We start from the raw sequence: 72,089 nt of genomic DNA, 5'->3' as shown, positions 1-72,089 counted from the left end.
GGATATGAAATGGACGAGCGACCAATAAAACAACATGTATTATGGGGTTGAATGCTTTTTGCTATTCATAAAATAAAACAAAAGCAGTCATGCAAATATCTTATTTAACACAGCACAGCAAAATCAGTTGCACCATTCAGTCCCTCTCGTCCAGACGGGGAGAATTCAATCACATTTATTCGATGCGACGTTTCTTATGGAATTTAATGAGCGACAACATTTTGACCCCAAACCGAGAGGATTCTGGGATGTTTGTGGTTTTTTTGTAATAACTCTGGAAGGAAACGTCGCAGACCCATCAAGGTGGTACTCGTACTGCTCGCCTCGTCGAGAGGAATTAAAAGATATGAGCATTTAAACTATGGGATATAAAATGGACGATCGACCAATAAAACAACATATTTTATGGGGTTGAATGCTTTTTGCTATTCACAAAATAAAACAAAAGCAGTCATGCAAATATCTTATTTAACACAGCACAGCAAAATCAGTTGCACCATTCAATTCCGCTCGTCCAGCCGGGGAGATTTCAATCACATTTATTCGATGCGACGTTTCTTATGGGATTTAATGAGCGACAACATTTTGACCCCAAACCGAGAGGATTCTGGGATGTTTGTGTTTTTTTTGTAATAACTCTGGAAGGAAACGTCGCAGACCCATCAAGGTGGTACTCGTACTGCTCGCCTCATCGAGAGGAATTCAAAGGTATGAGTGGTTAAGCTATGGGATATGAAATGGACGAGCGACCAATAAAACAACATGTATTATGGGGTTGAATGCTTTTTGCTATTCACAAAATAAAACAAAAGCAGTCATTCAAAAATCTGATTTAACACAGCACAGCAAAATCAGTTGCACCATTCAATCCCGCTCGTCCAGACGGGGAGAATTCAATCACATTTATTCGATGCGACGTTTCTTATGGAATTTAATGAGCGACAACATTTTGACCCCAAACCGAGAGGATTCTGGGATGTTTGTGTTTTTTTTTGTAATAACTCTGGAAGGAAACGTCGCAGACCCATCAAGGTCATACTCCTACTGCTCGCCTCATCGAGAGGAATCCAAAGGTATGAGTGGTTAAGCTATGGGATATGAAATGGACGAGCGACCAATAAAACAACATGTTTTATGGGGTTGAATGCTTTTTGCTATTCACAAAATAAAACAAAAGCAGTCATGCAAATATCTTATTTAACACAGCACAGCAAAATCAGTTGCACCATTCAATTCCGCTCGTCCAGACGGGGAGATTTCAATCACATTTATTCGATGCGACGTTTCTTATGGGATTTAATGAGCAACAACATTTTGACCCCAAACCGAGAGGATTCTGGGATGTTTGTGTTTTTTTTGTAATAACTCTGGAAGGAAACGTCGCAGACCCATCAAGGTGGTACTCGTACTGCTCGCCTCGTCGAGAGGAATCCAAAGATATGAGTATTTAAACTATGGGATATAAAATGGACGATCGACCAATAAAACAACATGTTTTATGGGGTTGAATGCTTTTTGCTATTCACAAAATAAAACAAAAGCAGTCATGCAAATATCTTATTTAACACAGCACAGCAAAATCAGTTGCACCATTCAATTCCGCTCGTCCAGACGGGGAGATTTCAATCACATGTATTCGATGCGACGTTTCTTATGGGATTTAATGAGCGACAACATTTTGACCCCAAACCGAGAGGATTCTGGGATGTTTGTGTTTTTTTTGTAATAACTCTGGAAGGAAACGTCGCAGACCCATCAAGGTGGTACTGGTACTGCTCGCCTCATCGAGAGGAATTCAAAGGTATGAGTGGTTAAGCTATGGGATATGAAATGGACGAGCGACCAATAAAACAACATGTATTATGGGGTTGAATGCTTTTTGCTATTCACAAAATAAAACAAAAGCAGTCATGCAAATATCTTATTTAACACAGCACAGCAAAATCAGTTGCACCATTCAATCCCTCTCGTGCAGACGGGGAGAATTCAATCACATTTATTCGATGCGACGTTTCTTATGGAATTTAATGAGCGACAACATTTTGACCCCAAACCGAGAGGATTCTGGGATGTTTGTGGTTTTTTTGTAATAACTCTGGAAGGAAACGTCGCAGACCCATCAAGGTGGTACTCGTACTGCTCGCCTCATCGAGAGGAATCAAAAGATATGAGTATTTAAACTATGGGATATAAAATGGACGATCGACCAATAAAACAACATGTATTATGGGGTTGAATGCTTTTTGCTATTCACAAAATAAAACAAAAGCAGTCATTCAAAAATCTGATTTAACACAGCACAGCAAAATCAGTTGCACCATTCAATCCCGCTCGTCCAGACGGGGAGAATTCAATCACATTTATTCGATGCGACGTTTCTTATGGAATTTAATGAGCGACAACATTTTGACCCCAAACCGAGAGGATTCTGGGATGTTTGTGGTCTTTTTGTAATAACTCTGGAAGGAAACGTCACAGACCCATCAAGGTGGTACTCGTACTGCTCGCCTCATCGAGAGGAATCCAAAGATATTAGTATTTAAACTAAGGGATATAAAATGGACGATCGACCAATAAAACAACATGTATTATGGGGTTGAATGCATTTTGCTATTCACAAAATAAAACAAAAGCAGTCATGCAAATATCTTATTTAACACAGCACATCAAAATCAGTTGCACCATTCAATTCCGCTCGTCCAGACGGGGAGATTTCAATCACATTTATTCGATGCGACGTTTCTTATGGGATTTAATGAGCGACAACATTTTGACCCCAAACCGAGAGGATTCTGGGATGTTTGTGTTTTTTTTTTGTAATAACTCTGGAAGGAAACGTCGCAGACCCATCAAGGTGGTACTCGTACTGCTCGCCTCATCGAGAGGAATTCAAAGGTATGAGTGGTTAAGCTATGGGATATGAAATGGACGAGCGACCAATAAAACAACATGTATTATGGGGTTGAATGCTTTTTGCTATTCACAAAATAAAACAAAAGCAGTCATGCAAATATCTTATTTAACACAGCACAGCAAAATCAGTTGCACCATTCAGTCCCTCTCGTCCAGACGGGGAGAATTCAATCACATTTATTCGATGCGACGTTTCTTATGGAATTTAATGAGCGACAACATTTTGACCCCAAACCGAGAGGATTCTGGGATGTTTGTGGTTTTTTTGTAATAACTCTGGAAGGAAACGTCGCAGACCCATCAAGGTGGTACTCGTACTGCTCGCCTCGTCGAGAGGAATTAAAAGATATGAGCATTTAAACTATGGGATATAAAATGGACGATCGACCAATAAAACAACATATTTTATGGGGTTGAATGCTTTTTGCTATTCACAAAATAAAACAAAAGCAGTCATGCAAATATCTTATTTAACACAGCACAGCAAAATCAGTTGCACCATTCAATTCCGCTCGTCCAGCCGGGGAGATTTCAATCACATTTATTCGATGCGACGTTTCTTATGGGATTTAATGAGCGACAACATTTTGACCCCAAACCGAGAGGATTCTGGGATGTTTGTGTTTTTTTTGTAATAACTCTGGAAGGAAACGTCGCAGACCCATCAAGGTGGTACTCGTACTGCTCGCCTCATCGAGAGGAATTCAAAGGTATGAGTGGTTAAGCTATGGGATATGAAATGGACGAGCGACCAATAAAACAACATGTATTATGGGGTTGAATGCTTTTTGCTATTCACAAAATAAAACAAAAGCAGTCATTCAAAAATCTGATTTAACACAGCACAGCAAAATCAGTTGCACCATTCAATCCCGCTCGTCCAGACGGGGAGAATTCAATCACATTTATTCGATGCGACGTTTCTTATGGAATTTAATGAGCGACAACATTTTGACCCCAAACCGAGAGGATTCTGGGATGTTTGTGGTTTTTTTTGTAATAACTCTGGAAGGAAACGTCGCAGACCCATCAAGGTCATACTCGTACTGCTCGCCTCATCGCGAGGAATCCAAAGCTATGAGTGGTTAAGCTATGGGATATGAAATGGACGAGCGACCAATAAAACAACATGTATTATGGGGTCGAATGCTTTTTGCTATTCACAAAATAAAACAAAAGCAGTCATGCAAATATCTTATTTAACACAGCACAGCAAAATCAGTTGCACCATTCAATTCCGCTCGTCCAGCCGGGGAGATTTCAATCACATTTATTCGATGCGACGTTTCTTATGGGATTTAATGAGCGACAACATTTTGACCCCAAACCGAGAGGATTCTGGGATGTTTGTGTTTTTTTTGTAATAACTCTGGAAGGAAACGTCGCAGACCCATCAAGGTGGTACTCGTACTGCTCGCCTCATCGAGAGGAATTCAAAGGTATGAGTGGTTAAGCTATGGGATATGAAATGGACGAGCGACCAATAAAACAACATGTATTATGGGGTTGAATGCTTTTTGCTATTCACAAAATAAAACAAAAGCAGTCATTCAAAAATCTGATTTAACACAGCACAGCAAAATCAGTTGCACCATTCAATCCCGCTCGTCCAGACGGGGAGAATTCAATCACATTTATTCGATGCGACGTTTTTTATGGAATTTAATGAGCGACAACATTTTGACCCCAAACCGAGAGGATTCTGGGATGTTTGTGGTTTTTTTTGTAATAACTCTGGAAGGAAACGTCGCAGACCCATCAAGGTCATACTCGTACTGCTCGCCTCATCGAGAGGAATCCAAAGCTATGAGTGGTTAAGCTATGGGATATGAAATGGACGAGCGACCAATAAAACAACATGTATTATGGGGTCGAATGCTTTTTGCTATTCACAAAATAAAACAAAAGCAGTCATGCAAATATCTTATTTAACACAGCACAGCAAAATCAGTTGCACAATTCAATCCTGCTCGTCCAGTCGGGGAGAATTCAATCACATTTATTAGATGCGATGTTTCTTATGGGATTTAATGAGCGACAACATTTTGACCCCAAACCGAGAGGATTCTGGAAGTTTGTGGTTTTTTGGTAATAACTCTGGAAGGAAACGTCTCAGACCCATCAAGGTGGTACTCGTACTGCTCGCCTCATCGATTGGAATCCAAAGATATGAGTGGTTAAGCTATGGGATATAAAATGGACGAGCGACCAATAAAACAACATGTTTTATGGGGTTGAATGCTTTTTGCTATTCACAAAATAAAACAATTGTAGTCATGCAAATATCTTATTTAACACAGCACAGCAAAATCAGTTGCACCATTCAATCCCGCTCGTCCAGACGGGGAGAATTCAATCACATTTAATCGATGCGACGTTTCTTATGGAATTTAATGAGCGACAACATTTTGACCCCAAACCGAGAGGATTCTGGGATGTTTGTGGTTTTTTTGTAATAACTCTGGAAGGAAACGTCGCAGACCCATCAAGGTGGTACTCGTACTGCTCGCCTCGTCGAGAGGAATCCAAAGATATGAGTATTTAAACTATGGGATATAAAATGGACGATCGACCAATAAAACAACATGTTTTATGGGGTTGAATGCTTTTTGCTATTCACAAAATAAAACAAAAGCAGTCATGCAAATATCTTATTTAAAACAGCACAGCAAAATCAGTTGCACCATTCAATTCCGCTCGTCCAGACGGGGAGATTTCAATCACATTTATTCGATGCGATGTTTCTTATGGGATTTAATGAGCGACAACATTTTGACCCCAAACCGAGAGGATTCTGGGATGTTTGTGTTTTTTTTGTAATAACTCTGGAAGGAAACGTCGCAGACCCATCAAGGTGGTACTCGTACTGCTCGCCTCGTCGAGAGGAATCAAAAGATATGAGTATTTAAACTATGGGATATAAAATGGACGATCGACCAATAAAACAACATGTTTTATGGGGTTGAATGCTTTTTGCTATTCACAAAATAAAACAAAAGCAGTCATGCAAATATCTTATTTAACACAGCACAGCAAAATCAGTTGCACCATTCAATTCCGCTCGTCCAGACGGGGAGATTTTAATCACATTTATTCGATGCGACGTTTCTTATGGGATTTAATGAGCGACAACATTTTGACCCCAAACCGAGAGGATTCTGGGATGTTTGTGTTTTTTATGTAATAACTCTGAGAGGAAACGTCGCAGACCCATCAAGGTGGTACTCGTACTGCTCGCCTCGTCGAGAGGAATCAAAAGATATGAGTATTTAAACTATGGGATATAAAATGGACGATCGACCAATAAAACAACATGTTTTATGGGGTTGAATGCTTTTTGCTATTCACAAAATAAAACAAAAGCAGTCATGCAAATATCTTATTTAACACAGCACAGCAAAATCAGTTGCACCATTCAATTCCGCTCGTCCAGACGGGGAGATTTCAATCACATGTATTCGATGCGACGTTTCTTATGGGATTTAATGAGCGACAACATTTTGACCCCAAACCGAGAGGATTCTGGGATGTTTGTGTTTTTTTTGTAATAACTCTGGAAGGAAACGTCGCAGACCCATCAAGGTGGTACTGGTACTGCTCGCCTCATCGAGAGGAATTCAAAGGTATGAGTTGTTAAGCTATGGGATATGAAATGGACGAGCGACCAATAAAACAACATGTATTATGGGGTTGAATGCTTTTTGCTATTCACAAAATAAAACAAAAGCAGTCATGCAAATATCTTATTTAACACAGCACAGCAAAATCAGTTGCACCATTCAATCCCTCTCGTGCAGACGGGGAGAATTCAATCACATTTATTCGATGCGACGTTTCTTATGGAATTTAATGAGCGACAACATTTTGACCACAAACCGAGAGGATTCTGGGATGTTTGTGGTTTTTTTGTAATAACTCTGGAAGGAAACGTCGCAGACCCATCAAGGTGGTACTCGTACTGCTCGCCTCATCGAGAGGAATCAAAAGATATGAGTATTTAAACTATGGGATATAAAATGGACGATCGACCAATAAAACAACATGTATTATGGGGTTGAATGCTTTTTGCTATTCACAAAATCAAACAAAAGCAGTCATTCAAAAATCTGATTTAACACAGCACAGCAAAATCAGTTGCACCATTCAATCCCGCTCGTCCAGACGGGGAGAATTCAATCACATTTATTCGATGCGACGTTTCTTATGGAATTTAATGAGCGACAACATTTTGACCCCAAACCGAGAGGATTCTGGGATGTTTGTGGTCTTTTTGTAATAACTCTGGAAGGAAACGTCACAGACCCATCAAGGTGGTACTCGTACTGCTCGCCTCATCGAGAGGAATCCAAAGATATTAGTATTTAAACTAAGGGATATAAAATGGACGATCGACCAATAAAACAACATGTATTATGGGGTTGAATGCATTTTGCTATTCACAAAATAAAACAAAAGCAGTCATGCAAATATCTTATTTAACACAGCACATCAAAATCAGTTGCACCATTCAATTCCGCTCGTCCAGACGGGGAGATTTCAATCACATTTATTCGATGCGACGTTTCTTATGGGATTTAATGAGCGACAACATTTTGACCCCAAACCGAGAGGATTCTGGGATGTTTGTGTTTTTTTTTGTAATAACTCTGGAAGGAAACGTCGCAGACCCATCAAGGTGGTACTCGTACTGCTCGCCTCATCGAGAGGAATTCAAAGGTATGAGTGGTTAAGCTATGGGAAATGAAATGGACGAGCGACCAATAAAACAACATGTATTATGGGGTTGAATGCTTTTTGCTATTCACAAAATAAAACAAAAGCAGTCATGCAAATATCTTATTTAACACAGCACAGCAAAATCAGTTGCACCATTCAGTCCCTCTCGTCCAGGCGGGGAGAATTCAATCACATTTATTTGATGCGACGTTTCTTATGGAATTTAATGAGCGACAACATTTTGACCCCAAACCGAGAGGATTCTGGGATGTTTGTGGTTTTTTTGTAATAACTCTGGAAGGAAACGTCGCAGACCCATCAAGGTGGTACTCGTACTGCTCGCCTCGTCGAGAGGAATCCAAAGATATGAGTATTTAAACTATGGGATATAAAATGGACGATCGACCAATAAAACAACATATTTTATGGGGTTGAATGCTTTTTGCTATTCACAAAATAAAACAAAAGCAGTCATGCAAATATCTTATTTAACACAGCACAGCAAAATCAGTTGCACCATTCAATTCCGCTCGTCCAGCCGGGGAGATTTCAATCACATTCATTCGATGCGACGTTTCTTATGGGATTTAATGAGCGACAACATTTTGACCCCAAACCGAGAGGATTCTGGGATGTTTGTGTTTTTTTTTTGTAATAACTCTGGAAGGAAACGTCGCAGACCCATCAAGGTGGTACTCGTACTGCTCGCCTCATCGAGAGGAATTCAAAGGTATGAGTGGTTAAGCTATGGGATATGAAATGGACGAGCGACCATTAAAACAACATGTATTATGGGGTTGAATGCTTTTTGCTATTCACAAAATAAAACAAAAGCAGTCATGCAAATATCTTATTTAACACAGCACAGCAAAATCAGTTGCACCATTCAGTCCCTCTCGTCCAGACGGGGAGAATTCAATCACATTTATTCGATGCGACGTTTCTTATGGAATTTAATGAGCGACAACATTTTGACCCCAAACCGAGAGGATTCTGGGATGTTTGTGGTCTTTTTGTAATAACTCTGGAAAGAAACGTCACAGACCCATCAAGGTGGTACTCGTACTGCTCGCCTCATCGAGAGGAATCCAAAGATATTAGTATTTAAACTAAGGGATATAAAATGGACGATCGACCAATAAAAAAACATGTATTATGGGGTTGAATGCTTTTTGCTATTCACAAAATAAAACAAAAGCAGTCATGCAAATATCTTATTTAACACAGCACATCAAAATCAGTTGCACCATTCAATTCCGCTCGTCCAGACGGGGAGATTTCAATCACATTTATTCGATGCGACGTTTCTTATGGGATTTAATGAGCGACAACATTTTGACCCCAAACCGAGAGGATTCTGGGATGTTTGTGTTTTTTTTGTAATAACTCTGGAAGGAAACGTCGCAGACCCATCAAGGTGGTACTCCTACTGCTCGCCTCATCGAGAGGAATTCAAAGGTATGAGTGGTTAAGCTATGGGATATGAAATGGACGAGCGACCAATAAAACAACATGTATTATGGGGTTGAATGCTTTTTGTTATTCACAAAATAAAACAAAAGCAGTCATGCAAATATCTTATTTAACACAAAACAGCAAAATCAGTTGCACCATTCAGTCCCTCTCGTCCAGACGGGGAGAATTCAATCACATTTATTCGATGCGACGTTTCTTATGGAATTTAATGAGCGACAACATTTTGACCCCAAACCGAGAGGATTCTGGGATGTTTGTGGTTTTTTTGTAATAACTCTGGAAGGAAACGTCGCAGACCCATCAAGGTGGTACTCGTACTGCTCGCCTCATCGAGAGGAATCCAAAGATATTAGTATTTAAACTAAGGGATATAAAATGGACGATCGACCAATAAAACAACATGTATTATGGGGTTGAATGCTTTTTGCTATTCACAAAATAAAACAAAAGCAGTCATGCAAATATCTTATTTAACACAGCACATCAAAATCAGTTGCACCATTCAATTCCGCTCGTCCAGACGGGGAGATTTCAATCACATTTATTCGATGCGACGTTTCTTATGGGATTTAATGAGCGACAACATTTTGACCCCAAACCGAGAGGATTCTGGGATGTTTGTGTTTTTTTTGTAATAACTCTGGAAGGAAACGTCGCAGACCCATCAAGGTGGTACTCGTACTGCTCGCCTCATCGAGAGGAATTCAAAGGTATGAGTGGTTAAGCTATGGGATATGAAATGGACGAGCGACCAATAACAACATGTATTATGGGGTTGAATGCTTTTTGTTATTCACAAAATAAAACAAAAGCAGTCATGCAAATATCTTATTTAACACAAAACAGCAAAATCAGTTGCACCATTCAGTCCCTCTCGTCCAGACGGGGAGAATTCAATCACATTTATTCGATGCGACGTTTCTTATGGAATTTAATGAGCGACAACATTTTGACCCCAAACCGAGAGGATTCTGGGATGTTTGTGGTTTTTTTGTAATAACTCTGGAAGGAAACGTCGCAGACCCATCAAGGTGGTACTCGTACTGCTCGCCTCATCGAGAGGAATCCAAAGATATTAGTATTTAAACTAAGGGATATAAAATGGACGATCGACCAATAAAACAACATGTATTATGGGGTTGAATGCATTTTGCTATTCACAAAATAAAACAAAAGCAGTCATGCAAATATCTTATTTAACACAGCACATCAAAATCAGTTGCACCATTCAATTCCGCTCGTCCAGACGGTGAGATTTCAATCACATTTATTCGATGCGACGTTTCTTATGGGATTTAATGAGCGACAACATTTTGACCCCAAACCGAGAGGATTCTGGGATGTTTGTGTTTTTTTGTAATAACTCTGGAAGGAAACGTCGCAGACCCATCAAGGTGGTACTCGTACTGCTCGCCTCATCGAGAGGAATTCAAAGGTATGAGTGGTTAAGCTATGGGATATGAAATGGACGAGCGACCAATAAAACAACATGTATTATGGGGTTGAATGCTTTTTGCTATTCACAAAATAAAACAAAAGCAGTCATGCAAATATCTTATTTAACACAGCACAGCAAAATCAGTTGCACAATTCAGTCCCTCTCGTCCAGACGGGGAGAATTCAATCACATTTATTCGATGCGACGTTTCTTATGGAATTTAATGAGCGACAACATTTTGACCCCAAACCGAGAGGATTCTGGGATGTTTGTGGTTTTTTTGTAATAACTCTGGAAGGAAACGTCGCAGACCCATCAAGGTGGTACTCGTACTGCTCGCCTCATCGAGAGGAATCCAAAGATATTAGTATTTAAACTAAGGGATATAAAATGGACGATCGACCAATAAAACAACATGTATTATGGGGTTGAATGCTTTTTGCTATTCACAAAATAAAACAAAAGCAGTCATGCAAATATCTTATTTAACACAGCACATCAAAATCAGTTGCACCATTCAATTCCGCTCGTCCAGACGGGGAGATTTCAATCACATTTATTCGATGCGACGTTTCTTATGGGATTTAATGAGCGACAACATTTTGACCCCAAACCGAGAGGATTCTGGGATGTTTGTGTTTTTTTTGTAATAACTCTGGAAGGAAACGTCGCAGACCCATCAAGGTGGTACTCGTACTGCTCGCCTCATCGAGAGGAATTCAAAGGTATGAGTGGTTAAGCTATGGGATATGAAATGGACGAGCGACCAATAAAACAACATGTATTATGGGGTTGAATGCTTTTTGTTATTCACAAAATAAAACAAAAGCAGTCATGCAAATATCTTATTTAACACAAAACAGCAAAATCAGTTGCACCATTCAGTCCCTCTCGTCCAGACGGGGAGAATTCAATCACATTTATTCGATGCGACGTTTCTTATGGAATTTAATGAGCGACAACATTTTGACCCCAAACCGAGAGGATTCTGGGATGTTTGTGGTTTTTTTGTAATAACTCTGGAAGGAAACGTCGCAGACCCATCAAGGTGGTACTCGTACTGCTCGCCTCATCGAGAGGAATCCAAAGATATTAGTATTTAAACTAAGGGATATAAAATGGACGATCGACCAATAAAACAACATGTATTATGGGGTTGAATGCATTTTGCTATTCACAAAATAAAACAAAAGCAGTCATGCAAATATCTTATTTAACACAGCACATCAAAATCAGTTGCACCATTCAATTCCGCTCGTCCAGACGGGGAGATTTCAATCACATTTATTCGATGCGACGTTTCTTATGGGATTTAATGAGCGACAACATTTTGACCCCAAACCGAGAGGATTCTGGGATGTTTGTGTTTTTTTGTAATAACTCTGGAAGGAAACGTCGCAGACCCATCAAGGTGGTACTCGTACTGCTCGCCTCATCGAGAGGAATTCAAAGGTATGAGTGGTTAAGCTATGGGATATGAAATGGACGAGCGACCAATAAAACAACATGTATTATGGGGTTGAATGCTTTTTGCTATTCACAAAATAAAACAAAAGCAGTCATGCAAATATCTTATTTAACACAGCACAGCAAAATCAGTTGCACAATTCAGTCCCTCTCGTCCAGACGGGGAGAATTCAATCACATTTATTCGATGCGACGTTTCTTATGGAATTTAATGAGCGACAACATTTTGACCCCAAACCGAGAGGATTCTGGGATGTTTGTGGTTTTTTTGTAATAACTCTGGAAGGAAACGTCGCAGACCCATCAAGGTGGTACTCGTACTGCTCGCCTCGTCGAGAGGAATCCAAAGATATGAGTATTTAAACTATGGGATATAAAATGGACGATCGACCAATAAAACAACATATTTTATGCGGTTGAATGCTTTTTGCTATTCACAAAATAAAACAAAAGCAGTCATGCAAATATCTTATTTAACACAGCACATCAAAATCAGTTGCACCATTCAATTCCGCTCGTCCAGACGGTGAGATTTCAATCACATGTATTCGATGCGACGTTTCTTATGGGATTTAATGAGCGACAACATTTTGACCCCAAACCGAGAGGATTCTGGGATGTTTGTGTTTTTTTTGTAATAACTCTGGAAGGAAACGTCGCAGACCCATCAAGGTGGTACTCGTACTGCTCGCCTCATCGAGAGGAATTCAAAGGTATGAGTGGTTAAGCTATGGGATATGAAATGGACGAGCGACCAATAAAACAACATGTATTATGGGGTTGAATGCTTTTTGCTATTCACAAAATAAAACAAAAGCAGTCATGCAAATATCTTATTTAACACAGCACAGCAAAATCAGTTGCACCATTCAGTCCCTCTCGTCCAGACGGGGAGAATTCAATCACATTTATTCGATGCGACGTTTCTTATGGAATTTAATGAGCGACAACATTTTGACCCCAAACCGAGAGGATTCTGGGATGTTTGTGGTCTTTTTGTAATAACTCTGGAAGGAAACGTCACAGACCCATCAAGGTGGTACTCGTACTGCTCGCCTCATCGAGAGGAATCCAAAGATATTAGTATTTAAACTAAGGGATATAAAATGGACGATCGACCAATAAAACAACATGTATTATGGGGTTGAATGCTTTTTGCTATTCACAAAATAAAACAAAAGCAGTCATGCAAATATCTTATTTAACACAGCACATCAAAATCAGTTGCACCATTCAATTCCGCTCGTCCAGACGGGGAGATTTCAATCACATTTATTCGATGCGACGTTTCTTATGGGATTTAATGAGCGACAACATTTTGACCCCAAACCGAGAGGATTCTGGGATGTTTGTGTTTTTTTTGTAATAACTCTGGAAGGAAACGTCGCAGACCCATCAAGGTGGTACTCGTACTGCTCGCCTCATCGAGAGGAATTCAAAGGTATGAGTGGTTAAGCTATGGGATATGAAATGGACGAGCGACCAATAAAACAACATGTATTATGGGGTTGAATGCTTTTTGTTATTCACAAAATAAAACAAAAGCAGTCATGCAAATATCTTATTTAACACAAAACAGCAAAATCAGTTGCACCATTCAGTCCCTCTCGTCCAGACGGGGAGAATTCAATCACATTTATTCGATGCGACGTTTCTTATGGAATTTAATGAGCGACAACATTTTGACCCCAAACCGAGAGGATTCTGGGATGTTTGTGGTTTTTTTGTAATAACTCTGGAAGGAAACGTCGCAGACCCATCAAGGTGGTACTCGTACTGCTCGCCTCATCGAGAGGAATCCAAAGATATTAGTATTTAAACTAAGGGATATAAAATGGACGATCGACCAATAAAACAACATGTATTATGGGGTTGAATGCATTTTGCTATTCACAAAATAAAACAAAAGCAGTCATGCAAATATCTTATTTAACACAGCACATCAAAATCAGTTGCACCATTCAATTCCGCTCGTCCAGACGGGGAGATTTCAATCACATTTATTCGATGCGACGTTTCTTATGGGATTTAATGAGCGACAACATTTTGACCCCAAACCGAGAGGATTCTGGGATGTTTGTGTTTTTTTGTAATAACTCTGGAAGGAAACGTCGCAGACCCATCAAGGTGGTACTCGTACTGCTCGCCTCATCGAGAGGAATTCAAAGGTATGAGTGGTTAAGCTATGGGATATGAAATGGACGAGCGACCAATAAAACAACATGTATTATGGGGTTGAATGCTTTTTGCTATTCACAAAATAAAACAAAAGCAGTCATGCAAATATCTTATTTAACACAGCACAGCAAAATCAGTTGCACAATTCAGTCCCTCTCGTCCAGACGGGGAGAATTCAATCACATTTATTCGATGCGACGTTTCTTATGGAATTTAATGAGCGACAACATTTTGACCCCAAACCGAGAGGATTCTGGGATGTTTGTGGTTTTTTTGTAATAACTCTGGAAGGAAACGTCGCAGACCCATCAAGGTGGTACTCGTACTGCTCGCCTCGTCGAGAGGAATCCAAAGATATGAGTATTTAAACTATGGGATATAAAATGGACGATCGACCAATAAAACAACATATTTTATGCGGTTGAATGCTTTTTGCTATTCACAAAATAAAACAAAAGCAGTCATGCAAATATCTTATTTAACACAGCACAGCAAAATCAGTTGCACCATTCAATTCCGCTCGTCCAGACGGGGAGATTTCAATCACATTTATTCGATGCGACGTTTCTTATGGGATTTAATGAGCGACAACATTTTGACCCCAAACCGAGAGGATTCTGGGATGTTTGTGTTTTTTTTGTAATAACTCTGGAAGGAAACGTCGCAGACCCATCAAGGTGGTACTCGTACTGCTCGCCTCATCGAGAGGAATTCAAAGGTATGAGTGGTTAAGCTATGGGATATGAAATGGACGAGCGACCAATAAAACAACATGTATTATGGGGTTGAATGCTTTTTGCTATTCACAAAATAAAACAAAAGCAGTCATGCAAATATCTTATTTAACACAGCACAGCAAAATCAGTTGCACCATTCAGTCCCTCTCGTCCAGACGGGGAGAATTCAATCACATTTATTCGATGCGACGTTTCTTATGGAATTTAATGAGCGACAACATTTTGACCCCAAACCGAGAGGATTCTGGGATGTTTGTGGTCTTTTTGTAATAACTCTGGAAGGAAACGTCACAGACCCATCAAGGTGGTACTCGTACTGCTCGCCTCATCGAGAGGAATCCAAATATATTAGTATTTAAACTAAGGGATATAAAATGGAAGATCGACCAATAAAACAACATGTATTATGGGGTTGAATGCATTTTGCTATTCACAAAATAAAACAAAAGCAGTCATGCAAATATCTTATTTAACACAGCACATCAAAATCAGTTGCACCATTCAATTCCGCTCGTCCAGACGGGGAGATTTCAATCACATTTATTCGATGCGACGTTTCTTATGGAATTTAATGAGCGACAACATTTTGACCCCAAACCGAGAGGATTCTGGGATGTTTGTGGTCTTTTTGTAATAACTCTGGAAGGAAACGTCACAGACCCATCAAGGTGGTACTCGTACTGCTCGCCTCATCGAGAGGAATCCAAATATATTAGTATTTAAACTAAGGGATATAAAATGGAAGATCGACCAATAAAACAACATGTATTATGGGGTTGAATGCATTTTGCTATTCACAAAATAAAACAAAAGCAGTCATGCAAATATCTTATTTAACACAGCACATCAAAATCAGTTGCACCATTCAATTCCGCTCGTCCAGACGGGGAGATTTCAATCACATTTATTCGATGCGACGTTTCTTATGGGATTTAATGAGCGACAACATTTTGACCCCAAACCGAGAGGATTCTGGGATGTTTGTGTTTTTTTTGTAATAACTCTGGAAGGAAACGTCGCAGACCCATCAAGGTGGTACTCGTACTGCTCGCCTCATCGAGAGGAATTCAAAGGTATGAGTGGTTAAGCTATGGGATATGAAATGGACGAGCGACCAATAAAACAACATGTATTATGGGGTTGAATTCTTTTTGCTATTCACAAAATAAAACAAAAGCAGTCATGCAAATATCTTATTTAACACAGCACAGCAAAATCAGTTGCACCATTCAGTCCCTCTCGTCCAGACGGGGAGAATTCAATCACATTTATTCGATGCGACGTTTCTTATGGAATTTAATGAGCGACAACATTTTGACCCCAAACCGAGAGGATTCTGGGATGTTTGTGGTTTTTTTGTAATAACTCTGGAAGGAAACGTCGCAGACCCATCAAGGTGGTACTCGTACTGCTCGCCTCGTCGAGAGGAATCCAAAGATATGAGTATTTAAACTATGGGATATAAAATGGACGATCGACCAATAAAACAACATATTTTATGGGGTTGAATGCTTTTTGCTATTCACAAAATAAAACAAAAGCAGTCATGCAAATATCTTATTTAACACAGCACAGCAAAATCAGTTGCACCATTCAATTCCGCTCGTCCAGACGGGGAGATTTCAATCACATGTATTCGATGCGACGTTTCTTATGGGATTTAATGAGCGACAACATTTTGACCCCAAACCGAGAGGATTCTGGGATGTTTGTGTTTTTTTTGTAATAACTCTGGAAGGAAACGTCGCAGACCCATCAAGGTGGTACTCGTACTGCTCGGCTCGTCGAGAGGAATCAAAAGATATGAGTATTTAAACTATGGGATATAAAATGGACGATCGACCAATAAAACAACATGTTTTATGGGGTTGAATGCTTTTTGCTATTCACAAAATAAAACAAAAGCAGTCATGCAAATATCTTATTTAACACAGCACAGCAAAATCAGTTGCACCATTCAATTCCGCTCGTCCAGACGGGGAGATTTCAATCACATTTATTCGATGCGACGTTTCTTATGGGATTTAATGAGCGACAACATTTTGACCCCAAACCGAGAGGATTCTGGGATGTTTGTGTTTTTTTTGTAATAACTCTGGAAGGAAACGTCGCAGACCCATCAAGGTGGTACTCGTACTGCTCGCCTCATCGAGAGGAATCCAAAGATATGAGTATTTAAACTATGGGATATAAAATGGACGATCGACCAATAAAACAACATGTATTATGGGGTTGAATGCTTTTTGCTATTCACAAAATAAAACAAAAGCAGTCATTCAAAAATCTGATTTAACACAGCACAGCAGAATGAGTTGCACCATTCAATCCCGCTCGTCCAGACGGGGAGAGTTCAATCACATTTATTCGATGCGACGTTTCTTATGGAATTTAATGAGCGACAACATTTTGACCCCAAACCGAGAGGATTCTGGGATGTTTGTGTTTTTTTTTGTAATAACTCTGGAAGGAAACGTCGCAGACCCATTAAGGTCGTACTCGTACTGCTCGCCTCATCGAGAGGAATCCAAAGTTATGAGTGGTTAAGCTATGGGATATGAAATGGACGAGCGACCAATAAAACAACATGTATTATGGGGTTGAATGCTTTTTGCTATTCACAAAATAAAACAAAAGCAGTCATGCAAATATCTTATTTAACACAGCACGGCAAAATCAGTTGCACCATTCAATCCTGCTCGTCCAGACGGGGAGAATTCAATCACATTTATTAGATGCGACGTTTCCTATGGGATTTAATGAGCGACAACATTTTGACCCCAAACCGAGAGGATTCTGGAAGTTTGTGGTTTTTTGGTAATAACTCTGGAAGGAAACGTCGCAGACCCATCAAGGTGGTACTCGTACTGCTCGCCTCATCGAGTGGAATCCAAAGATATGAGTGGTTAAGCTATGGGATATGAAATGGACGAGCGACCAATAAAACAACATGTATTATGGGGTTGAATGCTTTTTGCTATTCACAAAATAAAACAAAAGCAGTCATGCAAATATCTTATTTAACACAGCACATCAAAATCAGTTGCACCATTCAATTCCGCTCTTCCAGACGGGGAGATTTCAATCACATTTATTCGATGCGACGTTTCTTATGGGATTTAATGAGCGACAACATTTTGACCCCAAACCGAGAGGATTCTGGGATGTTTGTGTTTTTTTTGTAATAACTCTGGAAGGAAACGTCGCAGACCCATCAAGGTGGTACTCGTACTGCTCGCCTCATCGAGAGGAATTCAAAGGTATGAGTGGTTAAGCTATGGGATATGAAATGGACGAGCGACCAATAAAACAACATGTATTATGGGGTTGAATGCTTTTTGTTATTCACAAAATAAAACAAAAGCAGTCATGCAAATATCTTATTTAACACAAAACAGCAAAATCAGTTGCACCATTCAGTCCCTCTCGTCCAGACGGGGAGAATTCAATCACATTTATTCGATGCGACGTTTCTTATGGGATTTAATGAGCGACAACATTTTGACCCCAAACCGAGAGGATTCTGGGATGTTTGTGGTTTTTTTGTAATAACTCTGGAAGGAAACGTCGCAGACCCATCAAGGTGGTACTCGTACTGCTCGCCTCATCGAGAGGAATCAAACGATATGAGTATTTAAACTATGGGATATAAAATGGACGATCGACCAATAAAACAACATGTATTATGGGGTTGAATGCTTTTTGCTATTCACAAAATAAAACAAAAGCAGTCATTCAAAAATCTGATTTAACACAGCACAGCAAAATCAGTTGCACCATTCAATCCCGCTCGTCCAGACGGGGAGAATTCAATCACATTTATTCGATGCGACGTTTCTTATGGAATTTAATGAGCGACAACATTTTGACCCCAAACCGAGAGGATTCTGGGATGTTTGTGGTCTTTTTGTAATAACTCTGGAAGGAAACGTCACAGACCCATCAAGGTGGTACTCGTACTGCTCGCCTCATCGAGAGGAATCCAAAGATATTAGTATTTAAACTAAGGGATATAAAATGGACGATCGACCAATAAAACAACATGTATTATGGGGTTGAATGCATTTTGCTATTCACAAAATAAAACAAAAGCAGTCATGCAAATATCTTATTTAACACAGCACATCAAAATCAGTTGCACCATTCAATTCCGCTCGTCCAGATGGGGAGATTTCAATCACATTTATTCGATGCGACGTTTCTTATGGGATTTAATGAGCGACAACATTTTGACCCCAAACCGAGAGGATTCTGGGATGTTTGTGTTTTTTTGTAATAACTCTGGAAGGAAACGTCGCAGACCCATCAAGGTGGTACTCGTACTGCTCGCCTCATCGAGAGGAATTCAAAGGTATGAGTGGTTAAGCTATGGGATATGAAATGGACGAGCGACCAATAAAACAACATGTATTATGGGGTTGAATGCTTTTTGCTATTCACAAAATAAAACAAAAGCAGTCATGCAAATATCTTATTTAACACAGCACAGCAAAATCAGTTGCACAATTCAGTCCCTCTCGTCCAGACGGGGAGAATTCAATCACATTTATTCGATGCGACGTTTCTTATGGAATTTAATGAGCGACAACATTTTGACCCCAAACCGAGAGGATTCTGGGATGTTTGTGGTTTTTTTGTAATAACTCTGGAAGGAAACGTCGCAGACCCATCAAGGTGGTACTCGTACTGCTCGCCTCGTCGAGAGGAATCCAAAGATATGAGTATTTAAACTATGGGATATAAAATGGACGATCGACCAATAAAACAACATATTTTATGCGGTTGAATGCTTTTTGCTATTCACAAAATAAAACAAAAGCAGTCATGCAAATATCTTATTTAACACAGCACAGCAAAATCAGTTGCACCATTCAATTCCGCTCGTCCAGACGGGGAGATTTCAATCACATTTATTTGATGCGACGTTTCTTATGGGATTTAATGAGCGACAACATTTTGACCCCAAACCGAGAGGATTCTGGGATGTTTGTGTTTTTTTGTAATAACTCTGGAAGGAAACGTCGCAGACCCATCAAGGTGGTACTCGTACTGCTCGCCTCATCGAGAGGAATTCAAAGGTATGAGTGGTTAAGCTATGGGATATGAAATGGACGAGCGACCAATAAAACAACATGTATTATGGGGTTGAATGCTTTTTGTTATTCACAAAATAAAACAAAAGCAGTCATGCAAATATCTTATTTAACACAAAACAGCAAAATCAGTTGCACCATTCAGTCCCTCTCGTCCAGACGGGGAGAATTCAATCACATTTATTCGATGCGACGTTTCTTATGGAATTTAATGAGCGACAACATTTTGACCCCAAACCGAGAGGATTCTGGGATGTTTGTGGTTTTTTTGTAATAACTCTGGAAGGAAACGTCGCAGACCCATCAAGGTGGTACTCGTACTGCTCGCCTCATCGAGAGGAATCAAAAGATATGAGTATTTAAACTATGGGATATAAAATGGACGATCGACCAATAAAACAACATGTATTATGGGGTTGAATGCTTTTTGCTATTCACAAAATAAAACAAAAGCAGTCATTCAAAAATCTGATTTAACACAGCACAGCAAAATCAGTTGCACCATTCAATCCCGCTCGTCCAGACGGGGAGAATTCAATCACATTTATTCGATGCGACGTTTCTTATGGAATTTAATGAGCGACAACATTTTGACCCCAAACCGAGAGGATTCTGGGATGTTTGTGGTCTTTTTGTAATAACTCTGGAAGGAAACGTCACAGACCCATCAAGGTGGTACTCGTACTGCTCGCCTCATCGAGAGGAATCCAAAGATATTAGTATTTAAACTAAGGGATATAAAATGGACGATCGACCAATAAAACAACATGTATTATGGGGTTGAATGCATTTTGCTATTCACAAAATAAAACAAAAGCAGTCATGCAAATATCTTATTTAACACAGCACATCAAAATCAGTTGCACCATTCAATTCCGCTCGTCCAGACGGGGAGATTTCAATCACATTTATTCGATGCGACGTTTCTTATGGGATTTAATGAGCGACAACATTTTGACCCCAAACCGAGAGGATTCTTGGATGTTTGTGTTTTTTTGTAATAACTCTGGAAGGAAACGTCGCAGACCCATCAAGGTGGTACTCGTACTGCTCGACTCATCGAGAGGAATTCAAAGGTATGACTGGTTAAGCTATGGGATATTAAATGGACGAGCGACCAATAAAACAACATGTATTATGGGGTTGAATGCTTTTTGCTATTCACAAAATAAAACAAAAGCAGTCATGCAAATATCTTATTTAACACAGCACAGCAAAATCAGTTGCACAATTCAGTCCCTCTCGTCCAGACGGGGAGAATTCAATCACATTTATTCGATGCGACGTTTCTTATGGAATTTAATGAGCGACAACATTTTGACCCCAAACCGAGAGGATTCTGGGATGTTTGTGGATTTTTTGTAATAACTCTGGAAGGAAACGTCGCAGACCCATCAAGGTGGTACTCGTACTGCTCGCCTCGTCGAGAGGAATCCAAAGATATGAGTATTTAAATTATGGGATATAAAATGGACGATCGACCAATAAAACAACATATTTTATGCGGTTGAATGCTTTTTGCTATTCACAAAATAAAACAAAAGCAGTCATGCAAATATCTTATTTAACACAGCACAGCAAAATCAGTTGCACCATTCAATTCCGCTCGTCCAGACGGGGAGATTTCAATCACATTTATTTGATGCGACGTTTCTTATGGGATTTAATGAGCGACAACATTTTGACCCCAAACCGAGAGGATTCTGGGATGTTTGTGTTTTTTTTGTAATAACTCTGGAAGGAAACGTCGCAGACCCATCAAGGTGGTACTCGTACTGCTCGCCTCATCGAGCGGAATTCAAAGGTATGAGTGTTTAAGCTATGGGATATGAAATGGACGAGCGACCAATAAAACAACATGTATTATGGGGTTGAATGCTTTTTGCTATTCACAAAATAAAACAAAAGCAGTCATGTAAATATCTTATTTAACACAGCACAGCAAAATCAGTTGCACCATTCAGTCCCTCTCGTCCAGACGGGGAGAATTCAATCACATTTATTCGATGCGACGTTTCTTATGGAATTTAATGAGCGACATCATTTTGACCCCAAACCGAGAGGATTCTGGGATGTTTGTGGTCTTTTTGTAATAACTCTGGAAGGAAACGTCACAGACCCATCAAGGTGGTACTCGTACTGCTCGCCTCATCGAGAGGAATCCAAATATATTAGTATTTAAACTATGGGATATAAAATGGACGATCGACCAATAAAACAACATGTATTATGGGGTTGAATGCATTTTGCTATTCACAAAATAAAACAAAAGCAGTCATGCAAATATCTTATTTAACACAGCACATCAAAATCAGTTGCACCATTCAATTCCGCTCGTCCAGACGGGGAGATTTCAATCACATTTATTCGATGCGACGTTTCTTATGGAATTTAATGAGCGACAACATTTTGACCCCAAACCGAGAGGATTCTGGGATGTTTGTGGTTTTTTTGTAATAACTCTGGAAGGAAACGTCGCAGACCCATCAAGGTGGTACTCGTACTGCTCGCCTCGTCGAGAGGAATCCAAAGATATGAGTATTTAAACTATGGGATATAAAATGGACGATCGACCAATAAAACAACATATTTTATGGGGTTGAATGCTTTTTGCTATTCACAAAATAAAACAAAAGCAGTCATGCAAATATATTATTTAACACAGCACAGCAAAATCAGTTGCACCATTCAATTCCGCTCGTCCAGACGGGGAGATTTCAATCACATTTATTCGATGCGACGTTTCTTATGGGATTTAATGAGCGACAACATTTTGACCCCAAACCGAGAGGATTCTGGGATGTTTGTGTTTTTTTTGTAATAACTCTGAAAGGAAACGTCGCAGACCCATCAAGGTGGTACTCGTACTGCTCGGCTCGTCGAGAGGAATCAAAAGTTATGAGAATTTAAACTATGGGATATAAAATGGACGATCGACCAATAAAACAACATGTTTTATGGGGTTGAATGCTTTTTGCTATTCACAAAATAAAACAAAAGCAGTCATGCAAATATCTTATTTAACACAGCACAGCAAAATCAGTTGCACCATTCAATTCCGCTCGTCCAGACGGGGAGATTTCAATCACATTTATTCGATGCGACGTTTCTTATGGGATTTAATGAGCGACAACATTTTGACCCCAAACCGAGAGGATTCTGGGATGTTTGTGTTTTTTTTGTAATAACTCTGGAAGGAAACGTCGCAGACCCATCAAGGTGGTACTCGTACTGCTCGCCTCATCGAGAGGAATCCAAAGATATGAGTATTTAAACTATGGGATATAAAATGGACGGTCGACCAATAAAACAACATGTATTATGGGGTTGAATGCTTTTTGCTATTCACAAAATAAAACAAAAGCAGTCATTCAAAAATCTGATTTAACACAGCACAGCAAAATCAGTTGCACCATTCAATCCCGCTCGTCCAGACGGGGAGAATTCAATCACATTTATTCGATGCGACGTTTCTTATGGAATTTAATGAGCGACAACATTTTGACCCCAAACCGAGAGGATTCTGGGATGTTTGTGTTTTTTTTTGTAATAACTCTGGAAGGAAACGTCGCAGACCCATAAAGGTCGTACTCGTACTGCTCGCCTCATCGAGAGGAATCCAAAGTTATGAGTGGTTAAGCTATGGGATATGAAATGGACGAGCGACCAATAAAACAACATGTATTATGGGGTTGAATGCTTTTTGCTATTCACAAAATAAAACAAAAGCAGTCATGCAAATATCTTATTTAACACAGCACGGCAAAATCAGTTGCACCATTCAATCCTGCTCGTCCAGACGGGGAGAATTCAATCACATTTATTAGATGCGACGTTTCCTATGGGATTTAATGAGCGACAACATTTTGACCCCAAACCGAGAGGATTCTGGAAGTTTGTGGTTTTTTGGTAATAACTCTGGAAGGAAACGTCGCAGACCCATCAAGGTGGTACTCGTACTGCTCGCCTCATCGAGTGGAATCCAAAGATATGAGTGGTTAAGCTATGGGATATGAAATGGACGAGCGACCAATAAAACAACATGTTTTATGGGGTTGAATGCTTTTTGCTATTCACAAAATAAAACAAAAGCAGTCATGCAAATATCTTATTTAACACAGCACGGCAAAATCAGTTGCACCATTCAATCCTGCTCGTCCAGACGGGGAGAATTCAATCACATTTATTAGATGCGACGTTTCCTATGGGATTTAATGAGCGACAACATTTTGACCCCAAACCGAGTGGATTCTGGAAGTTTGTGGTTTTTTGGTAATAACTCTGGAAGGAAACGTCGCAGACCCATCAAGGTGGTACTCGTACTGCTCGCCTCATCGAGTGGAATCCAAAGATATGAGTGGTTAAGCTATGGGATATGAAATGGACGAGCGACCAATAAAACAACATGTTTTATGGGGTTGAATGCTTTTTGCTATTCACAAAATAAAACAATTGTAGTCATGCAAATATCTTATTTAACACAGCACAGCAAAATCAGTGGCACCATTCAATTCCGCTCGTCCAGACGGGGAGATTTCAATCACATTTATTCGATGCGACGTTTCTTATGGGATTTAATGAGCGACAACATTTTGACCCCAAACCGAGAGGATTCTGGGATGTTTGTGTTTTTTTTGTAATAACTCTGGAAGGAAACGTCGCAGACCCATCAAGGTGGTACTCGTACTGCTCGCCTCGTCGAGAGGAATCCAAAGATATGATTATTTAAACTATGGGATATAAAATGGACGATCGACCAATAAAACAACATGTTTTATGGGGTTGAATGCTTTTTGCTATTCACAAAATAAAACAAAAGCAGTCATGCAAATATCTTATTTAACACAGCACAGCAAAATCAGTTGCACCATTCAATTCCGCTCGTCCAGACGGGGAGATTTCAATCACATTTATTCGATGCGACGTTTCTTATGGGATTTAATGAGCGACAACATTTTGACCCCAAACCGAGAGGATTCTGGGATGTTTGTGTTTTTTTTTGTAATAACTCTGGAAGGAAACGTCGCAGACCCATCAAGGTGGTACTCGTACTGCTCGCCTCATCGAGAGGAATTCAAAGGTATGAGTGGTTAAGCTATGGGATATGAAATGGACGAGCGACCAATAAAACAACATGTATTATGGGGTTGAATGCTTTTTGCTATTCACAAAATAAAACAAATGCAGTTATGCAAATATCTTATTTAACACAGCACAGCAAAATCAGTTGCACCATTCAATCCCTCTCGTCCAGACGGGGAGAATTCAATCACATTTATTCGATGCGACGGTTTTTATGGAATTTAATGAGCGACAACATTTTGACCCCAAACCGAGAGGATTCTGGGATGTTTGTGGTTTTTTTGTAATAACTCTGGAAGGAAACGTCGCAGACCCATCAAGGTGGTACTCGTACTGCTCGCCTCATCGAGAGGAATCCAAAGATATGAGTATTTAAACTATGGGATATAAAATGGACGATCGACCAATAAAACAACATGTATTATGGGGTTGAATGCTTTTTGCTATTCACAAAATAAAACAAAAGCAGTCATGCAAATATCTTATTTAACACAGCACATCAAAATCAGTTGCACCATTCAATTCCGCTCGTCCAGACGGGGAGATTTCAATCACATTTATTCGATGCGACGTTTCTTATAGAATTTAATAAGCGACAACATTTTGTCCCCAAACCGAGAGGATTCTGGGATGTTTTGTTGTTTTTTTGTAATAACTCTGGAAGGAAACGTCGCAGACCCATCAAGGTGGTACTCGTACTGCTCGCCTCGTCGAGAGGAATCCAAAGATATGAGTATTTAAACTATGGGATATAAAATGGACGATCGACCAATAAAACAACATGTTTTATGGGGTTGAATGCGTTTTGCTATTCACAAAATAAAACAAATGCAGTCATGCAAATATCTTATTTAACACAGCACAGCAAAATCAGTTGCACCATTCAATTCCGCTCGTCCAGACGGGGAGATTTCAATCACATTTATTCGATGCGACGTTTCTTATGGGATTTAATGAGCGACAACATTTTGACCCCAAACCGAGAGGATTCTGGGATGTTTGTGTTTTTTTTGTAATAACTCTGGAAGGAAACGTCGCAGACCCATCAAGGTGGTACTCGTACTGCTCGCCTCATCGAGAGGAATCCAAAGATATGAGTATTTAAACTATGGGATATAAAATGGACGATCGACCAATAAAACAACATGTATTATGGGGTTGAATGCTTTTTGCTATTCACAAAATAAAACAAAAGCAGTCATTCAAAAATCTGATTTAACACAGCACAGCAAAATCAGTTGCACCATTCAATCCCGCTCGTCCAGACGGGGAGAATTCAATCACATTTATTCGATGCGACGTTTCTTATGGAATTTAATGAGCGACAACATTTTGACCCCAAACCGAGAGGATTCTGGGATGTTTGTGGTCTTTTTGTAATAACTCTGGAAGGAAACGTCACAGACCCATCAAGGTGGTACTCGTACTGCTCGCCTCATCGAGAGGAATCCAAAGATATTAGTATTTAAACTAAGGGATATAAAATGGACGATCGACCAATAAAACAACATGTATTATGGGGTTGAATGCATTTTGCTATTCACAAAATAAAACAAAAGCAGTCATGCAAATATCTTATTTAACACAGCACATCAAAATCAGTTGCACCATTCAATTCCGCTCGTCCAGACGGGGAGATTTCAATCACATTTATTCGATGCGACGTTTCTTATAGAATTTAATAAGCGACAACATTTTGTCCCCAAACCGAGAGGATTCTGGGATGTTTTGTGGTTTTTTGGTAATAAATCTGGAAGGAAACGTCGCAGACCCATCAAGGTGGTACTCGTACTGCTCGCCTCATCGAGAGGAATTCAAAGGTATGAGTGGTTAAGCTATGGGATATGAAATGGACGAGCGACCAATAAAACAACATGTATTATGGGGTTGAATGCTTTTTGGTATTCACAAAATAAAACAAAAGCAGTCATGCAAATATCTTATTTAACACAGCACAGCAAAATCAGTTGCACCATTCAGTCCCTCTCGTCCAGGCGGGGAGAATTCAATCACATTTATTCGATGCGACGTTTCTTATGGAATTTAATGAGCGACAACATTTTGACCCCAAACCGAGAGGATTCTGGGATGTTTGTGGTTTTTTTGTAATAACTCTGGAAGGAAACGTCGCAGACCCATCAAGGTGGTACTCGTACTGCTCGCCTCGTCGAGAGGAATCCAAAGATATGAGTATTTAAACTATGGGATATAAAATGGACGATCGACCAATAAAACAACATATTTTATGGGGTTGAATGCTTTTTGCTATTCACAAAATAAAACAAAAGCAGTCATGCAAATATCTTATTTAACACAGCACAGCAAAATCAGTTGCACCATTCAATTCCGCTCGTCCAGCCGGGGAGATTTCAATCACATTCATTCGATGCGACGTTTCTTATGGGATTTAATGAGCGACAACATTTTGACCCCAAACTGAGAGGATTCTGGGATGTTTGTGTTTTTTTTTGTAATAACTCTGGAAGGAAACGTCGCAGACCCATCAAGGTGGTACTCGTACTGCTCGCCTCATCGAGAGGAATTCAAAGGTATGAGTGGTTAAGCTATGGGATATGAAATGGACGAGCGACCATTAAAACAACATGTATTATGGGGTTGAATGCTTTTTGCTATTCACAAAATAAAACAAAAGCAGTCATGCAAATATCTTATTTAACACAGCACAGCAAAATCAGTTGCACCATTCAGTCCCTCTCGTCCAGACGGGGAGAATTCAATCACATTTATTCGATGCGACGTTTCTTATGGAATTTAATGAGCGACAACATTTTGACCCCAAACCGAGAGGATTCTGGGATGTTTGTGGTCTTTTTGTAATAACTCTGGAAAGAAACGTCACAGACCCATCTAGGTGGTACTCGTACTGCTCGCCTCATCGAGAGGAATCCAAAGATATTAGTATTTAAACTAAGGGATATAAAATGGACGATCGACCAATAAAACAACATGTATTATGGGGTTGAATGCTTTTTGTTATTCACAAAATAAAACAAAAGCAGTCATGCAAATATCTTATTTAACACAGCACATCAAAATCAGTTGCACCATTCAATTCCGCTCGTCCAGACGGGGAGATTTCAATCACATTTATTCGATGCGACGTTTCTTATGGGATTTAATGAGCGACAACATTTTGACCCCAAACCGAGAGGATTCTGGGATGTTTGTGTTTTTTTTGTAATAACTCTGGAAGGAAACGTCGCAGACCCATCAAGGTGGTACTCGTACTGCTCGCCTCATCGAGAGGAATTCAAAGGTATGAGTGGTTAAGCTATGGGATATGAAATGGACGAGCGACCAATAAAACAACATGTATTATGGGGTTGAATGCTTTTTGTTATTCACAAAATAAAACAAAAGCAGTCATGCAAATATCTTATTTAACACAAAACAGCAAAATCAGTTGCACCATTCAGTCCCTCTCGTCCAGACGGGGAGAATTCAATCACATTTATTCGATGCGACGTTTCTTATGGAATTTAATGAGCGACAACATTTTGACCCCAAACCGAGAGGATTCTGGGATGTTTGTGGTTTTTTTGTAATAACTCTGGAAGGAAACGTCGCAGACCCATCAAGGTGGTACTCGTACTGCTCGCCTCATCGAGAGGAATCCAAAGATATGAGTATTTAAACTATGGGATATAAAATGGACGATCGACCAATAAAACAACATGTATTATGGGGTTGAATGCTTTTTGCTATTCACAAAATAAAACAAAAGCAGTCATTCAAAAATCTGATTTAACACAGCACAGCAAAATCAGTTGCACCATTCAATCCCGCTCGTCCAGACGGGGAGAATTCAATCACATTTATTCGATGCGACGTTTCTTATGGAATTTAATGAGCGACAACATTTTGACCCCAAACCGAGAGGATTCTGGGATGTTTTGTGGTTTTTTTGTAATAAATCTGGAAGGAAACGTCGCAGACCCATCAAGGTGGTACTCGTACTGCTCGCCTCATCGAGAGGAATTCAAAGGTATGAGTGGTTAAGCTATGGGATATGAAATGGACGAGCGACCAATAAAACAACATGTATTATGGGGTTGAATGCTTTTTGCTATTCACAAAATAAAACAAAAGCAGTCATGCAAATATCTTATTTAACACAGCACAGCAAAATCAGTTGCACCATTCAGTCCCTCTCGTCCAGGCGGGGAGAATTCAATCACATTTATTCGATGCGACGTTTCTTATGGAATTTAATGAGCGACAACATTTTGACCCCAAACCGAGAGGATTCTGGGATGTTTGTGGTTTTTTTGTAATAACTCTGGAAGGAAACGTCGCAGACCCATCAAGGTGGTACTCGTACTGCTCGCCTCGTCGAGAGGAATCCAAAGATATGAGTATTTAAACTATGGGATATAAAATGGACGATCGACCAATAAAACAACATATTTTATGGGGTTGAATGCTTTTTGCTATTCACAAAATAAAACAAAAGCAGTCATGCAAATATCTTATTTAACACAGCACAGCAAAATCAGTTGCACCATTCAATTCCGCTCGTCCAGCCGGGGAGATTTCAATCACATTCATTCGATGCGACGTTTATTATGGGATTTAATGAGCGACAACATTTTGACCCCAAACCGAGAGGATTCTGGGATGTTTGTGTTTTTTTTTGTAATAACTCTGGAAGGAAACGTCGCAGACCCATCAAGGTGGTACTCGTACTGCTCGCCTCATCGAGAGGAATTCAAAGGTATGAGTGGTTAAGCTATGGGATATGAAATGGACGAGCGACCATTAAAACAACATGTATTATGGGGTTGAATGCTTTTTGCTATTCACAAAATAAAACAAAAGCAGTCATGCAAATATCTTATTTAACACAGCACAGCAAAATCAGTTGCACCATTCAGTCCCTCTCGTCCAGACGGGGAGAATTCAATCACATTTATTCGATGCGACGTTTCTTATGGAATTTAATGAGCGACAACATTTTGACCCCAAACCGAGAGGATTCTGGGATGTTTGTGGTCTTTTTGTAATAACTCTGGAAAGAAACGTCACAGACCCATCTAGGTGGTACTCGTACTGCTCGCCTCATCGAGAGGAATCCAAAGATATTAGTATTTAAACTAAGGGATATAAAATGGACGATCGACCAATAAAACAACATGTATTATGGGGTTGAATGCTTTTTGCTATTCACAAAATAAAACAAAAGCAGTCATGCAAATATCTTATTTAACACAGCACATCAAAATCAGTTGCACCATTCAATTCCGCTCGTCCAGACGGGGAGATTTCAATCACATTTATTCGATGCGACGTTTCTTATGGGATTTAATGAGCGACAACATTTTGACCCCAAACCGAGAGGATTCTGGGATGTTTGTGTTTTTTTTGTAATAACTCTGGAAGGAAACGTCGCAGACCCATCAAGGTGGTACTCGTACTGCTCGCCTCATCGAGAGGAATTCAAAGGTATGAGTGGTTAAGCTATGGGATATGAAATGGACGAGCGACCAATAAAACAACATGTATTATGGGGTTGAATGCTTTTTGTTATTCACAAAATAAAACAAAAGCAGTCATGCAAATATCTTATTTAACACAAAACAGCAAAATCAGTTGCACCATTCAGTCCCTCTCGTCCAGACGGGGAGAATTCAATCACATTTATTCGATGCGACGTTTCTTATGGAATTTAATGAGCGACAACATTTTGACCCCAAACCGAGAGGATTCTGGGATGTTTGTGGTTTTTTTGTAATAACTCTGGAAGGAAACGTCGCAGACCCATCAAGGTGGTACTCGTACTGCTCGCCTCATCGAGAGGAATCCAAAGATATGAGTATTTAAACTATGGGATATAAAATGGACGATCGACCAATAAAACAACATGTATTATGGGGTTGAATGCTTTTTGCTATTCACAAAATAAAACAAAAGCAGTCATTCAAAAATCTGATTTAACACAGCACAGCAAAATCAGTTGCACCATTCAATCCCGCTCGTCCAGACGGGGAGAATTCAATCACATTTATTCGATGCGACGTTTCTTATGGAATTTAATGAGCGACAACATTTTGACCCCAAACCGAGAGGATTCTGGGATGTTTTGTGGTTTTTTTGTAATAAATCTGGAAGGAAACGTCGCAGACCCATCAAGGTGGTACTCGTACTGCTCGCCTCATCGAGAGGAATTCAAAGGTATGAGTGGTTAAGCTATGGGATATGAAATGGACGAGCGACCAATAAAACAACATGTATTATGGGGTTGAATGCTTTTTGCTATTCACAAAATAAAACAAAAGCAGTCATGCAAATATCTTATTTAACACAGCACAGCAAAATCAGTTGCACCATTCAGTCCCTCTCGTCCAGGCGGGGAGAATTCAATCACATTTATTCGATGCGACGTTTCTTATGGAATTTAATGAGCGACAACATTTTGACCCCAAACCGAGAGGATTCTGGGATGTTTGTGGTTTTTTTGTAATAACTCTGGAAGGAAACGTCGCAGACCCATCAAGGTGGTACTCGTACTGCTCGCCTCGTCGAGAGGAATCCAAAGATATGAGTATTTAAACTATGGGATATAAAATGGACGATCGACCAATAAAACAACATATTTTATGGGGTTGAATGCTTTTTGCTATTCACAAAATAAAACAAAAGCAGTCATGCAAATATCTTATTTAACACAGCACAGCAAAATCAGTTGCACCATTCAATTCCGCTCGTCCAGCCGGGGAGATTTCAATCACATTCATTCGATGCGACGTTTATTATGGGATTTAATGAGCGACAACATTTTGACCCCAAACCGAGAGGATTCTGGGATGTTTGTGTTTTTTTTTGTAATAACTCTGGAAGGAAACGTCGCAGACCCATCAAGGTGGTACTCGTACTGCTCGCCTCATCGAGAGGAATTCAAAGGTATGAGTGGTTAAGCTATGGGATATGAAATGGACGAGCGACCATTAAAACAACATGTATTATGGGGTTGAATGCTTTTTGCTATTCACAAAATAAAACAAAAGCAGTCATGCAAATATCTTATTTAACACAGCACAGCAAAATCAGTTGCACCATTCAGTCCCTCTCGTCCAGACGGGGAGAATTCAATCACATTTATTCGATGCGACGTTTCTTATGGAATTTAATGAGCGACAACATTTTGACCCCAAACCGAGAGGATTCTGGGATGTTTGTGGTCTTTTTGTAATAACTCTGGAAAGAAACGTCACAGACCCATCTAGGTGGTACTCGTACTGCTCGCCTCATCGAGAGGAATCCAAAGATATTAGTATTTAAACTAAGGGATATAAAATGGACGATCGACCAATAAAACAACATGTATTATGGGGTTGAATGCTTTTTGCTATTCACAAAATAAAACAAAAGCAGTCATGCAAATATCTTATTTAACACAGCACATCAAAATCAGTTGCACCATTCAATTCCGCTCGTCCAGACGGGGAGATTTCAATCACATTTATTCGATGCGACGTTTCTTATGGGATTTAATGAGCGACAACATTTTGACCCCAAACCGAGAGGATTCTGGGATGTTTGTGTTTTTTTTGTAATAACTCTGGAAGGAAACGTCGCAGACCCATCAAGGTGGTACTCGTACTGCTCGCCTCATCGAGAGGAATTCAAAGGTATGAGTGGTTAAGCTATGGGATATGAAATGGACGAGCGACCAATAAAACAACATGTATTATGGGGTTGAATGCTTTTTGTTATTCACAAAATAAAACAAAAGCAGTCATGCAAATATCTTATTTAACACAAAACAGCAAAATCAGTTGCACCATTCAGTCCCTCTCGTCCAGACGGGGAGAATTCAATCACATTTATTCGATGCGACGTTTCTTATGGAATTTAATGAGCGACAACATTTTGACCCCAAACCGAGAGGATTCTGGGATGTTTGTGTTTTTTTTGTAATAACTCTGGAAGGAAACGTCGCAGACCCATCAAGGTGGTACTCGTACTGCTCGCCTCATCGAGAGGAATCCAAAGATATGAGTATTTAAACTATGGGATATAAAATGGACGGTCGACCAATAAAACAACATGTATTATGGGGTTGAATGCTTTTTGCTATTCACAAAATAAAACAAAAGCAGTCATTCAAAAATCTGATTTAACACAGCACAGCAAAATCAGTTGCACCATTCAATCCCGCTCGTCCAGACGGGGAGAATTCAATCACATTTATTCGATGCGACGTTTCTTATGGAATTTAATGAGCGACAACATTTTGACCCCAAACCGAGAGGATTCTGGGATGTTTGTGTTTTTTTTTGTAATAACTCTGGAAGGAAACGTCGCAGACCCATAAAGGTCGTACTCGTACTGCTCGCCTCATCGAGAGGAATCCAAAGTTATGAGTGGTTAAGCTATGGGATATGAAATGGACGAGCGACCAATAAAACAACATGTATTATGGGGTTGAATGCTTTTTGCTATTCACAAAATAAAACAAAAGCAGTCATGCAAATATCTTATTTAACACAGCACGGCAAAATCAGTTGCACCATTCAATCCTGCTCGTCCAGACGGGGAGAATTCAATCACATTTATTAGATGCGACGTTTCCTATGGGATTTAATGAGCGACAACATTTTGACCCCAAACCGAGAGGATTCTGGAAGTTTGTGGTTTTTTGGTAATAACTCTGGAAGGAAACGTCGCAGACCCATCAAGGTGGTACTCGTACTGCTCGCCTCATCGAGTGGAATCCAAAGATATGAGTGGTTAAGCTATGGGATATGAAATGGACGAGCGACCAATAAAACAACATGTTTTATGGGGTTGAATGCTTTTTGCTATTCACAAAATAAAACAATTGTAGTCATGCAAATATCTTATTTAACACAGCACAGCAAAATCAGTGGCACCATTCAATTCCGCTCGTCCAGACGGGGAGATTTCAATCACATTTATTCGATGCGACGTTTCTTATGGGATTTAATGAGCGACAACATTTTGACCCCAAACCGAGAGGATTCTGGGATGTTTGTGTTTTTTTTGTAATAACTCTGGAAGGAAACGTCGCAGACCCATCAAGGTGGTACTCGTACTGCTCGCCTCGTCGAGAGGAATCCAAAGATATGATTATTTAAACTATGGGATATAAAATGGACGATCGACCAATAAAACAACATGTTTTATGGGGTTGAATGCTTTTTGCTATTCACAAAATAAAACAAAAGCAGTCATGCAAATATCTTATTTAACACAGCACAGCAAAATCAGTTGCACCATTCAATTCCGCTCGTCCAGACGGGGAGATTTCAATCACATTTATTCGATGCGACGTTTCTTATGGGATTTAATGAGCGACAACATTTTGACCCCAAACCGAGAGGATTCTGGGATGTTTGTGTTTTTTTTGTAATAACTCTGGAAGGAAACGTCGCAGACCCATCAAGGTGGTACTCGTACTACTCGCCTCATCGAGAGGAATTCAAAGGTATGAGTGGTTAAGCTATGGGATATGAAATGGACGAGCGACCAATAAAACAACATGTATTATGGGGTTGAATGCTTTTTGCTATTCACAAAATAAAACAAATGCAGTTATGCAAATATCTTATTTAACACAGCACAGCAAAATCAGTTGCACCATTCAATCCCTCTCGTCCAGACGGGGAGAATTCAATCACATTTATTCGATGCGACGGTTTTTATGGAATTTAATGAGCGACAACATTTTGACCCCAAACCGAGAGGATTCTGGGATGTTTGTGGTTTTTTTGTAATAACTCTGGAAGGAAACGTCGCAGACCCATCAAGGTGGTACTCGTACTGCTCGCCTCATCGAGAGGAATCCAAAGATATGAGTATTTAAACTATGGGATATAAAATGGACGATCGACCAATAAAACAACATGTATTATGGGGTTGAATGCTTTTTGCTATTCACAAAATAAAACAAAAGCAGTCATGCAAATATCTTATTTAACACAGCACATCAAAATCAGTTGCACCATTCAATTCCGCTCGTCCAGACGGGGAGATTTCAATCACATTTATTCGATGCGACGTTTCTTATAGAATTTAATAAGCGACAACATTTTGTCCCCAAACCGAGAGGATTCTGGGATGTTTTGTTGTTTTTTTGTAATAACTCTGGAAGGAAACGTCGCAGACCCATCAAGGTGGTACTCGTACTGCTCGCCTCGTCGAGAGGAATCCAAAGATATGAGTATTTAAACTATGGGATATAAAATGGACGATCGACCAATAAAACAACATGTTTTATGGGGTTGAATGCGTTTTGCTATTCACAAAATAAAACAAATGCAGTCATGCAAATATCTTATTTAACACAGCACAGCAAAATCAGTTGCACCATTCAATTCCGCTCGTCCAGACGGGGAGATTTCAATCACATTTATTCGATGCGACGTTTCTTATGGGATTTAATGAGCGACAACATTTTGACCCCAAACCGAGAGGATTCTGGGATGTTTGTGTTTTTTTTGTAATAACTCTGGAAGGAAACGTCGCAGACCCATCAAGGTGGTACTCGTACTGCTCGCCTCATCGAGAGGAATCCAAAGATATGAGTATTTAAACTATGGGATATAAAATGGACGATCGACCAATAAAACAACATGTATTATGGGGTTGAATGCTTTTTGCTATTCACAAAATAAAACAAAAGCAGTCATTCAAAAATCTGATTTAACACAGCACAGCAAAATCAGTTGCACCATTCAATCCCGCTCGTCCAGACGGGGAGAATTCAATCACATTTATTCGATGCGACGTTTCTTATGGAATTTAATGAGCGACAACATTTTGACCCCAAACCGAGAGGATTCTGGGATGTTTGTGGTCTTTTTGTAATAACTCTGGAAGGAAACGTCACAGACCCATCAAGGTGGTACTCGTACTGCTCGCCTCATCGAGAGGAATCCAAAGATATTAGTATTTAAACTAAGGGATATAAAATGGACGATCGACCAATAAAACAACATGTATTATGGGGTTGAATGCATTTTGCTATTCACAAAATAAAACAAAAGCAGTCATGCAAATATCTTATTTAACACAGCACATCAAAATCAGTTGCACCATTCAATTCCGCTCGTCCAGACGGGGAGATTTCAATCACATTTATTCGATGCGACGTTTCTTATAGAATTTAATAAGCGACAACATTTTGTCCCCAAACCGAGAGGATTCTGGGATGTTTTGTGGTTTTTTTGTGATAAATCTGGAAGGAAACGTCGCAGACCCATCAAGGTGGTACTCGTACTGCTCGCCTCATCGAGAGGAATTCAAAGGTATGAGTGGTTAAGCTATGGGATATGAAATGGACGAGCGACCAATAAAACAACATGTATTATGGGGTTGAATGCTTTTTGCTATTCACAAAATAAAACAAAAGCAGTCATGCAAATATCTTATTTAACACAGCACAGCAAAATCAGTTGCACCATTCAGTCCCTCTCGTCCAGGCGGGGAGAATTCAATCACATTTATTCGATGCGACGTTTCTTATGGAATTTAATGAGCGACAACATTTTGACCCCAAACCGAGAGGATTCTGGGATGTTTGTGGTTTTTTTGTAATAACTCTGGAAGGAAACGTCGCAGACCCATCAAGGTGGTACTCGTACTGCTCGCCTCGTCGAGAGGAATCCAAAGATATGAGTATTTAAACTATGGGATATAAAATGGACGATCGACCAATAAAACAACATATTTTATGGGGTTGAATGCTTTTTGCTATTCACAAAATAAAACAAAAGCAGTCATGCAAATATCTTATTTAACACAGCACAGCAAAATCAGTTGCACCATTCAATTCCGCTCGTCCAGACGGGGAGATTTCAATCACATTCATTCGATGCGACGTTTCTTATGGGATTTAATGAGCGACAACATTTTGACCCCAAACCGAGAGGATTCTGGGATGTTTGTGTTTTTTTTGTAATAACTCTGGAAGGAAACGTCGCAGACCCATCAAGGTGGTACTCGTACTGCTCGCCTCATCGAGAGGAATTCAAAGGTATGAGTGGTTAAGCTATGGGATATGAAATGGACGAGCGACCAATAAAACAACATGTATTATGGGGTTGAATGCTTTTTGTTATTCACAAAATAAAACAAAAGCAGTCATGCAAATATCTTATTTAACACAAAACAGCAAAATCAGTTGCACCATTCAGTCCCTCTCGTCCAGACGGGGAGAATTCAATCACATTTATTCGATGCGACGTTTCTTATGGAATTTAATGAGCGACAACATTTTGACCCCAAACCGAGAGGATTCTGGGATGTTTGTGGTTTTTTTGTAATAACTCTGGAAGGAAACGTCGCAGACCCATCAAGGTGGTACTCGTACTGCTCGCCTCATCGAGAGGAATCCAAAGATATGAGTATTTAAACTATGGGATATAAAATGGACGATCGACCAATAAAACAACATGTATTATGGGGTTGAATGCTTTTTGCTATTCACAAAATAAAACAAAAGCAGTCATTCAAAAATCTGATTTAACACAGCACAGCAAAATCAGTTGCACCATTCAATCCCGCTCGTCCAGACGGGGAGAATTCAATCACATTTATTCGATGCGACGTTTCTTATGGAATTTAATGAGCGACAACATTTTGACCCCAAACCGAGAGGATTCTGGGATGTTTTGTGTTTTTTTTGTAATAAATCTGGAAGGAAACGTCGCAGACCCATCAAGGTGGTACTCGTACTGCTCGCCTCATCGAGAGGAATTCAAAGGTATGAGTGGTTAAGCTATGGGATATGAAATGGACGAGCGACCAATAAAACAACATGTATTATGGGGTTGAATGCTTTTTGCTATTCACAAAATAAAACAAAAGCAGTCATGCAAATATCTTATTTAACACAGCACAGCAAAATCAGTTGCACCATTCAGTCCCTCTCGTCCAGGCGGGGAGAATTCAATCACATTTATTCGATGCGACGTTTCTTATGGAATTTAATGAGCGACAACATTTTGACCCCAAACCGAGAGGATTCTGGGATGTTTGTGGTTTTTTTGTAATAACTCTGGAAGGAAACGTCGCAGACCCATCAAGGTGGTACTCGTACTGCTCGCCTCGTCGAGAGGAATCCAAAGATATGAGTATTTAAACTATGGGATATAAAATGGACGATCGACCAATAAAACAACATATTTTATGGGGTTGAATGCTTTTTGCTATTCACAAAATAAAACAAAAGCAGTCATGCAAATATCTTATTTAACACAGCACAGCAAAATCAGTTGCACCATTCAATTCCGCTCGTCCAGCCGGGGAGATTTCAATCACATTCATTCGATGCGACGTTTCTTATGGGATTTAATGAGCGACAACATTTTGACCCCAAACCGAGAGGATTCTGGGATGTTTGTGTTTTTTTTTGTAATAACTCTGGAAGGAAACGTCGCAGACCCATAAAGGTGGTACTCGTACTGCTCGCCTCATCGAGAGGAATTCAAAGGTATGAGTGGTTAAGCTATGGGATATGAAATGGACGAGCGACCATTAAAACAACATGTATTATGGGGTTGAATGCTTTTTGCTATTCACAAAATAAAACAAAAGCAGTCATGCAAATATCTTATTTAACACAGCACAGCAAAATCAGTTGCACCATTCAGTCCCTCTCGTCCAGACGGGGAGAATTCAATCACATTTATTCGATGCGACGTTTCTTATGGAATTTAATGAGCGACAACATTTTGACCCCAAACCGAGAGGATTCTGGGATGTTTGTGGTCTTTTTGTAATAACTCTGGAAAGAAACGTCACAGACCCATCTAGGTGGTACTCGTACTGCTCGCCTCATCGAGAGGAATCCAAAGATATTAGTATTTAAACTAAGGGATATAAAATGGACGATCGACCAATAAAACAACATGTATTATGGGGTTGAATGCTTTTTGCTATTCACAAAATAAAACAAAAGCAGTCATGCAAATATCTTATTTAACACAGCACATCAAAATCAGTTGCACCATTCAATTCCGCTCGTCCAGACGGGGAGATTTCAATCACATTTATTCGATGCGACGTTTCTTATGGGATTTAATGAGCGACAACATTTTGACCCCAAACCGAGAGGATTCTGGGATGTTTGTGTTTTTTTTTGTAATAACTCTGGAAGGAAACGTCGCAGACCCATCAAGGTGGTACTCGTACTGCTCGTCTCATCGAGAGGAATTCAAAGGTATGAGTGGTTAAGCTATGGGATATGAAATGGACGAGCGACCAATAAAACAACATGTATTATGGGGTTGAATGCTTTTTGTTATTCACAAAATAAAACAAAAGCAGTCATGCAAATATCTTATTTAACACAAAACAGCAAAATCAGTTGCACCATTCAGTCCCTCTCGTCCAGACGGGGAGAATTCAATCACATTTATTCGATGCGACGTTTCTTATGGAATTTAATGAGCGACAACATTTTGACCCCAAACCGAGAGGATTCTGGGATGTTTGTGGTTTTTTTGTAATAACTCTGGAAGGAAACGTCGCAGACCCATCAAGGTGGTACTCGTACTGCTCGCCTCATCGAGAGGAATCCAAAGATATGAGTATTTAAACTATGGGATATAAAATGGACGATCGACCAATAAAACAACATGTATTATGGGGTTGAATGCTTTTTGCTATTCACAAAATAAAACAAAAGCAGTCATTCAAAAATCTGATTTAACACAGCACAGCAAAATCAGTTGCACCATTCAATCCCGCTCGTCCAGACGGGGAGAATTCAATCACATTTATTCGATGCGACGTTTCTTATGGAATTTAATGAGCGACAACATTTTGACCCCAAACCGAGAGGATTCTGGGATGTTTGTGGTCTTTTTGTAATAACTCTGGAAGGAAACGTCACAGACCCATCAAGGTGGTACTCGTACTGCTCGCCTCATCGAGAGGAATCCAAAGATATTAGTATTTAAACTAAGGGATATAAAATGGACGATCGACCAATAAAACAACATGTATTATGGGGTTGAATGCATTTTGCTATTCACAAAATAAAACAAAAGCAGTCATGCAAATATCTTATTTAACACAGCACATCAAAATCAGTTGCACCATTCAATTCCGCTCGTCCAGACGGGGAGATTTCAATCACATTTATTCGATGCGACGTTTCTTATGGGATTTAATGAGCGACAACATTTTGACCCCAAACCGAGAGGATTCTGGGATGTTTGTGTTTTTTTTGTAATAACTCTGAAAGGAAACGTCGCAGACCCATCAAGGTGGTACTCGTACTGCTCGGCTCGTCGAGAGGAATCAAAAGTTATGAGAATTTAAACTATGGGATATAAAATGGACGATCGACCAATAAAACAACATGTTTTATGGGGTTGAATGCTTTTTGCTATTCACAAAATAAAACAAAAGCAGTCATGCAAATATCTTATTTAACACAGCACAGCAAAATCAGTTGCACCATTCAATTCCGCTCGTCCAGACGGGGAGATTTCAATCACATTTATTCGATGCGACGTTTCTTATGGGATTTAATGAGCGACAACATTTTGACCCCAAACCGAGAGGATTCTGGGATGTTTGTGTTTTTTTTGTAATAACTCTGGAAGGAAACGTCGCAGACCCATCAAGGTGGTACTCGTACTGCTCGCCTCATCGAGAGGAATCCAAAGATATGAGTATTTAAACTATGGGATATAAAATGGACGGTCGACCAATAAAACAACATGTATTATGGGGTTGAATGCTTTTTGCTATTCACAAAATAAAACAAAAGCAGTCATTCAAAAATCTGATTTAACACAGCACAGCAAAATCAGTTGCACCATTCAATCCCGCTCGTCCAGACGGGGAGAATTCAATCACATTTATTCGATGCGACGTTTCTTATGGAATTTAATGAGCGACAACATTTTGACCCCAAACCGAGAGGATTCTGGGATGTTTGTGTTTTTTTTTGTAATAACTCTGGAAGGAAACGTCGCAGACCCATAAAGGTCGTACTCGTACTGCTCGCCTCATCGAGAGGAATCCAAAGTTATGAGTGGTTAAGCTATGGGATATGAAATGGACGAGCGACCAATAAAACAACATGTATTATGGGGTTGAATGCTTTTTGCTATTCACAAAATAAAACAAAAGCAGTCATGCAAATATCTTATTTAACACAGCACGGCAAAATCAGTTGCACCATTCAATCCTGCTCGTCCAGACGGGGAGAATTCAATCACATTTATTAGATGCGACGTTTCCTATGGGATTTAATGAGCGACAACATTTTGACCCCAAACCGAGAGGATTCTGGAAGTTTGTGGTTTTTTGGTAATAACTCTGGAAGGAAACGTCGCAGACCCATCAAGGTGGTACTCGTACTGCTCGCCTCATCGAGTGGAATCCAAAGATATGAGTGGTTAAGCTATGGGATATGAAATGGACGAGCGACCAATAAAACAACATGTTTTATGGGGTTGAATGCTTTTTGCTATTCACAAAATAAAACAATTGTAGTCATGCAAATATCTTATTTAACACAGCACAGCAAAATCAGTGGCACCATTCAATTCCGCTCGTCCAGACGGGGAGATTTCAATCACATTTATTCGATGCGACGTTTCTTATGGGATTTAATGAGCGACAACATTTTGACCCCAAACCGAGAGGATTCTGGGATGTTTGTGTTTTTTTTGTAATAACTCTGGAAGGAAACGTCGCAGACCCATCAAGGTGGTACTCGTACTGCTCGCCTCGTCGAGAGGAATCCAAAGATATGATTATTTAAACTATGGGATATAAAATGGACGATCGACCAATAAAACAACATGTTTTATGGGGTTGAATGCTTTTTGCTATTCACAAAATAAAACAAAAGCAGTCATGCAAATATCTTATTTAACACAGCACAGCAAAATCAGTTGCACCATTCAATTCCGCTCGTCCAGACGGGGAGATTTCAATCACATTTATTCGATGCGACGTTTTTTATGGGATTTAATGAGCGACAACATTTTGACCCCAAACCGAGAGGATTCTGGGATGTTTGTGTTTTTTTTGTAATAACTCTGGAAGGAAACGTCGCAGACCCATCAAGGTGGTACTCGTACTGCTCGCCTCATCGAGAGGAATTCAAAGCTATGAGTGGTTAAGCTATGGGATATGAAATGGACGAGCGACCAATAAAACAACATGTATTATGGGGTTGAATGCTTTTTGCTATTCACAAAATAAAACAAATGCAGTTATGCAAATATCTTATTTAACACAGCACAGCAAAATCAGTTGCACCATTCAATCCCTCTCGTCCAGACGGGGAGAATTCAATCACATTTATTCGATGCGACGGTTTTTATGGAATTTAATGAGCGACAACATTTTGACCCCAAACCGAGAGGATTCTGGGATGTTTGTGGTTTTTTTGTAATAACTCTGGAAGGAAACGTCGCAGACCCATCAAGGTGGTACTCGTACTGCTCGCCTCATCGAGAGGAATCCAAAGATATGAGTATTTAAACTATGGGATATAAAATGGACGATCGACCAATAAAACAACATGTATTATGGGGTTGAATGCTTTTTGCTATTCACAAAATAAAACAAAAGCAGTCATGCAAATATCTTATTTAACACAGCACATCAAAATCAGTTGCACCATTCAATTCCGCTCGTCCAGACGGGGAGATTTCAATCACATTTATTCGATGCGACGTTTCTTATAGAATTTAATAAGCGACAACATTTTGTCCCCAAACCGAGAGGATTCTGGGATGTTTTGTTGTTTTTTTGTAATAACTCTGGAAGGAAACGTCGCAGACCCATCAAGCTGGTACTCGTACTGCTCGCCTCGTCGAGAGGAATCCAAAGATATGAGTATTTAAACTATGGGATATAAAATGGACGATCGACCAATAAAACAACATGTTTTATGGGGTTGAATGCGTTTTGCTATTCACAAAATAAAACAAATGCAGTCATGCAAATATCTTATTTAACACAGCACAGCAAAATCAGTTGCACCATTCAATTCCGCTCGTCCAGACGGGGAGATTTCAATCACATTTATTCGATGCGACGTTTCTTATGGGATTTAATGAGCGACAACATTTTGACCCCAAACCGAGAGGATTCTGGGATGTTTGTGTTTTTTTTGTAATAACTCTGGAAGGAAACGTCGCAGACCCATCAAGGTGGTACTCGTACTGCTCGCCTCATCGAGAGGAATCCAAAGATATGAGTATTTAAACTATGGGATATAAAATGGACGATCGACCAATAAAACAACATGTATTATGGGGTTGAATGCTTTTTGCTATTCACAAAATAAAACAAAAGCAGTCATTCAAAAATCTGATTTAACACAGCACAGCAAAATCAGTTGCACCATTCAATCCCGCTCGTCCAGACGGGGAGAATTCAATCACATTTATTCGATGCGACGTTTCTTATGGAATTTAATGAGCGACAACATTTTGACCCCAAACCGAGAGGATTCTGGGATGTTTGTGGTCTTTTTGTAATAACTCTGGAAGGAAACGTCACAGACCCATCAAGGTGGTACTCGTACTGCTCGCCTCATCGAGAGGAATCCAAAGATATTAGTATTTAAACTAAGGGATATAAAATGGACGATCGACCAATAAAACAACATGTATTATGGGGTTGAATGCATTTTGCTATTCACAAAATAAAACAAAAGCAGTCATGCAAATATCTTATTTAACACAGCACATCAAAATCAGTTGCACCATTCAATTCCGCTCGTCCAGACGGGGAGATTTCAATCACATTTATTCGATGCGACGTTTCTTATAGAATTTAATAAGCGACAACATTTTGTCCCCAAACCGAGAGGATTCTGGGATGTTTTGTGGTTTTTTTGTAATAAATCTGGAAGGAAACGTCGCAGACCCATCAAGGTGGTACTCGTACTGCTCGCCTCATCGAGAGGAATTCAAAGGTATGAGTGGTTAAGCTATGGGATATGAAATGGACGAGCGACCAATAAAACAACATGTATTATGGGGTTGAATGCTTTTTGCTATTCACAAAATAAAACAAAAGCAGTCATGCAAATATCTTATTTAACACAGCACAGCAAAATCAGTTGCACCATTCAGTCCCTCTCGTCCAGGCGGGGAGAATTCAATCACATTTATTCGATGCGACGTTTCTTATGGAATTTAATGAGCGACAACATTTTGACCCCAAACCGAGAGGATTCTGGGATGTTTGTGGTTTTTTTGTAATAACTCTGGAAGGAAACGTCGCAGACCCATCAAGGTGGTACTCGTACTGCTCGCCTCGTCGAGAGGAATCCAAAGATATGAGTATTTAAACTATGGGATATAAAATGGACGATCGACCAATAAAACAACATATTTTATGGGGTTGAATGCTTTTTGCTATTCACAAAATAAAACAAAAGCAGTCATGCAAATATCTTATATAACACAGCACAGCAAAATCAGTTGCACCATTCAATTCCGCTCGTCCAGCCGGGGAGATTTCAATCACATTCATTCGATGCGACGTTTCTTATGGGATTTAATGAGCGACAACATTTTGACCCCAAACCGAGAGGATTCTGGGATGTTTGTGTTTTTTTTTGTAATAACTCTGGAAGGAAACGTCGCAGACCCATCAAGGTGGTACTCGTACTGCTCGCCTCATCGAGAGGAATTCAAAGGTATGAGTGGTTAAGCTATGGGATATGAAATGGACGAGCGACCATTAAAACAACATGTATTATGGGGTTGAATGCTTTTTGCTATTCACAAAATAAAACAAAAGCAGTCATGCAAATATCTTATTTAACACAGCACAGCAAAATCAGTTGCACCATTCAGTCCCTCTCGTCCAGACGGGGAGAATTCAATCACATTTATTCGATGCGACGTTTCTTATGGAATTTAATGAGCGACAACATTTTGACCCCAAACCGAGAGGATTCTGGGATGTTTGTGGTCTTTTTGTAATAACTCTGGAAAGAAACGTCACAGACCCATCTAGGTGGTACTCGTACTGCTCGCCTCATCGAGAGGAATCCAAAGATATTAGTATTTAAACTAAGGGATATAAAATGGACGATCGACCAATAAAACAACATGTATTATGGGGTTGAATGCTTTTTGCTATTCACAAAATAAAACAAAAGCAGTCATGCAAATATCTTATTTAACACAGCACATCAAAATCAGTTGCACCATTCAATTCCGCTCGTCCAGACGGGGAGATTTCAATCACATTTATTCGATGCGACGTTTCTTATGGGATTTAATGAGCGACAACATTTTGACCCCAAACCGAGAGGATTCTGGGATGTTTGTGTTTTTTTTGTAATAACTCTGGAAGGAAACGTCGCAGACCCATCAAGGTGGTACTCGTACTGCTCGCCTCATCGAGAGGAATTCAAAGGTATGAGTGGTTAAGCTATGGGATATGAAATGGACGAGCGACCAATAAAACAACATGTATTATGGGGTTGAATGCTTTTTGTTATTCACAAAATAAAACAAAAGCAGTCATGCAAATATCTTATTTAACACAAAACAGCAAAATCAGTTGCACCATTCAGTCCCTCTCGTCCAGACGGGGAGAATTCAATCACATTTATTCGATGCGACGTTTCTTATGGAATTTAATGAGCGACAACATTTTGACCCCAAACCGAGAGGATTCTGGGATGTTTGTGGTTTTTTTGTAATAACTCTGGAAGGAAACGTCGCAGACCCATCAAGGTGGTACTCGTACTGCTCGCCTCATCGAGAGGAATCCAAAGATATGAGTATTTAAACTATGGGATATAAAATGGACGATCGACCAATAAAACAACATGTATTATGGGGTTGAATGCTTTTTGCTATTCACAAAATAAAACAAAAGCAGTCATTCAAAAATCTGATTTAACACAGCACAGCAAAATCAGTTGCACCATTCAATCCCGCTCGTCCAGACGGGGAGAATTCAATCACATTTATTCGATGCGACGTTTCTTATGGAATTTAATGAGCGACAACATTTTGACCCCAAACCGAGAGGATTCTGGGATGTTTGTGGTCTTTTTGTAATAACTCTGGAAGGAAACGTCACAGACCCATCAAGGTGGTACTCGTACTGCTCGCCTCATCGAGAGGAATCCAAAGATATTAGTATTTAAACTAAGGGATATAAAATGGACGATCGACCAATAAAACAACATGTATTATGGGGTTGAATGCATTTTGCTATTCACAAAATAAAACAAAAGCAGTCATGCAAATATCTTATTTAACACAGCACATCAAAATCAGTTGCACCATTCAATTCCGCTCGTCCAGACGGGGAGATTTCAATCACATTTATTCGATGCGACGTTTCTTATAGAATTTAATAAGCGACAACATTTTGTCCCCAAACCGAGAGGATTCTGGGATGTTTTGTGGTTTTTTTGTAATAAATCTGGAAGGAAACGTCGCAGACCCATCAACGTGGTACTCGTACTGCTCGCCTCATCGAGAGGAATCAAAAGATATGAGTATTTAAACTATGGGATATAAAATGGACGATCGACCAATAAAACAACATGTATTATGGGGTTGAATGCTTTTTGCTATTCACAAAATAAAACAAAAGCAGTCATTCAAAAATCTGATTTAACACAGCACAGCAAAATCAGTTGCACCATTCAATCCCGCTCGTCCAGACGGGGAGAATTCAATCACATTTATTCGATGCGACGTTTCTTATGGAATTTAATGAGCGACAACATTTTGACCCCAAACCGAGAGGATTCTGGGATGTTTGTGGTCTTTTTGTAATAACTCTGGAAGGAAACGTCACAGACCCATCAAGGTGGTACTCGTACTGCTCGCCTCATCGAGAGGAATCCAAAGATATTAGTATTTAAACTAAGGGATATAAAATGGACGATCGACCAATAAAACAACATGTATTATGGGGTTGAATGCATTTTGCTATTCACAAAATAAAACAAAAGCAGTCATGCAAATATCTTATTTAACACAGCACATCAAAATCAGTTGCACCATTCAATTCCGCTCGTCCAGACGGGGAGATTTCAATCACATTTATTCGATGCGACGTTTCTTATGGGATTTAATGAGCGACAACATTTTGACCCCAAACCGAGAGGATTCTGGGATGTTTGTGTTTTTTTGTAATAACTCTGGAAGGAAACGTCGCAGACCCATCAAGGTGGTACTCGTACTGCTCGCCTCATCGAGAGGAATTCAAAGGTATGAGTGGTTAAGCTATGGGATATGAAATGGACGAGCGACCAATAAAACAACATGTATTATGGGGTTGAATGCTTTTTGCTATTCACAAAATAAAACAAAAGCAGTCATGCAAATATCTTATTTAACACAGCACAGCAAAATCAGTTGCACCATTCAGTCCCTCTCGTCCAGGCGGGGAGAATTCAATCACATTTATTCGATGCGACGTTTCTTATGGAATTTAATGAGCGACAACATTTTGACCCCAAACCGAGAGGATTCTGGGATGTTTGTGTTTTTTTTGTAATAACTCTGGAAGGAAACGTCGCAGACCCATCAAGGTGGTACTCGTACTGCTCGCCTCATCGAGAGGAATTCAAAGGTATGAGTGGTTAAGCTATGGGATATGAAATGGACGAGCGACCAATAAAACAACATGTATTATGGGGTTGAATGCTTTTTGTTATTCACAAAATAAAACAAAAGCAGTCATGCAAATATCTTATTTAACACAAAACAGCAAAATCAGTTGCACCATTCAGTCCCTCTCGTCCAGACGGGGAGAATTCAATCACATTTATTCGATGCGACGTTTCTTATGGAATTTAATGAGCGACAACATTTTGACCCCAAACCGAGAGGATTCTGGGATGTTTGTGGTTTTTTTGTAATAACTCTGGAAGGAAACGTCGCAGACCCATCAAGGTGGTACTCGTACTGCTCGCCTCATCGAGAGGAATCCAAAGATATGAGTATTTAAACTATGGGATATAAAATGGACGATCGACCAATAAAACAACATGTATTATGGGGTTGAATGCTTTTTGCTATTCACAAAATAAAACAAAAGCAGTCATTCAAAAATCTGATTTAACACAGCACAGCAAAATCAGTTGCACCATTCAATCCCGCTCGTCCAGACGGGGAGAATTCAATCACATTTATTCGATGCGACGTTTCTTATGGAATTTAATGAGCGACAACATTTTGACCCCAAACCGAGAGGATTCTGGGATGTTTGTGGTCTTTTTGTAATAACTCTGGAAGGAAACGTCACAGACCCATCAAGGTGGTACTCGTACTGCTCGCCTCATCGAGAGGAATCCAAAGATATTAGTATTTAAACTAAGGGATATAAAATGGACGATCGACCAATAAAACAACATGTATTATGGGGTTGAATGCATTTTGCTATTCACAAAATAAAACAAAAGCAGTCATGCAAATATCTTATTTAACACAGCACATCAAAATCAGTTGCACCATTCAATTCCGCTCGTCCAGACGGGGAGATTTCAATCACATTTATTCGATGCGACGTTTCTTATAGAATTTAATAAGCGACAACATTTTGTCCCCAAACCGAGAGGATTCTGGGATGTTTTGTGGTTTTTTTGTAATAAATCTGGAAGGAAACGTCGCAGACCCATCAACGTGGTACTCGTACTGCTCGCCTCATCGAGAGGAATCAAAAGATATGAGTATTTAAACTATGGGATATAAAATGGACGATCGACCAATAAAACAACATGTATTATGGGGTTGAATGCTTTTTGCTATTCACAAAATAAAACAAAAGCAGTCATTCAAAAATCTGATTTAACACAGCACAGCAAAATCAGTTGCACCATTCAATCCCGCTCGTCCAGACGGGGAGAATTCAATCACATTTATTCGATGCGACGTTTCTTATGGAATTTAATGAGCGACAACATTTTGACCCCAAACCGAGAGGATTCTGGGATGTTTGTGGTCTTTTTGTAATAACTCTGGAAGGAAACGTCACAGATCCATCAAGGTGGTACTCGTACTGCTCGCCTCATCGAGAGGAATCCAAAGATATTAGTATTTAAACTAAGGGATATAAAATGGACGATCGACCAATAAAACAACATGTATTATGGGGTTGAATGCATTTTGCTATTCACAAAATAAAACAAAAGCAGTCATGCAAATATCTTATTTAACACAGCACATCAAAATCAGTTGCACCATTCAATTCCGCTCGTCCAGACGGGGAGATTTCAATCACATTTATTCGATGCGACGTTTCTTATGGGATTTAATGAGCGACAACATTTTGACCCCAAACCGAGAGGATTCTGGGATGTTTGTGTTTTTTTGTAATAACTCTGGAAGGAAACGTCGCAGACCCATCAAGGTGGTACTCGTACTGCTCGCCTCATCGAGAGGAATTCAAAGGTATGAGTGGTTAAGCTATGGGATATGAAATGGACGAGCGACCAATAAAACAACATGTATTATGGGGTTGAATGCTTTTTGCTATTCACAAAATAAAACAAAAGCAGTCATGCAAATATCTTATTTAACACAGCACAGCAAAATCAGTTGCACCATTCAGTCCCTCTCGTCCAGGCGGGGAGAATTCAATCACATTTATTCGATGCGACGTTTCTTATGGAATTTAATGAGCGACAACATTTTGACCCCAAACCGAGAGGATTCTGGGATGTTTGTGTTTTTTTTGTAATAACTCTGGAAGGAAACGTCGCAGACCCATCAAGGTGGTACTCGTACTGCTCGCCTCGTCGAGAGGAATCCAAAGATATGAGTATTTAAACTATGGGATATAAAATGGACGATCGACCAATAAAACAACATATTTTATGGGGTTGAATGCTTTTTGCTATTCACAAAATAAAACAAAAGCAGTCATGCAAATATCTTATTTAACACAGCACAGCAAAATCAGTTGCACCATTCAATTCCGCTCGTCCAGCCGGGGAGATTTCAATCACATTCATTCGATGCGACGTTTCTTATGGGATTTAATGAGCGACAACATTTTGACCCCAAACCGAGAGGATTCTGGGATGTTTGTGTTTTTTTTTGTAATAACTCTGGAAGGAAACGTCGCAGACCCATCAAGGTGGTACTCGTACTGCTCGCCTCATCGAGAGGAATTCAAAGGTATGAGTGGTTAAGCTATGGGATATGAAATGGACGAGCGACCATTAAAACAACATGTATTATGGGGTTGAATGCTTTTTGCTATTCACAAAATAAAACAAAAGCAGTCATGCAAATATCTTATTTAACACAGCACAGCAAAATCAGTTGCACCATTCAGTCCCTCTCGTCCAGACGGGGAGAATTCAATCACATTTATTCGATGCGACGTTTCTTATGGAATTTAATGAGCGACAACATTTTGACCCCAAACCGAGAGGATTCTGGGATGTTTGTGGTTTTTTTGTAATAACTCTGGAAGGAAACGTCGCAGACCCATCAAGGTGGTACTCGTACTGCTCGCCTCATCGAGAGGAATCCAAAGATATGAGTATTTAAACTATGGGATATAAAATGGACGATCGACCAATAAAACAACATGTATTATGGGGTTGAATGCTTTTTGCTATTCACAAAATAAAACAAAAGCAGTCATTCAAAAATCTGATTTAACACAGCACAGCAAAATCAGTTGCACCATTCAATCCCGCTCGTCCAGACGGGGAGAATTCAATCACATTTATTCGATGCGACGTTTCTTATGGAATTTAATGAGCGACAACATTTTGACCCCAAACCGAGAGGATTCTGGGATGTTTGTGGTCTTTTTGTAATAACTCTGGAAGGAAACGTCACAGACCCATCAAGGTGGTACTCGTACTGCTCGCCTCATCGAGAGGAATCCAAAGATATTAGTATTTAAACTAAGGGATATAAAATGGACGATCGACCAATAAAACAACATGTATTATGGGGTTGAATGCATTTTGCTATTCACAAAATAAAACAAAAGCAGTCATGCAAATATCTTATTTAACACAGCACATCAAAATCAGTTGCACCATTCAATTCCGCTCGTCTAGACGGGGAGATTTCAATCACATTTATTCGATGCGACGTTTCTTATAGAATTTAATAAGCGACAACATTTTGTCCCCAAACCGAGAGGATTCTGGGATGTTTTGTGGTTTTTTTGTAATAAATCTGGAAGGAAACGTCGCAGACCCATCAACGTGGTACTCGTACTGCTCGCCTCATCGAGAGGAATCAAAAGATATGAGTATTTAAACTATGGGATATAAAATGGACGATCGCCCAATAAAACAACATGTATTATGGGGTTGAATGCTTTTTGCTATTCACAAAATAAAACAAAAGCAGTCATTCAAAAATCTGATTTAACACAGCACAGCAAAATCAGTTGCACCATTCAATCCCGCTCGTCCAGACGGGGAGAATTCAATCACATTTATTCGATGCGACGTTTCTTATGGAATTTAATGAGCGACAACATTTTGACCCCAAACCGAGAGGATTCTGGGATGTTTGTGGTCTTTTTGTAATAACTCTGGAAGGAAACGTCACAGACCCATCAAGGTGGTACTCGTACTCCTCGCCTCATCGAGAGGAATCCAAAGATATTAGTATTTAAACTAAGGGATATAAAATGGACGATCGACCAATAAAACAACATGTATTATGGGGTTGAATGCATTTTGCTATTCACAAAATAAAACAAAAGCAGTCATGCAAATATCTTATTTAACACAGCACATCAAAATCAGTTGCACCATTCAATTCCGCTCGTCCAGACGGGGAGATTTCAATCACATTTATTCGATGCGACGTTTCTTATGGGATTTAATGAGCGACAACATTTTGACCCCAAACCGAGAGGATTCTGGGATGTTTGTGTTTTTTTGTAATAACTCTGGAAGGAAACGTCGCAGACCCATCAAGGTGGTACTCGTACTGCTCGCCTCATCGAGAGGAATTCAAAGGTATGAGTGGTTAAGCTATGGGATATGAAATGGACGAGCGACCAATAAAACAACATGTATTATGGGGTTGAATGCTTTTTGCTATTCACAAAATAAAACAAAAGCAGTCATGCAAATATCTTATTTAACACAGCACAGCAAAATCAGTTGCACCATTCAGTCCCTCTCGTCCAGGCGGGGAGAATTCAATCACATTTATTCGATGCGACGTTTCTTATGGAATTTAATGAGCGACAACATTTTGACCCCAAACCGAGAGGATTCTGGGATGTTTGTGTTTTTTTTGTAATAACTCTGGAAGGAAACGTCGCAGACCCATCAAGGTGGTACTCGTACTGCTCGCCTCGTCGAGAGGAATCCAAAGATATGAGTATTTAAACTATGGGATATAAAATGGACGATCGACCAATAAAACAACATATTTTATGGGGTTGAATGCTTTTTGCTATTCACAAAATAAAACAAAAGCAGTCATGCAAATATCTTATTTAACACAGCACAGCAAAATCAGTTGCACCATTCAATTCCGCTCGTCCAGCCGGGGAGATTTCAATCACATTCATTCGATGCGACGTTTCTTATGGGATTTAATGAGCGACAACATTTTGACCCCAAACCGAGAGGATTCTGGGATGTTTGTGTTTTTTTTTGTAATAACTCTGGAAGGAAACGTCGCAGACCCATCAAGGTGGTACTAGTACTGCTCGCCTCATCGAGAGGAATTCAAAGGTATGAGTGGTTAAGCTATGGGATACGAAATGGACGAGCGACCATTAAAACAACATGTATTATGGGGTTGAATGCTTTTTGCTATTCACAAAATAAAACAAAAGCACTCATGCAAATATCTTATTTAACACAGCACAGCAAAATCAGTTGCACCATTCAGTCCCTCTCGTCCAGACGGGGAGAATTCAATCACATTTATTCGATGCGACGTTTCTTATGGAATTTAATGAGCGACAACATTTTGACCCCAAACCGAGAGGATTCTGGGATGTTTGTGGTCTTTTTGTAATAACTCTGGAAAGAAACGTCACAGACCCATCAAGGTGGTACTCGTACTGCTCGCCTCATCGAGAGGAATCCAAAGATATTAGTATTTAAACTAAGGGATATAAAATGGACGATCGACCAATAAAACAACATGTATTATGGGGTTGAATGCTTTTTGCTATTCACAAAATAAAACAAAAGCAGTCATGCAAATATCTTATTTAACACAGCACATCAAAATCAGTTGCACCATTCAATTCCGCTCGTCCAGACGGGGAGATTTCAATCACATTTATTCGATGCGACGTTTCTTATGGGATTTAATGAGCGACAACATTTTGACCCCAAACCGAGAGGATTCTGGGATGTTTGTGTTTTTTTTGTAATAACTCTGGAAGGAAACGTCGCAGACCCATCAAGGTGGTACTCGTACTGCTCGCCTCATCGAGAGGAATTCAAAGGTATGAGCGGTTAAGCTATGGGATATGAAATGGACGAGCGACCAATAAAACAACATGTATTATGGGGTTGAATGCTTTTTGTTATTCACAAAATAAAACAAAAGCAGTCATGCAAATATCTTATTTAACACAAAACAGCAAAATCAGTTGCACCATTCATTCCCTCTCGTCCAGACGGGGAGAATTCAATCACATTTATTCGATGCGACGTTTCTTATGGAATTTAATGAGCGACAACATTTTGACCCCAAACCGAGAGGATTCTGGGATGTTTGTGTTTTTTTTTGTAATAACTCTGGAAGGAAACGTCGCAGACCCATTAAGGTCGTACTCGTACTGCTCGCCTCATCGAGAGGAATCCAAAGTTATGAGTGGTTAAGCTATGGGATATGAAATGGACGAGCGACCAATAAAACAACATGTATTATGGGGTTGAATGCTTTTTGCTATTCACAAAATAAAACAAAAGCAGTCATGCAAATATCTTATTTAACACAGCACGGCAAAATCAGTTGCACCATTCAATCCTGCTCGTCCAGACGGGGAGAATTCAATCACATTTATTAGATGCGACGTTTCCTATGGGATTTAATGAGCGACAACATTTTGACCCCAAACCGAGAGGATTCTGGAAGTTTGTGGTTTTTTGGTAATAACTCTGGAAGGAAACGTCGCAGACCCATCAAGGTGGTACTCGTACTGCTCGCCTCATCGAGTGGAATCCAAAGATATGAGTGGTTAAGCTATGGGATATGAAATGGACGAGCGACCAATAAAACAACATGTATTATGGGGTTGAATGCTTTTTGCTATTCACAAAATAAAACAAAAGCAGTCATGCAAATATCTTATTTAACACAGCACATCAAAATCAGTTGCACCATTCAATTCCGCTCGTCCAGACGGGGAGATTTCAATCACATTTATTCGATGCGACGTTTCTTATGGGATTTAATGAGCGACAACATTTTGACCCCAAACCGAGAGGATTCTGGGATGTTTGTGTTTTTTTTGTAATAACTCTGGAAGGAAACGTCGCAGACCCATCAAGGCGGTACTCGTACTGCTCGCCTCATCGAGAGGAATTCAAAGGTATGAGTGGTTAAGCTATGGGATATGAAATGGACGAGCGACCAATAAAACAACATGTATTATGGGGTTGAATGCTTTTTGTTATTCACAAAATAAAACAAAAGCAGTCATGCAAATATCTTATTTAACACAAAACAGCAAAATCAGTTGCACCATTCAGTCCCTCTCGTCCAGACGGGGAGAATTCAATCACATTTATTCGATGCGACGTTTCTTATGGAATTTAATGAGCGACAACATTTTGACCCCAAACCGAGAGGATTCTGGGATGTTTGTGGTTTTTTTGTAATAACTCTGGAAGGAAACGTCGCAGACCCATCAAGGTGGTACTCGTACTGCTCGCCTCATCGAGAGGAATCAAAAGATATGAGTATTTAAACTATGGGATATAAAATGGACGATCGACCAATAAAACAACATGTATTATGGGGTTGAATGCTTTTTGCTATTCACAAAATAAAACAAAAGCAGTCATTCAAAAATCTGATTTAACACAGCACAGCAAAATAAGTTGCACCATTCAATCCCGCTCGTCCAGACGGGGAGAATTCAATCACATTTATTCGATGCGACGTTTCTTATGGAATTTAATGAGCGACAACATTTTGACCCCAAACCGAGAGGATTCTGGGATGTTTGTGGTCTTTTTGTAATAACTCTGGAAGGAAACGTCACAGACCCATCAAGGTGGTACTCGTACTGCTCGCCTCATCGAGAGGAATCCAAAGATATTAGTATTTAAACTAAGGGATATAAAATGGACGATCGACCAATCAAACAACATGTATTATGGGGTTGAATGCATTTTGCTATTCACAAAATAAAACAAAAGCAGTCATGCAAATATCTTATTTAACACAGCACATCAAAATCAGTTGCACCATTCAATTCCGCTCGTCCAGACGGGGAGATTTCAATCACATTTATTCGATGCGACGTTTCTTATGGGATTTAATGAGCGACAACATTTTGACCCCAAACCGAGAGGATTCTGGGATGTTTGTGTTTTTTTGTAATAACTCTGGAAGGAAACGTCGCAGACCCATCAAGGTGGTACTCGTACTGCTCGCCTCATCGAGAGGAATTCAAAGGTATGAGTGGTTAAGCTATGGGATATGAAATGGACGAGCGACCAATAAAACAACATGTATTATGGGGTTGAATGCTTTTTGCTATTCACAAAATAAAACAAAAGCAGTCATGCAAATATCTTATTTAACACAGCACAGCAAAATCAGTTGCACAATTCAGTCCCTCTCGTCCAGACGGGGAGAATTCAATCACATTTATTCGATGCGACGTTTCTTATGGAATTTAATGAGCGACAACATTTTGACCCCAAACCGAGAGGATTCTGGGATGTTTGTGGTTTTTTTGTAATAACTCTGGAAGGAAACGTCGCAGACCCATCAAGGTGGTACTCGTACTGCTCGCCTCGTCGAGAGGAATCCAAAGATATGAGTATTTAAACTATGGGATATAAAATGGACGATCGACCAATAAAACAACATATTTTATGCGGTTGAATGCTTTTTGCTATTCACAAAATAAAACAAAAGCAGTCATGCAAATATATTATTTAACACAGCACAGCAAAATCAGTTGCACCATTCAATTCCGCTCGTCCAGACGGGGAGATTTCAATCACATTTATTTGATGCGACGTTTCTTATGGGATTTAATGAGCGACAACATTTTGACCCCAAACCGAGAGGATTCTGGGATGTTTGTGTTTTTTTTGTAATAACTCTGGAAGGAAACGTCGCAGACCCATCAAGGTGGTACTCGTACTGCTCGCCTCATCGAGAGGAATTCAAAGGTATGAGTGGTTAAGCTATGGGATATGAAATGGACGAGCGACCAATAAAACAACATGTATTATGGGGTTGAATGCTTTTTGTTATTCACAAAATAAAACAAAAGCAGTCATGCAAATATCTTATTTAACACAAAACAGCAAAATCAGTTGCCCCATTCAGTCCCTCTCGTCCAGACGGGGAGAATTCAATCACATTTATTCGATGCGATGTTTCTTATGGAATTTAATGAGCGACAACATTTTGACCCCAAACCGAGATGATTCTGGGATGTTTGTGGTTTTTTTGTAATAACTCTGGAAGGAAACGTTGCAGACCCATCAAGGTGGTACTCGTACTGCTCGCCTCATCGAGAGGAATCAAAAGATATGAGTATTTAAACTATGGGATATAAAATGGACGATCGACCAATAAAACAACATGTATTATGGGGTTGAATGCTTTTTGCTATTCACAAAATAAAACAAAAGCAGTCATTCAAAAATCTGATTTAACACAGCACAGCAAAATCAGTTGCACCATTCAATCCCGCTCGTCCAGACGGGGAGAATTCAATCACATTTATTCGATGCGACGTTTCTTATGGAATTTAATGAGCGACAACATTTTGACCCCAAACCGAGAGGATTCTGGGATGTTTGTGGTCTTTTTGTAATAACTCTGGAAGGAAACGTCACAGACCCATCAAGGTGGTACTCGTACTGCTCGCCTCATCGAGAGGAATCCAAAGATATTAGTATTTAAACTAAGGGATATAAAATGGACGATCGACCAATAAAACAACATGTATTATGGGGTTGAATGCATTTTGCTATTCACAAAATAAAACAAAAGCAGTCATGCAAATATCTTATTTAACAAAGCACATCAAAATCAGTTGCACCATTCAATTCCGCTCGTCCAGACGGGGAGATTTCAATCACATTTATTCGATGCGACGTTTCTTATGGGATTTAATGAGCGACAACATTTTGACCCCAAACCGAGAGGATTCTGGGATGTTTGTGTTTTTTTGTAATAACTCTGGAAGGAAACGTCGCAGACCCATCAAGATGGTACTCGTACTGCTCGCCTCATCGAGAGGAATTCAAAGGTATGAGTGGTTAAGCTATGGGATATGAAATGGACGAGCGACCAATAAAACAACATGTATTATGGGGTTGAATGCTTTTTGCTATTCACAAAATAAAACAAAAGCAGTCATGCAAATATCTTATTTAACACAGCACAGCAAAATCAGTTGCACAATTCAGTCCCTCTCGTCCAGACGGGGAGAATTCAATCACATTTATTCGATGCGACGTTTCTTATGGAATTTAATGAGCGACAACATTTTGACCCCAAACCGAGAGGATTCTGGGATGTTTGTGGTTTTTTTGTAATAACTCTGGAAGGAAACGTCGCAGACCCATCAAGGTGGTACTCGTACTGCTCGCCTCGTCGAGAGGAATCCAAAGATATGAGTATTTAAACTATGGGATATAAAATGGACGATCGACCAATAAAACAACATATTTTATGCGGTTGAATGCTTTTTGCTATTCACAAAATAAAACAAAAGCAGTCATGCAAATATCTTATTTAACACAGCACAGCAAAATCAGTTGCACCATTCAATTCCGCTCGTCCAGACGGGGAGATTTCAATCACATTTATTTGATGCGACGTTTCTTATGGGATTTAATGAGCGACAACATTTTGACCCCAAACCGAGAGGATTCTGGGATGTTTGTGTTTTTTTTGTAATAACTCTGGAAGGAAACGTCGCAGACCCATCAAGGTGGTACTCGTACTGCTCGCCTCATCGAGAGGAATTCAAAGGTATGAGTGGTTAAGCTATGGGATATGAAATGGACGAGCGACCAATAAAACAACATGTATTATGGGGTTGAATGCTTTTTGCTATTCACAAAATAAAACAAAAGCAGTCATGTAAATATCTTATTTAACACAGCACAGCAAAATCAGTTGCACCATTCAGTCCCTCTCGTCCAGACGGGGAGAATTCAATCACATTTATTCGATGCGACGTTTCTTATGGAATTTAATGAGCGACAACATTTTTACCCCAAACCGAGAGGATTCTGGGATGTTTGTGGTCTTTTTGTAATAACTCTGGAAGGAAACGTCACAGACCCATCAAGGTGGTACTCGTACTGCTCGCCTCATCGAGAGGAATCCAAATATATTAGTATTTAAACTAAGGGATATAAAATGGACGATCGACCAATAAAACAACATGTATTATGGGGTTGAATGCATTTTGCTATTCACAAAATAAAACAAAAGCAGTCATGCAAATATCTTATTTAACACAGCACATCAAAATCAGTTGCACCATTCAATTCCGCTCGTCCAGACGGGGAGATTTCAATCACATTTATTCGATGCGACGTTTCTTATGGAATTTAATGAGCGACAACATTTTGACCCCAAACCGAGAGGATTCTGGGATGTTTGTGGTTTTTTTGTAATAACTCTGGAAGGAAACGTCGCAGACCCATCAAGGTGGTACTCGTACTGCTCGCCTCGTCGAGAGGAATCCAAAGATATGAGTATTTAAACTATGGGATATAAAATGGACGATCGACCAATAAAACAACATATTTTATGGGGTTGAATGCTTTTTGCTATTCACAAAATAAAACAAAAGCAGTCATGCAAATATATTATTTAACACAGCACAGCAAAATCAGTTGCACCATTCAATTCCGCTCGTCCAGACGGGGAGATTTCAATCACATTTATTCGATGCGACGTTTCTTATGGGATTTAATGAGCGACAACATTTTGACCCCAAACCGAGAGGATTCTGGGATGTTTGTGTTTTTTTTGTAATAACTCTGAAAGGAAACGTCGCAGACCCATCAAGGTGGTACTCGTACTGCTCGGCTCGTCGAGAGGAATCAAAAGATATGAGTATTTAAACTATGGGATATAAAATGGACGATCGACCAATAAAACAACATGTTTTATGGGGTTGAATGCTTTTTGCTATTCACAAAATAAAACAAAAGCAGTCATGCAAATATCTTATTTAACACAGCACAGCAAAATCAGTTGCACCATTCAATTCCGCTCGTCCAGACGGGGAGATTTCAATCACATTTATTCGATGCGACGTTTCTTATGGGATTTAATGAGCGACAACATTTTGACCCCAAACCGAGAGGATTCTGGGATGTTTGTGTTTTTTTTGTAATAACTCTGGAAGGAAACGTCGCAGACCCATCAAGGTGGTACTCGTACTGCTCGCCTCATCGAGAGGAATCCAAAGATATGAGTATTTAAACTATGGGATATAAAATGGACGATCGACCAATAAAACAACATGTATTATGGGGTTGAATGCTTTTTGCTATTCACAAAATAAAACAAAAGCAGTCATTCAAAAATCTGATTTAACACAGCACAGCAAAATCAGTTGCACCATTCAATCCCGCTCGTCCAGACGGGGAGAATTCAATCACATTTATTCGATGCGACGTTTCTTATGGAATTTAATGAGCGACAACATTTTGACCCCAAACCGAGAGGATTCTGGGATGTTTGTGTTTTTTTTTGTAATAACTCTGGAAGGAAACGTCGCAGACCCATTAAGGTCGTACTCGTACTGCTCGCCTCATCGAGAGGAATCCAAAGTTATGAGTGGTTAAGCTATGGGATATGAAATGGACGAGCGACCAATAAAACAACATGTATTATGGGGTTGAATGCTTTTTGCTATTCACAAAATAAAACAAAAGCAGTCATGCAAATATCTTATTTAACACAGCACGGCAAAATCAGTTGCACCATTCAATCCTGCTCGTCCAGACGGGGAGAATTCAATCACATTTATTAGATGCGACGTTTCCTATGGGATTTAATGAGCGACAACATTTTGACCCCAAACCGAGAGGATTCTGGAAGTTTGTGGTTTTTTGGTAATAACTCTGGAAGGAAACGTCGCAGACCCATCAAGGTGGTACTCGTACTGCTCGCCTCATCGAGTGGAATCCAAAGATATGAGTGGTTAAGCTATGGGATATGAAATGGACGAGCGACCAATAAAACAACATGTTTTATGGGGTTGAATGCTTTTTGCTATTCACAAAATAAAACAATTGTAGTCATGCAAATATCTTATTTAACACATCACAGCAAAATCAGTGGCACCATTCAATTCCGCTCGTCCAGACGGGGAGATTTCAATCACATTTATTCGATGCGACGTTTCTTATGGGATTTAATGAGCGACAACATTTTGACCCCAAACCGAGAGGATTCTGGGATGTTTGTGTTTTTTTTTGTAATAACTCTGGAAGGAAACGTCGCAGACCCATCAAGGTGGTACTCGTACTGCTCGCCTCGTCGAGAGGAATCAAAAGATATGAGTTTTTAAACTATGGGATATAAAATGGACGATCGACCAATAAAACAACATGTTTTATGGGGTTGAATGCTTTTTGCTATTCACAAAATAAAACAATTGTAGTCATGCAAATATCTTATTTAACACAGCACAGCAAAATCAGTTGCACCATTCAATCCCACTCGTCCAGACGGGGAGAATTCAATCACATTTAATCGATGCGACGTTTCTTATGGAATTTAATAAGCGACAACATTTTGACCCCAAACCGAGAGGATTCTGGGATGTTTTGTGTTTTTTTTTTGTAATAACTCTGGAAGGAAACGTCGCAGACCCATCAAGGTGGTACTCGTACTGCTCGCCTCGTCGAGCGGAATCCAAAGATATGATTATTTAAACGATGGGATATAAAATGGACGATCGACCAATAAAACAACATGTTTTATGGGGTTGAATGCTTTTTGCTATTCACAAAATAAAACAAAAGCAGTCATGCAAATATCTTATTTAACACAGCACAGCAAAATCAGTTGCACCATTCAATTCCGCTCGTCCAGACGGGGAGATTTCAATCACATTTATTCGATGCGACGTTTCTTATGGGATTTAATGAGCGACAACATTTTGACCCCAAACCGAGAGGATTCTGGGATGTTTGTGTTTTTTTTGTAATAACTCTGGAAGGAAACGTCGCAGACCCATCAAGGTGGTACTCGTACTGCTCGCCTCATCGAGAGGAATCCAAAGATATGAGTATTTAAACTATGGGATATAAAATGGACGATCGACCAATAAAACAACATGTATTATGGGGTTGAATGCTTTTTGCTATTCACAAAATAAAACAAAAGCAGTCATTCAAAAATCTGATTTAACACAGCACAGCAAAATCAGTTGCACCATTCAATCCCGCTCGTCCAGACGGGGAGAATTCAATCACATTTATTCGATGCGACGTTTCTTATGGAATTTAATGAGCGACAACATTTTGACCCCAAACCGAGAGGATTCTGGGATGTTTGTGGTCTTTTTGTAATAACTCTGGAAGGAAACGTCACAGACCCATCAAGGTGGTACTCGTACTGCTCGCCTCATCGAGAGGAATCCAAAGATATTAGTATTTAAACTAAGGGATATAAAATGGACGATCGACCAATAAAACAACATGTATTATGGGGTTGAATGCATTTTGCTATTCACAAAATAAAACAAAAGCAGTCATGCAAATATCTTATTTAACACAGCACATCAAAATCAGTTGCACCATTCAATTCCGCTCGTCCAGACGGGGAGATTTCAATCACATTTATTCGATGCGACGTTTCTTATAGAATTTAATAAGCGACAACATTTTGTCCCCAAACCGAGAGGATTCTGGGATGTTTTGTGGTTTTTTTGTAATAAATCTGGAAGGAAACGTCGCAGACCCATCAAGGTGGTACTCGTACTGCTCGCCTCGTCGAGAGGAATCCAAAGATATGAGTATTTAAACTATGGGATATAAAATGGACGATCGACCAATAAAACAACATGTTTTATGGGGTTGAATGCGTTTTGCTATTCACAAAATAAAACAAATGCAGTCATGCAAATATCTTATTTAACACAGCACAACAAAATCAGTTGCACCATTCAATTCCGCTCGTCCAGACGGGGAGATTTCAATCACATTTATTCGATGCGACGTTTCTTATGGGATTTAATGAGCGACAACATTTTGACCCCAAACCGAGAGGATTCTGGGATGTTTGTGTTTTTTTTGTAATAACTCTGGAAGGAAACGTCGCAGACCCATCAAGGTGGTACTCGTACTGCTCGCCTCGTCGAGAGGAATCAAAAGATATGAGTTTTTAAACTATGGGATATAAAATGGACGATCGACCAATAAAACAACATGTTTTATGGGGTTGAATGCTTTTTGCTATTCACAAAATAAAACAATTGTAGTCATGCAAATATCTTATTTAACACAGCACAGCAAAATCAGTTGCACCATTCAATCCCACTCGTCCAGACGGGGAGAATTCAATCACATTTAATCGATGCGACGTTTCTTATGGAATTTAATAAGCGACAACATTTTGACCCCAAACCGAGAGGATTCTGGGATGTTTTGTGTTTTTTTTGTAATAACTCTGGAAGGAAACGTCGCAGACCCATCAAGGTGGTACTCGTACTGCTCGCCTCGTCGAGCGGAATCCAAAGATATGATTATTTAAACGATGGGATATAAAATGGACGATCGACCAATAAAACAACATGTTTTATGGGGTTGAATGCTTTTTGCTATTCACAAAATAAAACAAAAGCAGTCATGCAAATATCTTATTTAACACAGCACAGCAAAATCAGTTGCACCATTCAATTCCGCTCGTCCAGACGGGGAGATTTCAATCACATTTATTCGATGCGACGTTTCTTATGGGATTTAATGAGCGACAACATTTGACCCCAAACCGAGAGGATTCTGGGATGTTTGTGTTTTTTTTGTAATAACTCTGGAAGGAAACGTCGCAGACCCATCAAGGTGGTACTCGTACTGCTCGCCTCATCGAGAGGAATCCAAAGATATGAGTATTTAAACTATGGGATATAAAATGGACGATCGACCAATAAAACAACATGTATTATGGGGTTGAATGCTTTTTGCTATTCACAAAATAAAACAAAAGCAGTCATTCAAAAATCTGATTTAACACAGCACAGCAAAATCAGTTGCACCATTCAATCCCGCTCGTCCAGACGGGGAGAATTCAATCACATTTATTCGATGCGACGTTTCTTATGGAATTTAATGAGCGACAACATTTTGACCCCAAACCGAGAGGATTCTGGGATGTTTGTGGTCTTTTTGTAATAACTCTGGAAGGAAACGTCACAGACCCATCAAGGTGGTACTCGTACTGCTCGCCTCATCGAGAGGAATCCTAAGTTATGAGTGGTTAAGCTATGGGATATGAAATGGACGAGCGACCAATAAAACAACATGTATTATGGGGTTGAATGCTTTTTGCTATTCACAAAATAAAACAAAAGCAGTCATGCAAATATCTTATTTAACACAGCACGGCAAAATCAGTTGCACCATTCAATCCTGCTCGTCCAGACGGGGAGAATTCAATCACATTTATTAGATGCGACGTTTCCTATGGGATTTAATGAGCGACAACATTTTGACCCCAAACCGAGAGGATTCTGGAAGTTTGTGGTTTTTTGGTAATAACTCTGGAAGGAAACGTCGCAGACCCATCAAGGTGGTACTCGTACTGCTCGCCTCATCGAGTGGAATCCAAAGATATGAGTGGTTAAGCTATGGGATATGAAATGGACGAGCGACCAATAAAACAACATGTTTTATGGGGTTGAATGCTTTTTGCTATTCACAAAATAAAACAATTGTAGTCATGCAAATATCTTATTTAACACAGCACAGCAAAATCAGTGGCACCATTCAATTCCGCTCCTCCAGACGGGGAGATTTCAATCACATTTATTCGATGCGACGTTTCTTATGGGATTTAATGAGCGACAACATTTTGACCCCAAACCGAGAGGATTCTGGGATGTTTGTGTTTTTTTTGTAATAACTCTGGAAGGAAACGTCGCAGACCCATCAAGGTGGTACTCGTACTGCTCGCCTCGTCGAGAGGAATCAAAAGATATGAGTTTTTAAACTATGGGATATAAAATGGACGATCGACCAATAAAACAACATGTTTTATGGGGTTGAATGCTTTTTGCTATTCACAAAATAAAACAATTGTAGTCATGCAAATATCTTATTTAACACAGCACAGCAAAATCAGTTGCACCATTCAATCCCACTCGTCCAGACGGGGAGAATTCAATCACATTTAATCGATGCGACGTTTCTTATGGAATTTAATAAGCGACAACATTTTGACCCCAAACCGAGAGGATTCTGGGATGTTTTGTGTTTTTTTTGTAATAACTCTGGAAGGAAACGTCGCAGACCCATCAAGGTGGTACTCGTACTGCTCGCCTCGTCGAGCGGAATCCAAAGATATGATTATTTAAACGATGGGATATAAAATGGACGATCGACCAATAAAACAACATGTTTTATGGGGTTGAATGATTTTTGCTATTCACAAAATAAAACAAAAGCAGTCATGCAAATATCTTATTTAACACAGCACAGCAAAATCAGTTGCACCATTCAATTCCGCTCGTCCAGACGGGGAGATTTCAATCACATTTATTCGATGCGACGTTTCTTATGGGATTTAATGAGCGACAACATTTTGACCCCAAACCGAGAGGATTCTGGGATGTTTGTGTTTTTTTTGTAATAACTCTGGAAGGAAACGTCGCAGACCCATCAAGGTGGTACTCGTACTGCTCGCCTCATCGAGAGGAATCCAAAGATATGAGTATTTAAACTATGGGATATAAAATGGACGATCGACCAATAAAACAACATGTATTATGGGGTTGAATGCTTTTTGCTATTCACAAAATAAAACAAAAGCAGTCATTCAAAAATCTGATTTAACACAGCACAGCAAAATCAGTTGCACCATTCAATCCCGCTCGTCCAGACGGGGAGAATTCAATCACATTTATTCGATGCGACGTTTCTTATGGAATTTAATGAGCGACAACATTTTGACCCCAAACCGAGAGGATTCTGGGATGTTTGTGGTCTTTTTGTAATAACTCTGGAAGGAAACGTCACAGACCCATCAAGGTGGTACTCGTACTGCTCGCCTCATCGAGAGGAATCCAAAGATATTAGTATTTAAACTAAGGGATATAAAATGGACGATCGACCAATAAAACAACATGTATTATGGGGTTGAATGCATTTTGCTATTCACAAAATAAAACAAAAGCAGTCATGCAAATATCTTATTTAACACAGCACATCAAAATCAGTTGCACCATTCAATTCCGCTCGTCCAGACGGGGAGATTTCAATCACATTTATTCGATGCGACGTTTCTTATAGAATTTAATAAGCGACAACATTTTGTCCCCAAACCGAGAGGATTCTGGGATGTTTTGTGGTTTTTTTGTAATAAATCTGGAAGGAAACGTCGCAGACCCATCAAGGTGGTACTCGTACTGCTCGCCTCGTCGAGAGGAATCCAAAGATATGAGTATTTAAACTATGGGATATAAAATGGACGATCGACCAATAAAACAACATGTTTTATGGGGTTGAATGCGTTTTGCTATTCACAAAATAAAACAAATGCAGTCATGCAAATATCTTATTAAACACAGCACAACAAAATCAGTTGCACCATTCAATTCCGCTCGTCCAGACGGGGAGATTTCAATCACATTTATTCGATGCGACGTTTCTTATGGGATTTAATGAGCGACAACATTTTGACCCCAAACCGAGAGGATTCTGGGATGTTTGTGTTTTTTTTGTAATAACTCTGGAAGGAAACGTCGCAGACCCATCAAGGTGGTACTCGTACTGCTCGCCTCGTCGAGAGGAATCAAAAGATATGAGTTTTTAAACTATGGGATATAAAATGGACGATCGACCAATAAAACAACATGTTTTATGGGGTTGAATGCTTTTTGCTATTCACAAAATAAAACAATTGTAGTCATGCAAATATCTTATTTAACACAGCACAGCAAAATCAGTTGCACCATTCAATTCCACTCGTCCAGACGGGGAGAATTCAATCACATTTAATCGATGCGACGTTTCTTATGGAATTTAATAAGCGACAACATTTTGACCCCAAACCGAGAGGATTCTGGGATGTTTTGTGTTTTTTTTGTAATAACTCTGGAAGGAAACGTCGCAGACCCATCAAGGTGGTACTCGTACTGCTCGCCTCGTCGAGCGGAATCCAAAGATATGATTATTTAAACGATGGGATATAAAATGGACGATCGACCAATAAAACAACATGTTTTATGGGGTTGAATGCTTTTTGCTATTCACAAAATAAAACAAAAGCAGTCATGCAAATATCTTATTTAACACAGCACAGCAAAATCAGTTGCACCATTCAATTCCGCTCGTCCAGACGGGGAGATTTCAATCACATTTATTCGATGCGACGTTTCTTATGGGATTTAATGAGCGACAACATTTTGACCCCAAACCGAGAGGATTCTGGGATGTTTGTGTTTTTTTTGTAATAACTCTGGAAGGAAACGTCGCAGACCCATCAAGGTGGTACTCGTACTGCTCGCCTCATCGAGAGGAATCCAAAGATATGAGTATTTAAACTATGGGATATAAAATGGACGATCGACCAATAAAACAACATGTATTATGGGGTTGAATGCTTTTTGCTATTCACAAAATAAAACAAAAGCAGTCATTCAAAAATCTGATTTAACACAGCACAGCAAAATCAGTTGCACCATTCAATCCCGCTCGTCCAGACGGGGAGAATTCAATCACATTTATTCGATGCGACGTTTCTTATGGAATTTAATGAGCGACAACATTTTGACCCCAAACCGAGAGGATTCTGGGATGTTTGTGGTCTTTTTGTAATAACTCTGGAAGGAAACGTCACAGACCCATCAAGGTGGTACTCGTACTGCTCGCCTCATCGAGAGGAAACCAAAGATATTAGTATTTAAACTAAGGGATATAAAATGGACGATCGACCAATAAAACAACATGTATTATGGGGTTGAATGCATTTTGCTATTCACAAAATAAAACAAAAGCAGTCATGCAAATATCTTATTTAACACAGCACATCAAAATCAGTTGCACCATTCAATTCCGCTCGTCCAGACGGGGAGATTTCAATCACATTTATTCGATGCGACGTTTCTTATAGAATTTAATAAGCGACAACATTTTGTCCCCAAACCGAGAGGATTCTGGGATGTTTTGTGGTTTTTTTGTAATAAATCTGGAAGGAAACGTCGCAGACCCATCAAGGTGGTACTCGTACTGCTCGCCTCGTCGAGAGGAATCCAAAGATATGAGTATTTAAACTATGGGATATAAAATGGACGATCGACCAATAAAACAACATGTTTTATGGGGTTGAATGCGTTTTGCTATTCACAAAATAAAACAAATGCAGTCATGCAAATATCTTATTTAACACAGCACAACAAAATCAGTTGCACCATTCAATTCCGCTCGTCCAGACGGGGAGATTTCAATCACATTTATTCGATGCGACGTTTCTTATGGGATTTAATGAGCGACAACATTTTGACCCCAAACCGAGAGGATTCTGGGATGTTTGTGTTTTTTTTGTAATAACTCTGAAAGGAAACGTCGCAGACCCATCAAGGTGGTACTCGTACTGCTCGGCTCGTCGAGAGGAATCAAAAGATATGAGTATTTAAACTATGGGATATAAAATGGACGATCGACCAATAAAACAACATGTTTTATGGGGTTGAATGCTTTTTGCTATTCACAAAATAAAACAAAAGCAGTCATGCAAATATCTTATTTAACACAGCACAGCAAAATCAGTTGCACCATTCAATTCCGCTCGTCCAGACGGGGAGATTTCAATCACATTTATTCGATGCGACGTTTCTTATGGGATTTAATGAGCGACAACATTTTGACCCCAAACCGAGAGGATTCTGGGATGTTTGTGTTTTTTTTGTAATAACTCTGGAAGGAAACGTCGCAGACCCATCAAGGTGGTACTCGTACTGCTCGCCTCATCGAGAGGAATCCAAAGATATGAGTATTTAAACTATGGGATATAAAATGGACGATCGACCAATAAAACAACATGTATTATGGGGTTGAATGCTTTTTGCTATTCACAAAATAAAACAAAAGCAGTCATTCAAAAATCTGATTTAACACAGCACAGCAAAATCAGTTCCACCATTCAATCCCGCTCGTCCAGACGGGGAGAATTCAATCACATTTATTCGATGCGACGTTTCTTATGGAATTTAATGAGCGACAACATTTTGACCCCAAACCGAGAGGATTCTGGGATGTTTGTGTTTTTTTTTGTAATAACTCTGGAAGGAAACGTCGCAGACCCATTAAGGTCGTACTCGTACTGCTCGCCTCATCGAGAGGAATCCAAAGTTATGAGTGGTTAAGCTATGGGATATGAAATGGACGAGCGACCAATAAAACAACATGTATTATGGGGTTGAATGCTTTTTGCTATTCACAAAATAAAACAAAAGCAGTCATGCAAATATCTTATTTAACACAGCACGGCAAAATCAGTTGCACCATTCAATCCTGCTCGTCCAGACGGGGAGAATTCAATCACATTTATTAGATGCGACGTTTCCTATGGGATTTAATGAGCGACAACATTTTGACCCCAAACCGAGAGGATTCTGGAAGTTTGTGGTTTTTTGGTAATAACTCTGGAAGGAAACGTCGCAGACCCATCAAGGTGGTACTCGTACTGCTCGCCTCATCGAGTGGAATCCAAAGATATGAGTGGTTAAGCTATGGGATATGAAATGGACGAGCGACCAATAAAACAACATGTTTTATGGGGTTGAATGCTTTTTGCTATTCACAAAATAAAACAATTGTAGTCATGCAAATATCTTATTTAACACATCACAGCAAAATCAGTGGCACCATTCAATTCCGCTCGTCCAGACGGGGAGATTTCAATCACATTTATTCGATGCGACGTTTCTTATGGGATTTAATGAGCGACAACATTTTGACCCCAAACCGAGAGGATTCTGGGATGTTTGTGTTTTTTTTTTGTAATAACTCTGGAAGGAAACGTCGCAGACCCATCAAGGTGGTACTCGTACTGCTCGCCTCGTCGAGAGGAATCAAAAGATATGAGTTTTTAAACTATGGGATATAAAATGGACGATCGACCAATAAAACAACATGTTTTATGGGGTTGAATGCTTTTTGCTATTCACAAAATAAAACAATTGTAGTCATGCAAATATCTTATTTAACACAGCACAGCAAAATCAGTTGCACCATTCAATCCCACTCGTCCAGACGGGGAGAATTCAATCACATTTAATCGATGCGACGTTTCTTATGGAATTTAATAAGCGACAACATTTTGACCCCAAACCGAGAGGATTCTGGGATGTTTTGTGTTTTTTTTTTGTAATAACTCTGGAAGGAAACGTCGCAGACCCATCAAGGTGGTACTCGTACTGCTCGCCTCGTCGAGCGGAATCCAAAGATATGATTATTTAAACGATGGGATATAAAATGGACGATCGACCAATAAAACAACATGTTTTATGGGGTTGAATGCTTTTTGCTATTCACAAAATAAAACAAAAGCAGTCATGCAAATATCTTATTTAACACAGCACAGCAAAATCAGTTGCACCATTCAATTCCGCTCGTCCAGACGGGGAGATTTCAATCACATTTATTCGATGCGACGTTTCTTATGGGATTTAATGAGCGACAACATTTTGACCCCAAACCGAGAGGATTCTGGGATGTTTGTGTTTTTTTTGTAATAACTCTGGAAGGAAACGTCGCAGACCCATCAAGGTGGTACTCGTACTGCTCGCCTCATCGAGAGGAATCCAAAGATATGAGTATTTAAACTATGGGATATAAAATGGACGATCGACCAATAAAACAACATGTATTATGGGGTTGAATGCTTTTTGCTATTCACAAAATAAAACAAAAGCAGTCATTCAAAAATCTGATTTAACACAGCACAGCAAAATCAGTTGCACCATTCAATCCCGCTCGTCCAGACGGGGAGAATTCAATCACATTTATTCGATGCGACGTTTCTTATGGAATTTAATGAGCGACAACATTTTGACCCCAAACCGAGAGGATTCTGGGATGTTTGTGGTCTTTTTGTAATAACTCTGGAAGGAAACGTCACAGACCCATCAAGGTGGTACTCGTACTGCTCGCCTCATCGAGAGGAATCCAAAGATATTAGTATTTAAACTAAGGGATATAAAATGGACGATCGACCAATAAAACAACATGTATTATGGGGTTGAATGCATTTTGCTATTCACAAAATAAAACAAAAGCAGTCATGCAAATATCTTATTTAACACAGCACATCAAAATCAGTTGCACCATTCAATTCCGCTCGTCCAGACGGGGAGATTTCAATCACATTTATTCGATGCGACGTTTCTTATAGAATTTAATAAGCGACAACATTTTGTCCCCAAACCGAGAGGATTCTGGGATGTTTTGTGGTTTTTTTGTAATAAATCTGGAAGGAAACGTCGCAGACCCATCAAGGTGGTACTCGTACTGCTCGCCTCGTCGAGAGGAATCCAAAGATATGAGTATTTAAACTATGGGATATAAAATGGACGATCGACCAATAAAACAACATGTTTTATGGGGTTGAATGCGTTTTGCTATTCACAAAATAAAACAAATGCAGTCATGCAAATATCTTATTTAACACAGCACAACAAAATCAGTTGCACCATTCAATTCCGCTCGTCCAGACGGGGAGATTTCAATCACATTTATTCGATGCGACGTTTCTTATGGGATTTAATGAGCGACAACATTTTGACCCCAAACCGAGAGGATTCTGGGATGTTTGTGTTTTTTTTGTAATAACTCTGGAAGGAAACGTCGCAGACCCATCAAGGTGGTACTCGTACTGCTCGCCTCGTCGAGAGGAATCAAAAGATATGAGTTTTTAAACTATGGGATATAAAATGGACGATCGACCAATAAAACAACATGTTTTATGGGGTTGAATGCTTTTTGCTATTCACAAAATAAAACAATTGTAGTCATGCAAATATCTTATTTAACACAGCACAGCAAAATCAGTTGCACCATTCAATCCCACTCGTCCAGACGGGGAGAATTCAATCACATTTAATCGATGCGACGTTTCTTATGGAATTTAATAAGCGACAACATTTTGACCCCAAACCGAGAGGATTCTGGGATGTTTTGTGTTTTTTTTGTAATAACTCTGGAAGGAAACGTCGCAGACCCATCAAGGTGGTACTCGTACTGCTCGCCTCGTCGAGCGGAATCCAAAGATATGATTATTTAAACGATGGGATATAAAATGGACGATCGACCAATAAAACAACATGTTTTATGGGGTTGAATGCTTTTTGCTATTCACAAAATAAAACAAAAGCAGTCATGCAAATATCTTATTTAACACAGCACAGCAAAATCAGTTGCACCATTCAATTCCGCTCGTCCAGACGGGGAGATTTCAATCACATTTATTCGATGCGACGTTTCTTATGGGATTTAATGAGCGACAACATTTGACCCCAAACCGAGAGGATTCTGGGATGTTTGTGTTTTTTTTGTAATAACTCTGGAAGGAAACGTCGCAGACCCATCAAGGTGGTACTCGTACTGCTCGCCTCATCGAGAGGAATCCAAAGATATGAGTA

This window comes from Petromyzon marinus, chromosome 79, assembly GCF_048934315.1.
Source record: "Petromyzon marinus isolate PM22_M1 ecotype Great Lakes invasive population chromosome 79, UKy_Petmar_22M1.pri1.0, whole genome shotgun sequence".
In the NCBI taxonomy this organism is placed as follows: Eukaryota; Metazoa; Chordata; class Hyperoartia; order Petromyzontiformes; family Petromyzontidae; genus Petromyzon; species Petromyzon marinus.
This window is presented reverse-complemented; position numbering follows the sequence as displayed.